Source organism: Amphiura filiformis, chromosome 17, assembly GCF_039555335.1.
Source record: "Amphiura filiformis chromosome 17, Afil_fr2py, whole genome shotgun sequence".
Lineage (NCBI taxonomy): Eukaryota > Metazoa > Echinodermata > Ophiuroidea > Amphilepidida > Amphiuridae > Amphiura > Amphiura filiformis.
In genome coordinates, this window is record NC_092644.1 from 23,855,733 (window position 1) to 23,927,821 (window position 72,089).

Below are 72,089 nucleotides of genomic sequence, written 5' to 3' on the forward strand. Positions count from 1 at the left end.
CAAAATGCTTCTTCTCCCATAGATTACGTAGGACAGTGACGCAATTTGCACACATGCATTGTTATTACCCAATGTCTATAGGGTCCTCACAGATTTGGGGTCAAAGGTCATTAAAGGGTTATTTCCGGTATAAAACGAAAAACCTTCAACAATTTTTATTAGCTAAGAAAACAATAGGAGAATGAAGTTATGTTCACACAGGAATTGTTATACCCAATGTATCATGTGGTATTTTTTTTATAGGGTTAAAGGTAATTTAGGAGTCACTTCCGGTATAAAATGATGATAGACATGCACACCACTCCACGCCATACATAAATTCTGCCAGTCACATTTCCCCAATATGAAATTTTTTTAAAGTAAAATTTCAATTTTAATTTTACTTCATTAAAGTTTGGCGGAGGCGGGGTTCGAACTCACGGCGGCGGACTGCTTTGGACACACTATAAACCCATCAGCGCCTTAGACCACTCGGCTACTTGTCTTGTTGGAATTCATTTGGAACTTATTCGAAGATATAATCGCAACTTCAACATAGGCCTACCACGTGACAAGCAAAGGCAGAAAACGTACCGTATTTTGGAATTATATTTCAAATAAAAACATTTATGTGTATTATTAGCGCTCAATTGTTGTTAACTGCGTGTTTTATACAAAAAAAATCAACGATAAGCATGATAACTGGGCGTCTATATGGACAATACATTATATCGATTTTGACACGTGCTTGTGTCTCAGTACATTTCCATGGTCAGTATAGAAAAACCTACCATTTTTCTTGTATACACGTTCGATGTTTTTATCAATTACATAAAAAATCCATTTTAGACCCCAAATGTTTCTTCGGGAAATAAAAGATTAGAATACCATAAAAACGAAACAGTAATCTTTTGCCGGGTCTAATGTTATTTATACATAGATTTTTTAACGTTTTTTCTATCCTTATTCTTGCTCAATTAAAAAAATATTTTGGCGTATATAAAATTTAAATAAAATTCTCTGCTTCATAAACGACCTCAAATATGCCACAATTGGGTATCACGAATAGTTATATATGATGTGCAGTTAATATTCATATTTTCTTTTATACAGAGGATGCTTCAGTTTTGACAGGAAAAATATTTTCTTGAAAACCCTCTCACTCGGTTATTTCAAAACAGTAACCACGCTCCCTAGAATGTGCAATAATTTAGCATTAAATTTTTTCTTATTCTAACAGCAAGCGTTTCTAGAATGAATTATGGCGAAATGTGGTGTAATAGACATGTAACGCCATTTCACCTACCACAGGGGTGCTCCTCTTGAAAACGGGCTCTCCTTCAAGCATGATACAATGACAGCCTACGTGGAAAGTACGTACCGAGAATCGCGACGTGTTTGGAAGGTATAAACATTGTTAAAGGACCCAAGCCTGGTGGTGAGTGTTGACTAAAACACATTAGTAATATTTTAAGGTCACATACATGTATAATATTGAGAACCGATTGCTAATTGTAGAGGTTTATACATGTAGACGCGTATTAAAGTTAGCAATGTGAATCACATGCAGTGCATGCGGTAAGCGTTGGATTCCTGCACTTCGAAGGAGGTCATGAATATTTATGTTATGACGTTTTCAATAACTTTGGAAAATTTAGCTCAAATTAAAGCCATATTATAACCCCGGTGGGGTCACTCCCTGGCAGGGGGGACGCATATAGTCGGGATTATGCACTTTCAGTTTCTCATGCGTTTGAACGGGAATTGGATTGCGTACTTTTTCGATGTCTAGTGAGCAAATTTCTTCAATATTTTGAGAAAATGATGTCAAATTTTCTATTCTATATTGTTTGGTAATAATGTCTTTTGCCAATAGTATGTTTAAAGTTGTAATTTTGTGGTTTTGATCGCAAAGATCGGATATTTTCGTTCGATTCGAATTCTGAACCCTTCGCATAAGGGTGCCGATTTGACAGAACTTTGACGATAATTTTGCCTTTTTGACACTAAAATGCATTCGATCCTTAATTTTGTTTCAACCGAGTCTTAAATTAGCAAGCACAATAAGGTTGGTACCACTTTTATATACATTGATAAAATTTTTAAGATTTTTTTTCAAGTTTCTAACTGTCGCAAATCGTTGAGTTTGTATTTTCCCATTGACATCCAAAATGGGAAATACGAGTCTGATGGACATAGGAACGGCGTCCATGAGACTCAGCGAGTCTAGACGCATAGGACCGTTACCACAAGCACAAATTACCCCCTTTTGCAGTCGATTTCAAGGACAAATCATGAAAATTTACCCCCTTTTTTACTCCAAAACAAGGACAAAATGGTACTCTGAAACACCCCTATTTTTTAGATTCCGAGGACACATTTGCAATTTTGACCCTATTTCAACATTTCAAGGAAGGGATTTTTAGGCCTATGAATGTTTTTTTTTCAGTAAATTAACAAGGGCATCACAGAATTCAAGTAGTACCCCTTGCATATAAATCAGAACCGAGAACAATATTGATCATGGGATGAGTACAAAGTAGGAAACCAAATTTATTGCTGTAGTTTTTTTATCTGGCCACGGGATCAGGAGAAAATAATAAGAACCCCTTTTTCAATTTCTTGAGACATTTGTGCAATAAAACACCCTATTTTTCCAATTTCACGGACAAGTTTTGTCCATGGACATGCCCTAAAATGACCCCTTTTTCCTTGATTTTGGTAACGATCGTGCGGTCAGTATTGCAAGTTGAGTGACCCCACGGGATTATAACATTTAAAAAATAAAAATAAAAAATAGATTAGTATTCATTATTTTCAATAAAATAAAAATGCTAGCATTTACTAGGTACATGTATGACAGGGATCGAAACCTCAGTTAAGGGGTACTACACCCCTGGCCAATTTTGTGCCTATTTTTGCATTTTTCTCAAAAATTATAGCGCATTGGTGACAAGTAAAATATGTATATTATAGGGGCAAGGACTGCAACTACTGCGCTGAAAATTCAGCAATTCAAGGCAAGTAGTTATTGATTTATTGATCAAATAGTGGTTTCCCTCATTTTTGACTGTAACTCCACAACTGTTGTCTGTGCTGAAATAAAATTTCCAGTGCAGTAGTTGTAGTCCTTGCCCTATATTAAATACATATCTTACTTGTCATCAATGTGCTATAATTTTTGAGAAAAATGCAAAAATAGGCACAAAATTGTGCAGGGGTGTAGTACCCCCTTAATGCTGGTTTCATACTACCCTGCTGCTTGCTGCTTGCCGCTGGCTGCTTGCCGCTGAGCGGCGTGGCATACGCGTATTGCAGACAAACGGCCACAATCAAGGCTTGTCATTGGTTGAAATGCAAACAAAAGTATGCTGGAGGCTTAACCAGGGCTGTCAACTTTTTGGAATTGCTTGGCGTGAGACAGAGGCGTACCGGGATTTGCCAACTCAAAGGCAATGTTCATTTTGTACCATGATTACTTGTGAGCCACGGCGCTCGAGAATGTGAAAAGCGGGGGGGGGGTAGGAGCAACAAATTATTCATGACGATGCGTGAGATTTTACACATTTTCGAGCTTTTTGCGTGAGATTTACTACCTAGGCGTGAGATTATACTACCTTGGCGTGAGAAAGTGACCCAATGCGTGAGACTCACGGCCAATGCGTGAGAGTTGACAGCCCTGGGCTTAACACATTTGCTAGTCAGCCAAAATGGCCTAAACCGGCAATACAAATTTACATTGAAATTTAAAAGAACCGCTTGCTCAAGGAAACCTTCATAAATATGTTGTCTATACTTCACTTGACCCAAATATATGATTTTTTTTTTTTTTTTGAGAACTCGCACATGGAATTTCAGAGGGATTTTGATAGCAGTTCCATTAAAAAAAAGCTGCTATCGTCATGAGACTAAGATCTAGAAACACCCCCGTAATGCTGTTTTGGGGAATTTTGCTAGCAGAATCTATTTGATGAAAGTCAATCTTTGACAGAGCCTAATTTTGCTATGGAAAGTGCTATGACAAAAAGGTTTTCAGTGTTGGCTTAATTTCTTTTATACTCGAGGGCTTTAATTTGATATATAAAATGATGCAGTTTGATGGCAAATTTGAATTCACCTGGCATACATGTACCTACATTTACTGTCAGATATCACTGAGATACGGTATGTCCCCTTTTAATTTTGAGCCGAACAAGTGAGGTAAAGCAAAGAAAATTGGAATTTACTACTAGCGCCAATGCATGCACAGTTACTCCGGTGGTTGTAATATAGATACGATCCTCTGGCATGTGTGTGTGTGTCCCATACGCCGTGTCACGTGAGGGGTGTGTTGACATCGAATACACTTTGGTTCGAGTAATATTTCCATCGTGGTTTATTCAAAATCTCGGATATGATTTTGACAAAACTACAGCACCTGAAGTCTTTTTTGCAGAGAATCTTTGTAGTACATTAACAATTAATTGTGCAAAAACCTGAATTAAAATTTTTTTGAGGGCGTTCTTCCCAGCAAATGTTATAATATGGGTTTAACTAAATCTTAAGGGCTGGGGTATGAGCGACCTTGAAGTTCCGGTATCTGGAGAGGGGAAGCAATGAGTTACCCCAAATCACAGCGGCAGGTAGTGACTGGGCCGCCGAGTGCTAATATATATTTATTTTGGAAGGTTCGTGTTTGTTTTAAATTTTGAGGCGTTTTTCCAAAATTTGATATTTTTAGTCATATTTCAAAGCGACATGCCAAAGACAACTCTTTGGGCACATAGTTTGTTATTGTTATTGCAGTTCTTTTCCACATACCCACGTTAACATTCGATTGGGTGATTTACTAATATTATATATTTTATGACTGCAATTTGGCGTTTTCAATGCGTTTTACACGTATCATGAAATTAACGCAAATATCTAGTCACGCTGCTTTTAGAATTTTTACCTGATCGTCGGCTTTTGCAGGCAACAGAATGCAGATTGGCTCACGATAGATGTCGTATTCCTCTATGTGGTTCACTCATTGATAAAATGAGTTTGCGTTCCTTGTAACAAACACACATTGCCGTCTGGAAACCGGGTCTGGTACTGATTTTGGGACAGCCAATAGACTTCAGCGCCGTATCAAATCTCATAAAAACCACACTGGCGACTATGTGTTTATGTTTCCCTGACGAAAGCTTGTGTCTACATCTATTACTATACTTCTTTGGAAACGTTGACCTTTGACCATTCTTAGTATAACGCCCTGATATGGCATTGATATATTCGCTTGATTGGGCACGTTATAGCATCCATTTCATTGAGGTGTTAGGACTTGGTCAGTATAATACTTGCAGGGATACAATAGTTTAACATGGTGTGTGAGCATGGTGAAAGACTCATTATTGATTAGGCGCGGACATATTAAAGGCACAGGTCCTTTGCGTGTATAGCAGAAAATTATAATAGAATATGTGAATAGAATGTTTGGAATTTTGCAACTAAAATACTAACTGCATTCTGCATTATGTATTTATTTATTTATTTAGGCCTATGCCTATTTATTTATTTACTGACTTATTTATTTATTTTATTTATTTGGTATATTAGTTAGTAGGCCTAGTTAGTAATATTCCATGATAGGCCTACGTCGGTTTATTATTGATTGTTGATAACTTGACAACTTGATTGATTGATCGATTGATAGTCATTTCACATTATATTCCTAGTTTATAGGCCAATTTGAATAACATCGTACATTAGATAAATAGACCTATCAGTATTGATTTATTCTATTCAGCAATATCAAGGATTACTATCAAACTTCTCATAGCTGATTGTCAGTTGGCTCAGTGGTAGCATGATAGGTTTTACAACACCGAGGTCCCGGGTTCGATTCCCACCTCTGCCTATTTTTTGCAAGGCTGAGAAAAAATGAAATTTGTGGACTGCAAACTTATTTGGCGCGCGATCTGAGCTGGTCCTTTTCTGGTGGCTGTGTCTGTTACAGGCACACTCCCTCTGCATCCAAACCAGGTTCACGCTCATTACACCTCCCTTAACTAAACCTCCAAAAGTCTTGACAAAATTGTGGCCTCTGTTATAATTATATAAATATCATATCAGACCACCCCCACCCCTACAAATTACTCATCATACAGAAATGACAGCCGATGCCAGGACAGTGACGTAGTGTATCAATATTCATTACCTCCTTCTAAGCGCAGGAATCCAACGCTTACCTGTGCATGCAGCATGTATGTAGGTATGCCAGGCAAACCTTACCACATGCTAGTCAGCCAAATTCGCCTAGAACACACCTGGGGGGGGGGGGCACATCAAAAAATTTTGCTCCCCCAGAAATTTGAGGTGGTGGGTCTTTTGGAGCTGCGAGCAGTCAAAATCTAGGGTCTTTCTTGGCTTCGTATAATATGACGGGCAAACCTTAGTAGTTAATACATTCTTTATCTTGTATTAAAAGATATTTGAAAAATAAAAAATTCTGGTCAAACTCAAAAGTGTTAGCACAGCCTTAGACATATGTTGTTAAGACTAATACTATAATATTAAATTTGTGTACATCGTGGAACATTCAACTATGCTTGTAACTCCGCGACTAATCATGCTAAGTACACGTGCGTACAGCCGTATAACGCTACTCTCTGGCGTCCATATAGCGAGGCTATCTGCGTACAACTGCTTACTACGCACAGCAAAGAGTATGTTCCACGATGTACACAAACTTGATAATTTTTCTATAGTACATGTACGGTAATATTAGACTCATCATGATTTGATTTACACTTTGCAAATTCCAAAGTTCAATATTATTTAAAACCCCATTTCTTTTCAATTTTTCAAAAATTTTCAGGGCCCCCCCTTTTGCATCAGCCCCCCCCAACAAGTGTTTGCGAATGGTCCCTTAATACCACCATTCTTTCCCAAGAATATCAGGATTTGCTTGATATTTTCAGATAAAGTGACTTTACAAGAATTGTTTTCAGTTACCTATATGTAAGGGAGCGTTCATAAATTTATACTTTGGTGGGAGTTGTTGGAAAAGTTGGAACCTTGGACATCAAAAAATTTTGATCCCCTTTAAAAAGGGTGGATTTTTTTTATCCCCAAAAAATTTGTTGATTCCCCCTTCATGTCCTAAAAAAAAAATATATATATACCGTCGTCATTAACAGTGGCGTAGATTTCTTTTTGACATGGGGATGGAGTTGGAGAAAATTTCTTAAAGTCTAATTGCACCTTTTGGTTCCAAAATAAGATCATGGTACAAATGTGCGAAGCGCGTGAAAATTTTTGCCATATTAAAGCTAAATTAGCGATATATGTTACAAAACTGGAATGAATTCACGTGAAGTACAACAAATTTGGCACTTTTTAGGTTTTAAAATGGTCAAATTGCCCGAATCAGGGTTAATTTGGTCAGAAACCCATATAGGCCTACAGGCGTCACCATTGGGGGATGATTGTATGGACCACCCCCCTCTTTCAAAATGTTGGGTGGGAAGTTATTACTCATTGCAGTCATAGTGATAATACACCAAAATTGTAAAGTGTGTATACATTACACATTTTGTTGATTTGAAGCTTGAGAGTAGGCCCCTACACAATTGAATGAATAGGCCTACTTAACAATCATGCACGAGGAGCGCACAAAAAATTTAGAATGTGCATGCCTTCTACCTGATTAGATTTTCAGGTCATTTTTGGGTCATCCAGGGTCACGCAGGGGTCATCTGAGGTCAAATTGCTAATAATTGTTGTATGGGCATGCATGAAATTTGGTGGGTACAGTCAACATTTAGAGTCAAATTTTTGGGAGGTCATTTTTGGGTCATCCAAATGTCACCCAGGGATCATTTGAGGTCAAATTACTACATGTAATAACTGTCATATGGGGCATGAAACTTAGTGGGTAGGCCTACATTCAACATTTAGAGCCAAATGTTTGGAAGGTCATTTGGGGGTCATCCATGGGTCAGATGAGGTCAAATTACTAAAAACTATTGTATAGGCATGAAACTTAGTGGATTCAGCCAACATTTACATGTAGAGCCAAATTTTTGGAAGGTCATTTCGAGGTCTTCATGGGTTGTTGCTGGTTCATTTACTTCTACTAAAAGTAATCGCGAAAGCAGGCGGTCATGAAAGCAGGCGAGACTTGTGGTTCAAGAACCGCCTTGTTCAGAGAATTACATCTTCTTTGATGAGATGCTATTTAGAATCAGGTGACGTTGGAGTGTGGAAATATAGGCATGTAAAAAGTTGAGAAAATTTTAGCTTTGACCTCTGTTAAGGGGGTACTACACCCCTGCCCAATTTTGTGCCTATTTTTGCATTTTTCTCAAAAAATATAGTGCATTGGTGGCAAGTAAGATATGTATATTATAGGGGCAAGGACTACAACTACTGCACTGGAAATTTTATTTCAGCACAGACAACAGTTGTGGAGTTACAGTAAAAATGAGGAAAATCAATATTTGATCAATAAATCAATAACTACTTGCCTTGAGTTACTGAATTTTCAGTGCAGTAGTTATAGTTCTTGCCCCTATAATATACATATCTTATTTGACACCTATGTACTATAATTTTTGAGAAAAATGCAAAAAATAGGCACAAAATTGGCCAGGGGTGTAGCACACCCTTAACAGTATGTGCGCCATCAAAATCCCAAAAACTTGTTGCTGCAAAATTAAACTTATCCCAAGTCCAGGCCCCTACGCAGAGGTGTGTGGGGGTGCGACCGCACCTCCCCAAATAAAAAAAAATTAAAAAAAAGTCCCAAAATATAAGAATTTGCGATAGTAGCGAGAAAAAAAAATCAGTTTTTTTACCTTAAATTTGGAGAAGAAAGTCCACTTTTCACAAAATCGCCCACCCCCCAAAAAAATCCTGCGTACTGGCGCCCAAGTCTGAACAAGTTTGAAATTAAACCTCCATGGTTATGATGCTTGGAAGTTTGCACGAGGGCACTTTTGATTCAAACATTGGATTTGCTGGGGTTTTTTTGCGCCATCAAAGATCACATTTTTTCCCCTTGGTTTTTGTGATGTAATCATTTGGTACTTCAAAAAATGCAAAATGCAGGTTGGGATGATGATGGCTCACAATGTTATACATGTACATTATGCACCTCCAAATTTTATCATTGTAAGGCTCAGAGAGGCTGAGATTTCATGATTTTTTAAAGGTGAATGAGGGCACTGTGCACGCTCATACTGTATATAATGTATGTGAGTTGTTGGTGTTAATATTTAACAAAATAATTTTAAACATTTTTGTATCACAGATCCATTACATAATAAGTAAGATTGGCTCTTAAAAACTTATGAAATGTATCTTCCGTTCGTGAACTTCATGCACATTTAATATGCGATCTTTAGTATGTGAACTTACGTGGTGATTACATGTGCTTGTTTGCGTGTTAAGAAACGGGACGCATAAGCGGATTATTTATGTGAGTGATTGGAACAATCACATTTTAATTGTAATTTAATTTTTATTTTGCCTTCATTCACAGGCTAAAATATGTCTGGGCTCCTTCAGCATCAGCAAAATTTGTAAAAGGTGTGTAGGATGTGTGGCAGAGATTTTCGTGGGCCTGGATCAAAGTTGGCTGGAACAAGTTTTGACAGTAAGGGTGTGGATAAGTTATCAAACATCACTTGGAATACAAAACTGTTGCAATACTGCAATGTTGACATTACACATACATTGTAACAACATTCACCCACCACGGTTTTGTCATAACTGCGTCGATTTATGAGAACCTGTGAAAAGAAGGAAGCATGTAGACAGACGTGGATATCAAGTCGCACATCATCAGGCTATAATGGTGAGTTGCTTGATAAGCCTACCTTCAAATACCAGTTGGCTATATCGAAGCCAAAATGACTTTTTGGTTATTTTTGTTTCTAAACAGTTTTTTGTCCTATATAATCTATCTCAACATGAAATGACAAAATTTTTGGCCTCGTGTCCGAGAAAAAGGTGTGCAGCGCCCTCTTGTGTCACCATACCTCATCAAGACCCAAGATAACAATATCATTAAAATCCAAATTTAAACATGAACAGGGTATTTAACATATATGCGTAATGCATTGCAAAAAATCACAATACTGATCTACCGAAAAACGATAGCTTTGGACTCTAGTCAAAACTATTGTGTGCAATTTTGAAGCTGGAGTCTCGAGTAAGGTGAGTGTCTGCCATGTAAGCGTCACACTGCAGGCACATAGCAAAAAGAAAGAATTTAAACTGGGCGCCCATACGCAGTCACGGATATCTGGTTTAGCAATATGCAGAAGCATACATGATGTAGTCAATGGTTCCAAAAACTAAGTCCCCTGACATAACTAAAAACTGTTAGGCCCCTTAAGTTGATTTAAAGTGTGAAATGTAGCCTGATTAGTTACACATTACATGTGCGTTACTTTTTTGTTCAACATTTTGTCGTTCATCAGAAAATACAGCCATTTATGAAATTTGAGGCCCAAAAAAGCTACATTTTTTACATCGGGATTTCAAGTAGGCCTACTCACATCTATGCATTTCCCTTAAACAACTTTAATGACAAGAATGTTGAAAACAAACAAATTTGATGAAATTGCTCTCATTATGGTTTAAAATCATGGCTGAGTGGTTATTGTCAATTGAATGTGATTAACCAGGTTTGAATGCACTGCGGTCCAGGTGATTCCATGAAGGAATTGAATGAGTGACTGGAGTGCACTGCCAAACCCCATTGGACATCTCTGAGACCATCTGAAGCAAGCTGGAAACAAGAATGTAAATTAGTCGGGTATCTACCAGGTTTTAATGTGCATCCACCAAGGACTCTACCAAACCAACTTTTTTAGCTTCCTTTTATGGTCCTATAACACATTCAAGATGTTAACAAAAAATATTTCCCGGCACTCCGGCCATATTCAAGGTTAAAGGTCAACACAGGGGTCAAATTTCAAAGTTGCTTAAATCTGGTTAACAAGCACACCAAATTATTCCTATCATTGTAAGGATTCAGAAAAAGTATAGTTTGACCTACCTGCGACTTACCGTTCTTGAGTTATAAGCAAAAAGGTCAAATTTTGAGCGGTGGTCAGTTGTTTTGGCCACACAGGGCCAAAATTAATAATGCTCCAATTTCAGCATAAATTTAATGGTCTAAAATTGCTCGTCATGCAAAAGCAAGTCAAAAAAGGAATTGTTTGCACTGTCTAAAATGCTTCGTTATTGACAAAATTGGCCATAAAGGTCAATCTCCCATTACAGCCTATTGACCACAACCTATGTTGTGACGTTTCCTAGGTAACGAAACATCCTACATGGTTACAACTATTCCTTATTTTACTTATTTTTACATAACAAGCAATTTGAGAAATATTTTTGTTAACATTTTGAATATGTTATAGGACCATAAAAGGAAGCTAAAAAAGTTGGTTTGGTAGAGTCCTGGGGGATGCACATTAAAACCTGGTACATGTAGATACCCGACTAAATGACAACACAACACTGCAAGGGTTGCTGAGAATACTGCAACGTGCATGGAGTCACCTGCACAGCAATGCATTCGAAACCTGGTCAATAGAATGCAGAATCGTTGCAATGAATTTGGTGAGAATGAAGGTGGACTAATACATTACTAAAAAGGAAAACAAAACTTTCACATTGCACAAGTCACTTTGAACCTTTGTAATCTTTCACATCCAGGGTCAGAGTTTTGTTTCACAGCGCGAGAATCAATCTTGATTCTTGCAGAATAAATTCTTGGTAATCATTTGATTCTTGCAAATCAACTTCTGTGTAAACTACAAAAGTTTGTGAGAATTTACTTTGATTCATGCAAATCTGTTTGCCAGAATGTTTCGAGAATCGATTCTCGCCAAAATTCTGACCCTAATTTCCCACTTCTGAATATGATGTTTGTGTTTTGTTCATAATGTAGTATTATTATCTTTTGTTTTTACACAGACTGCCCAAGTTGACCAGACAAACCAGGACACTAGTCTCTATTATATTATGTTACTCAGCAACCATTCTGACGTTCAGAAAAATACTTTCTAGCATCCAACATTCCATATGAAGCAGATTATGTTCTGTGCATGGATTTGGTAATAGCATTTGCCAATATTGTTGATCAAAGAGGCAGCAGGATTCCAAAGGATCACAGCTGCTGTTTTGTGTTCACCTTTTAGTGAAACTGAACTGTTTGGATTTTAGATTTATTCTCTCAGTAAGCAGCATCTATAGAGATTGATATTTTTGATCGCATTATTAAAGAAACAACAGGATTCTCAAGGATGTCATCTCTTTGTGAAACTGAACTGTTTGGATTTTAGATTTATTCACTCAATAGCATGTACAGAGATTGCACCACCTTTGCCAGGCAATGGATCATGTAAAATAGCACAGAATATCTAGATAGAGATGCTATAGTATAGCAGGCCGTTGCAGCACATGCCTGCACCCTCAAACTATGCCTATGAAGGCTTGCTAACATGAATGAATTACATCAACAAAACAAATTAAGAACTTAGTTCATTAAGGGGGTACTACACCCCTGGCCCAGGGCCTAGATTTCGCTCCTGTTTGCGAGAATCAAAAGCCATCAGAGTCGCTTCACTTACTGCATGATTCAATGAAAGAAATTGATTCTCGCAACAAATGTTAGGAGAATCATTACGAGAATCGATTCGGTGATTCTCGTCGAATCTGAGGCCCTGTGGCCAATTGTGTGCCTATTTTTGCATTTTTCTCAAAAATTATAGCGCATTGGTGACAAGTAAGATATGTATATTATAGGGGCAAGGACTACAACTACTGCACTGAAAAATCAGCAACTCAAGTCAAGTAGTTATTGATTTATTGATCAAATATTGGTTTTCCCTCATTTTTGACTGTAACTCCACAACTGTTTTCTGTGCTGACTGCTGAAATAAAATTTCCAGTGCAGTAGTTGTAGTCCTTGCCCCTATAATATACATATCTTACTTGTCACCAATACGCTATAATTTTTCAGAAAAAAATGCAAAAATAGGCACAAAATTGGCCTGATATAGTACCCCCTTAAGTATCTGCTAGCCCATTCATCATGTGATGCATTCAAAACCAGTAGTAACTAGTACTACATTTCAAACAAAGCAGTTGCTGCTGCTTACTCCAATAGTACTTTCAATATAGATTATCAGCACAATTTGCTGAGCAATGAAGTTTACAAGAAACTGAATGAATTCAATTTAAATAAGACTAAAATCATCAGAAGATAAATGTCTGGCTTTAAGTGGTGACATCAGTACATTAAAGTCAGGCTTTCACTTTACTTATGGTACATTTAGAATCAGGTACATGAACCATGAAAGTACATACCTAAGCCATCGGTCACAAATACAATTAGTATCACACAGTTGAAAAGAGTAATGTGTTAACCATGATGATTGTCATAACCTGGCCTCTATATTCACAATCTTAAGATCAGGCTGCACTCATGGATGAATTGAAGTAATTCTGATTTTCAATCAACAGCATCACTTTATTAGACGTCCATACATAAAAAGGCACATAATATCGAATGAATGCTTCGCCCGTTGTGTTTTACCATGTACACCGCTCTGTTAGAACTTAGAAGACATAATAACGTCCCATGATGGTATAGAGCTGATGTTCTACGCTGATGATACACAACTGTTACATGATCTTCAATCAGTCAGAGACTTCAACTGCCATCTCCAATCTGGAACACTGCATCCATGATGTGAAAAACTGGATGTGTGCAGACAATTAGATGAAACTGAATAGAAGCAAGACCGAATTCCTGCATATTATTTCCAAGTTCTTACGTAAAAGTAATACCATTCCACGTCTTCATATTCTCTCGGAATCTGTTCATGCAGTTTCTTCAGCACAGAACCTTAGTGATTAGTGTGACCATTGATAAACACCTTAGTATATATCCGCTCATGTGCATAAAATCTGCAAAGCATCTAACTTCGCTCTCGCTAAATTGGTCAAGTTCGAAAGTACCTCGTTCATGCATGCACTGAGAAACTCTTCCATGCCTTCATGAGTTCACTCTTAGACACCTGCTGCAATAGCATAATTCTTTATGGACTACCGCATTATGAAATCGGTAACTACAGGAAGTGCAGAACACTGCAGCTAGGATGGTACCTCGTGTGAGAAAGTATGAACATATAACACTGGTTCTGCAACAGCTTCTTTGGTTACCAGTACGGAAGCGTATTATTATACATAAGATCTTGCTAATAACTTACAAATCACTATGGGTTTGCACCGGACTATATCTCTTAGTTGATTGTGGAAAACAAGCCCACTCGCTCGCTCAGGTCCGGTGCCAAATACTTACTCCAGTGAAGACATTTAAATTGTATGGAAGCTGGTATTTCGCTGCTACAGCACTAATGCTATGGAATGAACTGCCTTTACAAATCAAATGTTCTATGTCAGTGACTAGTTTTAAAGCATCTTTAAATTAAAAACATACTTGTTTTCATTTTAATTATAAATGTGTTTCAGTGTTTTACCTGCTACATGTATGTATTGCCTATTGAACTGTGCTGTTTTATACATGTATGATTGTTTTACTTGCTGAGTTGTTGTATCACTAATTGGGACCTTTTCATGTTATGCTTTTTATTACTCATGTACCGGAATGTTATCACGAGGCCCACTGACTGGCTCCCTGGAATCATGTTAGTGGGTCCTAAGCTTCCCCTGATGCTACTGATTGTGTGTGCTTGAGAGAGGTCTCACTTTGTGCAATGTTTTAATATTTAAAGAATGTATTATATGTTACTTCGTATGTGAGGTACACCGACTGTCCCATCATCAGTGCTCAGTCGGTGGGCTTTTCATACATGATCATATTTTTACTGCCATTTATAAGAAATATTTCCTTATAAATGTCTTAATTACTATATTGTGTATTAATTTACTCGATTTGGTCCTGCGCCATGAGTTGGGATACCTAATTTGACGTTGGAATAACACTTTTCCAGTGATGATTATGTCATATTTTGCATAATACTAGTTATACAATAATAAAGTTTGTGTCATTTTAAAGAGTAATCTTTACTCTTTCCATCGCAATAAATAAATGCTTAGGAAAACAAGCCTCATCAAGTAAGATGTTAAGCCATTGTAATGTTCAAAATTTCCCATGTGTTACCGAAAGGGGTCCCAACTTATGACACATGACCATTTATTAATTTTGTAATTATTATTTGATGAATGGGGGCTATCACGAGGTGCACTGTTCCTGCTTTCTTGGAGTTGTGATAGTGGGCCTCTCATTTCATGATTGTTGGACTCACACAATAATTTCCTAGCAGCTATGTTGGGAAATGGTTGTGTGAACTCAGAATTGTTTCTGCTCTGTGCTGAAGTTATGTTTTTATTTGTTTCTCACATTTTGTAATTGTTGTTGCACTTATCTATTGATTGTTATTATTTGTACACATGTTGTGTGGGATGTATGGCTGTGGCTCTCAGGAGCCATATCTGTGCATCTACACTGTAAAACTCATGGTATGGTGTTTGGGGGTACGTATGCGCGGTTGTATACTGTCGTGTCCCAGCCCTTTGTTTGGATACTGATGTCGTGTGCATTTCATCACTCTGTTATGATCATTGATATGATTGTATGTTTTGTGTATAATTGATCTGGTTTGAATGACTTTGTAATGCTTATTTATTATTAATATGAACAAGGCCATAAGACAACTGCATTCATCATTTGCAATTTCATATTATTAGATGTCAAATTCATGTAAGTTTGTGACATCAAATTTGTTCTTGGGGTGTTTTATATTAAAATTATAATTGGTCATATCCTTACTATGTCAAATGAATGGAGAATATCTGTAACAATTTCTGCATGTACATGTAAATTTATACCTGCATATCACAAAAAAAACAGCATTTTGAGAAAATTACATTTGGAAATTTTCCCATTTATGTAGATTCACTGGAAATCACTAAAATCAACGTCAATCCAACATTGACCGAACTCTTAAAAAAAAAAAAAAAAGCTTGTCTCCAGACCACACGCGCATAGCTTATAAAATGAGATTTAGCACAATGCGCCAGTGCCAGTGCATTTTTTTTAAATGATAAAATCATTGAAGTTTCCAAGAAAAATAACATTTTGGGCACAAAACAATTTCCAATCATTTCAGACAAAATGTCAAAAATAAATACTCCAAAAACTGTATCAGAATATCGCTCTGAATATCGATCTATTGAAAGAGCATACAAGTCTTGGCTCTGTGATCGAAATAGCGGGAGAATCAACTCTACTTATAATAGATCTCCGCCTTGTATAACACCATCAATTTTTACTGCTCGATTGATATTGGTAGAGGAAAGATCACCTTTTCACTCATTTTCATGTCATGCCGAGTAAATATTAGGGTTTCCTCAACACATAAAAGTCAACTTTTTGTACTCCTACTTGGTAATGTTTTAATATAGAATAAAATAACAGTAAATTAGTTATCGCACATCAACATTTGGGGTGCTTAATTTTGCACCATTGACATTACATTGTCACATTGTGTGATCTTGATTTTTCAGAACGTTGCAAGTTTTTAAGGGTTTGAATTATTAAATGTTTGAATTATTTAGCAGATGTGTAGTTTTAGGTCAGGGTTAGGGTTTAGTGAGCATAGGTTTGGGGTTTAGGAGTGACAGTTAGAATAGGCAAACTACATTTTTAAGTAGTAAGGCATGTGTTCTGCTTCTTGCTAAACAAAAGCCCTAAAACAGGATTGCAAAAAAAAAAAAAAAAAAAATCACAAAGGACAGTTTTTAGCCAAAAGGTCAAGACAAACTTTTTTTGGCCTAATACACATGTAATGTGTGGGCCAACATTATTAATCCATCCATTGACCCGAGTTGATCCAACCCTTAGCCAACTTTGACCCAACCATTAGCAAACCAAAAAAAAAAAAAAAAAATCTTTTTTTAAATGAGTTATTAGTGTATACTATGCTTACATGTAGTCTTATATTCTCTATTTTACAACGAAGACAAATTGATTACCGTACCTTAATTTTACACAAGTCATTGAGCTAATGGGGTGTTTATAGTTGAAGAAGTGTTTTTAATATTAGATATATTTTAATGACTATTAACCACCCAAGTCCATCTTTTTAGGGATATTGATCAAAGTTTCTGTGAATATTGGTAACATTTACTATAAATGTGGATTTTTTCTTAAAAAGTAATATAAATAGAATTCTCATTTTAAGGTTGGCACAACAACGTTAGTATGCCGACTGTCATTTAAAGATTGGCTGGCTACATTGGCTCGATGTAATGGGCATACTGACCATCATCTAAGGTTGGCACAACAACGTTGGCATGCCAACTGTCATGTTAAGATTGGCTGACGCATACCAACCATATTATAAGGTTAGCATAACAACATTGACCCAACGTTGGCCAGATGTTCCCAATCTAGCCATTATTTAAGGTTGGCATGTCAACGTTGGTTTAACATAGGCTTGGCATCGGCTTACCGACTGTGACCATACCGACCATTGTCAACGTTGGGCCAATGTTGTCTTGATATCAAACTTGAATTAATGCTGACGGTTAGTGGCGTAGTGTGGGGGCACAAGCTGTGTCTTGGCAATTTTCCTATGGGATTTTCTAAATTTTGCAATCGATGGGGGGGGGGGGCACTTGCCCCTATGACACTACATCACTGCTGACCGTCATTTTAAGGATGGCTGCTTGACGTTAACATACTGACCATAATGTAAGGTTGGAATAACAACGTTGACCCAATGTTAGGCTGACGTTCCCATTGCAACCATAATTTAACAATGGTCTAACATTGTCTTGGTGTCAGCTTACCGACCGTGACCATGCTGAACATTGTTAATGTTGTCTTGCTATCTTGGGAGTTGCCTATTGTTCCTGAATTGTAGATAATCTCTTTGACAAGGGAGTTCCGTCTGAGGGGGGGGGGGCACTCAACTTTGGAAGTGACGGTGATGTCCGGATAGGTTTTAGAAAAAAGGGGTCTTTCAGTGAGAGCCTAGACACCGAAAAAGTGGGTGGGGTCTTTCATTGGGAAGGTCCCAAAAATGTCTTTCCATGAGACTGGAAATTTGTGATAAATATGACCAAAACAGGAGGTTAATCAGTGAGACTAGGATAAACTTTGGGACATGATTCATGTATATAAAATTATATACAAAATTTTCAAAAATTTATCAAAATTTGAAAAAGTTGCTGGGACAGCATTCAAACTTTGACTTACTTTTGGCGGACACACGTGTGAAAAAAATATTTCAGGGTGAAAACAGTCAAAATTATTGATTACCTGGTACTTTAATGTTTCTAGGGGTAAAATGTCACATATTTTCAGATTTTGGCACTTAAATCCCCTTATTTTCACTGATTTTGAGAAAAAAATCATTTTTGGTCCAATTGTGGCCGAAAATGGCCGTTTTAGGGTGAGAAAAATGTTCACATGCTAATTTCCTGTGAGTGTATGAACATGAAAACTACTGAGTAGTGCCTAATTGTTTATACTAATTATGTGACAAGGGCACATTTGTGATATTCAAATCATTAAATGGAATAAATCAATTTCTTTATTTTTGTAACAGGGTTAGAAAGTTGGGGGTCAGGGTGACCATTGATTTGAGAAAAATGCAATTTTCGCCTAACTCAATGGTATGAGCTATTGAAATGCTTTTTGTGTCTTTTTGTTCAGTATTTCAATAGTTAAATAGTGGTATAAAACTTGACTCTGTTAAATGTACTGACAAAAATAAATTAGTAATATGTTACTACCCCTAACATTTCGGCGGGTGTGAACAAAATAAAGAAAAAAAAAAAAAAAAATAAGCCCTTCAAAACTGTTGAGGTTTAAAGCTAAACAAAAAAAAAATAATATAAACTTGCTACAGCCAAGACCTCCTCTAGAGCAAGTTTATATTTTATTTGCGACAAGTTTCGCTCAAATTTGAGGACTTCGGGCAGAAATATGCCTGTACAGTGCTATGGGGAAAATTTTCAAGTTGATAATTATGCATTTTTTTATGTCAGATTCAGTTTCTACACAAAATTTCACCCTAGAAAATGTTCCTTTAAGAAGGATATCTTTCACTTCAAGTTCCCACCATTCTGATCACCAAACGTAAGTCAAAAGCTTGAACGCTGTCCTAGATCAGCGACAATTTCATTCATGTTATGTTTGTGTTTGTTCTTGTTAAATGTGACATGGTTACCTGCAGGCCATTGTGTTGTTTTTTTTTTCGTTATATGTCACGATTGCAGACTACCACAGAGTTACCTATTGTTCTTGAATTGTAGGTAATCTCTTCGACAAGGGAGTTCTGGGGTCAGTCGGACTAGAGCTGGAACTGGACCTTGCACCCAACATAGATATACACGAATTGAGACTAAATGAGACGAATTGAGACTAAATGAGACGAATTGAGACTAAATGAGACGAATTTAAACGAATTGACACGAATTGAAGTGAAACGAAATCGAAGCGCATTGAATTGAAATGAAACATGAGTTGAACTGAATTGATAATGAACATGGCGAATGGAACTACCCAATTTATTCCATTACAATGTAAGTACATGTAATTTTAAATTACAATGATGTACCAAAGCATCATCTCAGGTAGGCAAACAAATAGACAAATAATTAGCAAAGCACAGTCAATCATAGGTCTACCATGTATAGCCAAAATACCCAAGTAAGGCCTCGTAAATATTTATTATTAACATATTGATAATTTGAATTTCGTAATTTTTACATGGGACAGTTACCAAACACATAATGAATATGGAAAATTAAACGTAAACTAGCTTTTTGATTGCATAACAATAATATTTAAGTAGATTTTAATTACAGTATGATATAGCCAAGTCAAGGATAGTAAAATAGCTAAAGATGATTAAGCATAGGCCTACCCAAGCAATCTCGTAATTCTTACATTCATGAAACATTAACCAAAAACCTAATAATCAACATGGACAATGGAACAATATAAGTACATGTAAATATTAATAACAATGATATACCAAAGCGTCGCCAAAGAATCAGGTTGGCCTAAACAAATTCAAGGAAAGGAAAACGATATATATAGCAAAGCACAGTCAGTCATAGGACTATCCATACATAGCTAAAAATACGCAAGTGAAGCCCCGTTATGAGTAACATTGATCATTTGACTCTCGTAATTCTTACATGGGATAGTTACCAAAAACCTAATGAATATAGATAATTAAACGTAAACTAGTTTTTTAGGATACTAAATCGAAGATGATCAAGTATGCGTACCCAAACAATACACAATAACCCCGTTAATATACATTATTATAATTCTAATGCATCTTGTGATTCTTTCATGCTTACACCAATGGATATGGATTATTAGTCATGTAATACCAGATTTAATTAACTAAAATGCGTAGTTATATTTTCTGTACAAATTTATTGTTTATTATCAGATGTACATCATGATGTGTTTTCAAATATTAATTGTATCTCATGTATTTGATCTAATTTGTTGTACCAGCATTTAAAAAAAATAAATTCTCATCCAGAACGTCTCTTTTGCCTCTTGTGAGATTATCTTAAGTGTGAGTAGGCTACATCGTGATACAGGGAAAACAACGTCTCTAAGTTTATTAAAGTTGCGGGGGAAGAATCCGTTGTTTCAAATCAATACGGCATGATAGAAAACAATCCATGCACATGCTCGTTTTGTAACAAGTCAATCGGGACTTTGATAAATACAAATGGCGTTATTGAAGAATTCAAGCACCCTGGAAGTAGATGTGATTAGCAACACGAATAACATTAGGATTCGTAACGTACTATCTGCTACTATGTATTATACATGTGTTTCGCTTGACAAAGTTGACCCTAGATTGAAAATATCGGCCGAGTTCTTTTGCAGTGCACCAAATTCGATTATACTCAATTATCATTGATTCAGAGTTTATGCAACAACATTTCACATCTGCAGAAAGGTAAAAGTCATTATCGCCGTTCATATTTCAAGAATTGCTTACTAATTTACCGAACGCATGTAAATAAGGCACATGGCATAAATTAGTTAATTGAGATATTTACAGTTTCATAATTATAAAGCAGTAAGTGTGGATTAAAATGATACCTTTGGGATATGTAGTTACAAAGTTATTATCAGTCAAAGGTCATGGAACTTGAATACAAAATACAGAGAAACAAGCCTTTAAAGTTGCAGCATATGTAGAAAAAAAGACATTCTCTGTTTTGAACATGTTAACGTGGATTTCAGAAGATAAAATATGGTTTGAAAGAGATATCAAGGTATTTTCGGCCAAAAAAAAAATGAATTTTTGAACACCTTAATGACGATTTATAGAAGTACAGTAAATTTTTCATTTGCCAACATCAGCCTCAACCACTGGCGTTGAGACACACAGTATCTTCGACTGGAATAACAATGTTAAACTTTTTCTTAAAAAAAAAAGATCAATGAACATAATTATTATAGAATTTACGTTCTGTATTGGGGGTTAAAACCGAATTTGAAATGTGACTTTGAGAATAAACCAAAACTCAGGCCTAATTATGAAACAAATGCAAGTACAACAATAATGTGAACAACACGGTTCTATTTATTGTCTATGGGGTCTGTAGATTGGTTCCGTATGATATAAAACAACGTTTAATAAGCGTACAACCGACCCTGGGTAATGCTAAAATCTACATTCGTACTTGACAACAAATTTGAATATCTAGCGTTCTGTCTAAAACTAGTGTTCTGTTGAAAGATAAAAGTGACAATTAACGGTTAGACCTTTTCTTTAGTCTTGACTCTTCGTGCAGTCCCGTTAAAGTAATTACTTCAAAAACCAAAGGTAGCTCAAAGTATATGTTGGACATTTTAAGTAGTTTCATCATAAAGTACTCCGATATATTTCATTCAAAGAATTATCTTTTGTACATCAGTTAACATATTAATCCGTAGTTAAGTGTTATAAATAGTTTATAGTTATAGTTTTTATAGTGTTCTATATTATTATTAATAAACTTGTTTGTTTAAAAGTTACATTTGTTACAATTAATTGCTGTATTCTTGTAGTTATAATTTGCTACTTTTACGTATTTTAATAGATATCGTTAATATTTTGGCCGTTATATTGTATTAAACGTTTCATTGTTCGCGTTTATTAAACTTATACCAATAGCTTAATCCATTTATTACTGTTTATTCAATTACATTATTTTTGAAAATGCCTAGACGTTCTGCAAAAGCACGTGCCAGATTGGCATTTCTCAAGAACTTACAGGACAATAATCATGATAATCCAGATAGTAAAATCGAATGTAGCGAATCTGTGAGCTTAATTGACAAAAAGCCGGATATGAATAGGCCTACAGGTGGATTAACATATGCAAACAGAATTTTGGCAAATTTTCATCAAGGAGATGTCCAATTCAGCGAAGAATCACGAGCTTTACAATGTTCATGTAATGCATTAGTAATGTTATGCTATATACCGATTATTTCCCACAAATTGGCATCCGATGATTTAGACCAAATTTTGATATATGGCGACGAATTGTACAAGATAACATCTCGGGAACTAAATGCTAATGGCCAACTCGATCGTAGCAAGTATCTAAATAGTGAACAATTGCCGACGACTTGTACTTTTGGCAATTCATCTTTCCTGATTCGATATTTGATTCAAAGATATGGAAGATTAGACGCTACTACAGACAGCGCATTAGGACCACTTGATGTTGAATTACAGGATGCATTTCGTGTATCAAATTTTAACATTTTGATATTTGAACCTTATATGATGGCAATATATAAGGACATTACATCAGGACAATATGTCTTTTTGATTCTCATTCTCGAGATGAATTCGGTTTTCCAACATCAGAAGGAACTGCAGTTGCATTGTATTTTGAAAACTTTGAAAACCTTTACAACTTCCTGCTTCTCTTGTCTGAGGATTTGAATCTAAGATACAAAACCTTTGTCATTCAACCACTATCCATTGAAGTCGATACACATATATCTGCGAGTGATACAGACATTAGGTCTACCAAGACTGTTAATAAACCAGGATGTTCGGCATGGACTGAAGAAAATATGACACCGTTTAAAAGTAGCCAAGATGGTTGCAGTTTACCAAAACCAAGAAAAAAACTAACGAAACAACAAAAATGGTTCCAAAATAAACCAATAGAAGAACAAAATGAAATTCGCGCACAAAAAAGGAAAAGATCAAAGGAGCAGTACTCATCACCAGAATACGCAGAAAGAAAACGACAAAAAGCACGACTTCAGTATGAAGACCCTGAAAAGGCTGACATAAAACGACAAAAATCACGACTTCAGTCTCGACTTCAGTATGAAGACCCTGAAAAGGCCGACATAAAACGACAACAAGCACGACTTCAGTCTCGACTTCAGTATGAAGACCCTGAAAAGGCCGACATAAAACGACAACAAGCACGACTTCAGTCTCGACTTCAGTATGAAGACCCTGAAAAGGCCGACATAAAACGACAACAAGCACGACTTCAGTATGAAGACCCTGTAAAGGCTGACAGAAAACGACAACAAGCACGAAATCAGTCTCGACTTCAGTATAAAGACCCTGAAAAGGCCGACATAAAACGACAACATGTTCAGTCTAATAGATTAAAGAAATCATCAGATATCGATACTGTTATTGCGAATTTCAAAAAATCGTGCAAAGAAGACCAACAACTAATATACATATGCCAAATATGCCAGCGAATCCTTTTCAAACAGGTTAGAGCATTATATCGAGACAAATATAATGAGCGCATCCTACTCAAGAGTATACCAGCAAATATTGCAATTGCAGAATTTGCTCTTACTTCAGATAATGATAACCAAAATAAATGGATCTGTGAAGCATGTCATAGAAATATGTTATCAAATTCTGTTCCTAGATTAGCAACAGTAAATAAGCTTAGCTTACATGAGCAGCCACCTGAACTATCTCCGTTAAATATGCTGGAAAGACATCTCATTTCGCCTGCCATACTATTCATGAAGATGATTTCACTTATAAAGGGTGCTCAAAAAGGAATCAATGGACAGGTTGTATGCGTCAAAGCTAATGTCGATAATACTGCTCGATGTTTACCAAGACTGCCAACAGAACAAAGTCTAATCAGAGTGAAACTAAAAAAGAAATTAGAGTACAAAGGACATCACATGTGTCAGGACATAAATCCAACAAAAGTAAGGCAAGCGCTTGTCTGGTTAAAACAAAACAATCCAGAGTATGAAAGTATTGATATAAATTTCGACGAGTTTGACACTATGTTAGACGATCAGTTACTTCGCAATGAAGAACATCAGGCACAAAACGATGCGTTGGAAGAAACAATGTCGGAATCAAGTCACCACACTAATGCTTCAGATGAACTTTTCCATGATACCTCGAAGAACGATGATAAGTCATTCATGCAAAGTACCGACTATGACGGAAGTTCTAGTCAATGTTACGATGACCACGTTAATGAGAACAGAGATCATGACTTCCATGATGATGATCTGGCCATTAGATTAACCTATGCAAACAGAATTTTCGCAAATTTTCATCAAGGAGATGTCCAATTCAGCGAAGAATCAAGAGCTGTACAATGTTCGTGTAATGCATTAGTAATGTTATGCTATATACCGAGTATTTCCCACAAATTGACATCCTATGATTTAGACCAAATTCTGATATATGGTGATGAATTGTACAAGACAACATCTCAGGAACTAAATGCAAATGGCCAACTCGATCGTAGCAAGTATCTAGATAGTGAACAATTGCCGACGACTTGTACCTTTGGCAATTCATCTTTCCCGATTCGATATCTGATTCAAAGATGTGGAAGATTAGACGCTACTCCAGACAGTGCGTTAAGACCACTTAATGTTGAATTACAGGACGCATTCCATGTATCAAATTTTAACATTTTGATATTTGAACCTTACATGATGGCGATTTATAAGGACATTACATCAGGACAATATGTATTTTTTGATTCTCATTCTCGAGATGAATTCGGTTTTCCAACATCAGAAGGAACTGCAGTTGCATTGTATTTTGAGAACTTTGAAAACCTTCACGACTATCTGCTTCTCTTGTCTGAGGAATTGCATCTAAGATACAAAACGTTTGTCATTCAACCACTAGCCATAGAAGTCGATACATATATATCTGTGAGTGAAACAACAAACATTAGGTCTACCGATGTCAACCAAAATGAATCAGAATGTTCCAGTCATCTGGCCAGTGACAATATGAGTAATGTTGAACACAAAGATGATATTGCTGATTATGCAAATAAAGATAGCCAAGCTACTAAAGACAATTCTGATATAGATCCTATGATGATAGATGAACCTTCCGAACACAACCCTCCAGATGCATCACAAAATAATGTACAAGCGGAAACTGACGATGTTACAAATACCTCAGCACCACTTTTTTCGTTTCTACATCCAGTAGATTTTGCTCAATATGTTGCAGACAAACATGATGAATCAATAATGTGTCTTGCTCCTGGCGAAGGAAATATACCTGAAAAGGTTTTGGAAATGGAATCAATGAGTTTTCCAACTGAATTTCCTGATGGCAAAAACACCTACATGGAAAAGAGAGAAAAAGATATCACCTTCACGATACTTTAATGCTCGCTTATTTTCAATGGACAACAGATTTGTCAGAATCCGGAATACATATTTTTTGCTTTGTATGCAACAGAGGTTCACCAAATTCACTCCGGTATTTCTATCGCAATTAGAGTAGGTAACACTAAGACAGCAGGAGGTAGAAAGATAACTGCATCTATGTTGCGAGACAAGGAACAAGTAAAAAACCTAATCAAAAGGGACGAAGGATATAGATTCCTGACACAAATAAGAGGAACACCTGCTTATTGGGAAAGATCAAAGCGAGATCTGTTTGCAATGATACGTCAATTAGGAATTCCAACATTTTTCATGTCATTTAGTGCTGCAGATAGACGCTGGATCGAAATAACCAATGGTATCCTAATATCACAAGGCAAACCACCAATGACTGAAGAGCAACATAAGAACATGACATGGGAAGATCACTGTACTATCATCATGTCTAATCCTGCAGCAGCAGCCAGAATGTTTGAACGAAGAGTGCACACTTTAATTAAAGATGTAATGTGCTCATCAGCTAACCCAATTGGTAAAGTTGAGGACTATTACTACAGGACAGAGTTCCAACAAAGAGGTTGGCCACACATTCACATGATGGTATGGGTTAAAGATGCACCGAAGTTTGATGAAGATTCTGATGAAGATATTACAGAATTTGTTGACAAGTATATATCTTGTGAACTGCCCCCTGCGACTGATGAAGAATTACATGAACTAGTGACCAATGTGCAACTACACAGTAAAAGTCATTCGAAATCATGTCGGAAAACTGGAAAAGTATGTCGGTTTAATTTTCCAAAACCACCATCCAACAGAACATTTATCTCCAGACCAGTTGAAGGGATAGAAGGAAATGAAGAAGATCTCGAATATCAAGAAGCTCTTGAACATAGAAAAGAAGATGAGACAAAGGCAAAGGAAACTTTAAAGAAGATTTGGGAACTTGTCGAAGGTAACACTGACGCAGATTTTGAACAAATACTCCATACCGCACAAGTTACTTAATCTGAATTTGAAGAGTACTTAGCATTGGTTACAAGAAAAAACACAATAAACCTGAAACGACGTATCCAAGATCAATGGATCAACAATTACAACCCACACTTGATTCGATGCTGGAATGGAAATATGGACATACAGTTTGTGTTAGATCCATTTGGTGCCGCCATGTACATGCTTTCCTACATTACCAAATCTGAAAGAGAAATGGGTGATTTGTTAAGAAATGCACAGAGAGAAGCAAGGGAATTAGGAAATGATGATGCTGTTTCGCAATTGAGAAAACTTGGTAGTGTTTATTTGCAACATAGAGAAATCAGTGTCATGGGCGCCATCTACCTAATCTGTAGCATGCCTCTACGAAATAGTACCAGAAAGGTCATCTTTGTTCAAACTGATTTGGACGGGCACAAAATATCATTGCCATTGAAAGAGGTACAAGCAAACGCAGGAAATCTGAACAAGTTTGGAAAACATCCCAAATTGAAAAGTATATAGGTAGACCAAAAACCTCAAAGTATAATAACATGTGCATGGCTAAATTTTTTTCCAGTCATTATCAAGTATCAGGCAAATCAGATAATATCAATGCCAGTCCAGATGAATTAATAGATGATGAAACAGACAATGAAGAAGATAACGAAACAGATGTTGGAGATATTGAGCAAACTGAACCCGAGAATGAACAAGATGTACGTGATGACGAAACAAACAATGAAGCAGATAACGAAACAGATGTTGAGCAAACTGAATCAGAGAATGAACAAGATGTAGGTGATGAAGCAAGTAATGAGAAACAAGCGAAATCTTGCCAACGAAATAAACCAATTGAACTGCAAAATTGTTCCATCAAGATGAAAGAACGTACAAGAGGAAAGCCAGCTGTTATTCGTTACCCAAGAGTATCAGTTAAGAAAGACAGTGAGCGTTATCATATGAACATGCTACGCTTATATTTGCCACACAGAAATGAACAAATCAAGCCAAATGCCTTTACCAAATATGAAGATTATCATATGAAGGGTAATGTGAATATCAATGGCGATAGAGCACGAGTCAAAGATATAGTTAAAGAAAACATGAAAGAGTTTGAACCAGCAACTGATCAACTAGATGAAGCATGGGATGCGATTCAACATGTTGCAGACCTTCAAGATGCATGGGCAGCAATTAATCCACAAGGTGAACAACAACGTCTGGATGACAAATTAGACCGCAATTTAGTTCAAGATTCAGATGATGAATTTGCCGAAATTGAAATTCCTGAACTGCAGTCACGACAAAATATACATCAGGAGATCAACCTAGATGTGCGATTGAAACATGCGATCCTGAAATAACCGAAGAACAAGCACAACGCATGATGCGCCAACTGAACGAAAAGCAACGTCAGGTATTTAATCATGTTACAAAATGGTGTGACGATAAAGCAAGAGATCAGAGTGTCGACCCATTTCAAATGTTTGTTACTGGAGGTGCAGGAACCGGAAAGTCGCATGTTATCAAATGCATTCAGTACTATGCAAAAAAAGTATTTGCAGGCATGACAGAATCCGCCGAAGATATGACAGTCTTGTCACTTGCTCACCTTGGAACAGCTGCATTCAATATTTGTGGTCAAACAATCTGCTCCGGATTAAAAATTAATCCTAAATCTCAAAAAGATTACAAACCACTTGGTGAAGAATCACTAAACACTTTACGAGTCAAATATCGGCATTTGCAATTAGTAATTATAGACGAAATTTCAATGGTTAGTACAACTCAGCTGACATATATATTCGGACGGTTGCAGCAGATTAAAGGAACATATACTGACTTTGGCAATGTGTCAATCCTAGCAGTAGGAGATTTCTATCAATTGCCACCAATTAGCCCACCTACACCATTATGCTTTCCACACGACGAAATTTTGAAAGATATATGGAACCCACTCTTTCAAATAGTTGAGCTCAAAGAAATCATGCGCCAAAAAAGATGATGCTATCTTTGCTCAAATGCTTAATCGGCTACGTGAACGGAAAAAGAAGCAACCACTGCAAAAGACAGACAAAGAATTACTCGAATCACGAAGAGTTGAGGAAAATAATCTAACAGCGCCTCCTGATGCATTGCATTTGTTTTACCTTAACAAAGATGTCGATAGCCACAATGAAAGAAAACTTGCGTCACTGAACACTGAAATGTTCACCATTAAAGCTAATGACGTTGACCAAAGAGGTGGACGAATTATCCAAGTGCATGAAACGCCACATAGAACAACACGTGCAGATGATACTTCTTTAGCATCTTACCTGAACTTAGCAGTAGATGCTCGAGTTATGCTCATAGCAAATGTAGATGTTTCAGATGGACTATGTAACGGAGTTCCTGGCATAGTGAAAGGCATCGAGTTCTGCAATTCTCAAAATATGCCAATTGTTGTATATGTCAAATTTGACAGTGATCGAGTTGGAGCAAAAACACGAACTACCCAGTTTATTCCACCACACTATACAGGATGTGTACCAATAAAGCCACGTAAAGAATCGTTCCAGGTCCGAGGTAGAACATTCACTACGACAAGAGAACAGATACCATTGAAACTTGCATGGGCTGTTACTGTTCATAAAGTGCAGGGCCAAACGACAGATCAGGCAGTGATTTCTATGAAAGGTCTAAGAAAATCGATGGCTTACGTGGCACTCAGTCGAGTCACTCATCTTGAAGGAATGTATTTGATGGATTATGATGAATCCGCATCTTTTGTAATGAAGATATCGAAGCAAACGTCGCCAAAATGCCTACATGTGATCTTTCCAAAGCAAACCCTTTGACAGAAATCGACCACAACACAAATTTTGTAATCATTCATCACAACATACAGAGTTTACATCGACACATAGATGATCTCAAAAAGAACCCAGAAATAAGAAAGGCCCATGTGATATGTTTGTCTGAAACATGGCTTACCGACGACAGTAACCTCGACTCTGTTTCAATTGAAGGATACACATTGGAAGTAGTTAACTCTGGAAATGGTAGAGGTGTCGCTATGTATATTCAGAACGGCATCCGTTATACAGTAGTACCACTTTTCAGTAATGAATGTGATATACTTGCCATAAGAACAAGTGGAAAAACAAACTTACTGGTTGCGACAATATACAAGCCTATGGCAACAAGTACAAGCACGTTTAGCACAGAAATGAACAATATCACAGCCCAAATGGAAGTACTAGATACAGATTACAAAGTCCTCGTCGGAGATTTCAATCGCAACTTGTTCAAAGAAACCATTTTACCCGCTTTCAGACAATACCATCAGGTTATCTCCAATTCTACCACCGCTAAAGGAACTCTGCTAGATCACATTTATGTCAAGCCCAAGCCCAAGCAATACCAAGCATCTGTAATGACAACATATTACAGCTACCATCAGCCAACATTTATTGCCATAACGTATTAGCAATTCTTTTCAGTTAAACCATTTAGATTTACAAACGAAGACGATTCCCTTGTACTGAAACAAAACAATAAAGGTAAAATGTCTGATTATATGCAAAAGCAAGTTTAAGAGCATGATAACTGTTAACTTATGTCAAAATATAAACCATGCACTTGGTAATGTTTTTTAAAAAGAATTGAGCTCAGTGAAACATCTTTATGTTAATCCAAGTATTTTGTTATACGCAATAATTGTGACATGGCAGATGTTAATTAATATCTATATAACATTGTTTGATTGTACAATGATCTATGAATGTTTTATTAATCGGATTATTTAAATATTGTGTTTTTCCTGCATATTTTATACTCGTCTTCAACAGTTTCAATACCTCATTTATCAAAAATAACATACATTAATCATGTCAATCAATTACCGAATTTCATCATACTATAACTTATATAATATAACGAACATCGTCATTCCATTGAACTACTTTTCAACATGTTCATATTCAAAGTGTAAAAAAATGCATTTTCATAATTTGTTAATGGTTCAAAGAATTGGTACACATGCCTCTATCTTAGTATTACTTTTAGAAAATGCAACGTACAATAAAAATTATAAGCCTGCGTATTTCTGTGACATAACCTCGATAATTATATTGTAATTCTGTTTATGTTTTCACATTGTCCGGCCTATTATACATGACATCATTATATCATCAAATAATATTGTAGTCGCTTTTTATTCACTTTTTTGTAAATTATATATGTATTCCTTCACTTTGTGCAATATCAATAAAATATTGTGTTTATATTTTAATAATGTATTAATGTCACTCTGTATAGCCTACTTAAAATAATTTGTCATGAATCATAATAAATTATTTGCAATTATTGTATATAATATATGTATATAATTGAGTCTTAGTTAAGACTCGTATGCCCAGGGTAGGGCAATTTGTGCGTAAGTTAGAATGGGGCAACTTTGTCTTCTCTGCAGACAAAGTACACTGTTGTGGACCCTTTCTATCTACAACAAAAATTGCACTAGTCAGAAACGAGTCTTAGTCTCCTACTTTGTCTTCTCTTGATTTGACAAAGTACAGTCTTGCGGGTCCTGGGCACTGAGGACGAATCCGCAAATCTCTTGCTCCTTCAAATTGTTTAGGAATATCATCATTTGCATAGCTGAACCACGTGGCTTCACCAGAGTTGTGTTCGACAAAACACGAATATCTATGTCTGTGACCCTACTTACCTCCTTTCCCTGCCCACAAACGCAAATTTGGTAACCACCATGCCCCTTCTGCCACAAATAACATGGCAAAGTGATGCCACGTGCACACATACATTTACATTAGCCAATGTATATGGGATTTTCATATATTTTGGGGTCAAAGGTCATTAAGGGGTCACAACACGGCTGTGTTCGTGGTCTTAGACCACAGCTAAGTCTAGTTCTTTCTTCTTCTTTCTGCCGACCACTACATTTGCTCTAGCACTTACATGCTTACGCCGATTTTGACCTAACTTGGTCACAACCATCATTGACCATGCCCCTACATGTCATATGAAACTCGTGGGGTCAAAGGTCACGCAGGGGTCATAGGGGTCAAAAACGTGATTTCAACTCAAAATGCTTCTTCTCCTACAGATTACGTATGACGGTGACCCCACTTGCACACATGCATTACTATTACCCAGTGTCTATGGGGTCCTCACAGATTTGGGGTCAAAGGTCATTAAGGGGTCACTTCCGGTATAAAACGAAAAACCTTCAAAAATTTTTATTTGCTAACAAAAACATAGGACAGTAACGGTATGTTCACACATAAATTGTAATTACCCTGTGTATATGTGGTATTTTTGTATTTAGGGTCAAAGGTCATTAAGGGGCCACTTCCGGTACAAAACGAAATACCTTTAAAATGCTTCTTCTCCCACAAATTACGTAGGACAGTAACACCACTTGCATACATGCATTGTTATTATCCAGTGTCTATGGGGTCCTCACAGATTTGGGGTCAAAGGTCATTAAGGGGTCACTTCCGGTATAAAACGAAAAACCGTCAAAAATTTTTATTTGCTAAGAAAAACATAGGACAGTAACGGTATGTTCACACATGAATTGTGGATACCCAATTCATATGTGGTATTTTTTTATTTGGGGTCAAACGTCATTAAGGGGTCACTTCCGGTATAAAACGAAAAACCGTCAAAATTTTTTATTTGCTAAGAAAAACATAGGACAGTAACGGTATATTCACACATGAATTGTGGGTACTCAATTCATATGTGGTATTTTTTATTTGGGGTCAAATGTCATTAAGGGGTCACTTCCGGTCTGAGACGAAAAACCTTCAAAATGCCCTTCTGCCACAAGTAACATAGCAAAGTGGTGCCACATGCACCCATGCATTGACATTAGCCAATGTCTATGGCCGTTTTCATATATTTTGGGGTCAAAGGTTATTAGGGGTAACAACACGGCTGTGTTCGTGGGTTAGACCACAGCTTAGTCTAGTTCTTCTTCTTCTTCTTCTTCTTCTGTCAACATTTAACATAATTTGCTCTAGCTCCTTTATTATTTTACCGATTATGACCAAACTTGGGCACAAGCTCCACTACCCCAGCCTTTACATTTGACATGACCCATTTGGGGTCAAGCGTCACGCATGAGTAATTTTGGCTAAAAATGTGATTTTTACCAAAAATGCTTCTTCTCCTACAGATTACATGGTACAGTAATGAGATTTATACATTGACCTTGGCTATAGCCGGGGCCTATGGGGTCCTCACAGATTTGGGGTCAAAGGTCATTAAGGTGGTATTTCCGGCACATAACCAAATACCTTCAAAATGCTTCTTTTCCTACAGATTCTATGGTACAGAGATGCGACTGACACATATGCATTGACATTAGTTGGTGTCTATGGGGTCCTCACAGATTTTGAGTTCAAGGTCATACAGGGGACAAAAATGGTTGATTACTGAAAATCACTTTAAAATTCAATATTTTCTGCATATTACGTGCTGTGATCATCCGAATAATGCCAAAAGGGCTCTAGCATTATGTTCATATACGACTGTAATCAGATTTGGCTTATACATGGAGGAGGGGTCTGTTTTGGGGTCAAAAGGGGTAAAATTCTAAAGTTTGTCCGATTGAAATGAAATTTAGTATATGTGATCTTGATATGATTCAAAATATATTGGAGGTCATGTCAAGGTCAGCAGAGGTCAACCAAAGGTCAAAAGGGGTCAAGTTCTAAAGTTTGTCCAATTTAAATGAAAATTAGTGTATGTGATCTTGATATGTTTCAAAATATAATGGATGTCATTTCAAGGTCACCAGAGGTCAACCCAAGGGCAAAAGGGGTCAAATTGCAAAGTTTGTTCAATTTGCATGGAAATTAGTATACGTTATGTGGATATGATGCAAAATATGTGGTGAAGGTCATTTCCAGGTCATCAGAGGTCATTTCAAGGTCACGGCTAGACTTCGCAGCCTTACTAAGGATGCAATATATCTAGTTTTGTTTTGTTTTTTTAATATTATTTTTTTATTATTATTATTTTGCTTGCTATCTTCTGAAGATAGCAATTTTGGTCAGCTTCGTCATTTTAACATTTCTATTTTAGCTTTGCATTCGGCCTACTGCCGATTTTTATACTAACAGAAAATGTGACGAGACATGCCATAATTTGCTCGATTCTGGTGCCGGTGTCTATAGAGCTCCTGCATTGATTTACATGGGTAATGTTAAAATTGAAATATCTCAAGAACCGAATACCGTATGACGCTGAAACAAACTTTGAAATAAAGCTTTTACATTTCTCTATCTGTTTTATGTCATTTTTGTTTTTTTAATATTATTTTTTTATTATTATTTTTTGCTTGCTATCTTCTGAAGATAGCAATTTTGGTCAGCTTCGTCATTTTAACATTTCTTTTTAGTCTAGCCGAGCGGCGGCTAGACTCCTGTTTCTGGGCGATTTCTTTCTTCTTCTTCTTCTTCTTAGTCTAGCCGAGCGGCGGCTAGACTCCTGTTTCCAGTAGTTTCTTTCTTCTTCTTCTTCTTCTTCTTCTTCTTCTTCTTCTTCTTCTTCTTCTTCTTCTTCTTCTTCTTCTTCTTCTTCTTCTTCTTCTTCTTCTTCTTCTTCTTCTTCTTCTTCTTCTTCTTCTTCTTCTTCTTCTTCTTCTTCTTCTTCTTCTTCTTCTTCTTCTTCTTTCTGTCAACATTTAACATAATTTGCTCTAGCTCCTTTATTATTTGACCGATTATGACCAAACTTGGGCACAAGCTCCACTACCCCAGCCTTTACATTTGACATGACCCATTTGGGGTCAAACGTCATGCATGAGTAATTTTGGCTAAAATGTGATTTTTACCAAAAATGCTTCTTCTCCTACAGATTACGTGGTACAGTAATGAGATTTATACATTGACCTTGGCTATAGCCGGGGCCTATGGGGTCCTCACAGATTTGGGGTCAAAGGTCATTAAGGTGGTATTTCCGGCACATAACCATTCTTTTCCTACAGATTCTATGGTACAGAGATGCGACTGACACATATGCATTGACATTAGTTGGTGTCTATGGGGTCCTCACAGATTTTGAGTTCAAGGTCATACAGGGGACAAAAATGGTTGATTACTGAAAATCACTTTAAAATTCAATATTTTCTGCATATTACGTGCTGTGATCATCCGAATAATGCCAAAAGGGCTCTAGCATTATGTTCATATACGATTGTAATCAGATTTGGCTTAAACATGGAGGAGGGGTCTGTTTTGGGGTCAAAAGGGGTAAAATTCTAAAATTTGTCCGATTGAAATGAAAATTAGTATATGTGATCTTGATATGATTCAAAATATATTGGAGGTCATTTCAAGGTCACCAGAGGTCAACCAAAGGTCAAAAGGGGTCAAGTTCTAAAGTTTGTCCAATTTAAATGAAAATTAGTGTATGTGATCTTGATATGATTCAAAATATAATGTATGTCATTTCAAGGTCACCAGAGGTCAACCAAAAGTCAAAAGGGGTCAAATTGCAAAGTTTGTTCAATTTGAATGGAAATTAGTATACGTTATGTGGATATGATGCAAAATATGTGGTGAAGGTCATTTCCAGGTCATCAGAGGTCATTTCAAGGTCACGGCTAGACTTCGCAGCCTTACTAAGGATGCAATATATCTAGTTCTTTCTTCTTGCACAGCCGCCATCGGCGCTGTGCATTGTTTTTACCGCGTTCTTCTTCTTCTGTCAACATTTTGCAGACCCCCCCTCTTGAAATTTACAAATTGCTCTAGCTCCGGCATACTTTCATGGATTTCAACCAAACTTAAACACACTCATCACTGGCACTTGCTACAAATGTCACATGATCAATTTCCGGTCAAAGATCATCCACTTCCGGTCAATGACCAAAAACGTGATTTTCACTAAAAATGCTTCTTCTTCCACATATTACATAGCATCGTGACGTCACTTACACACATGCATCATCTATGGCCAATGTCCAAAAGTTATACCACAGAATTGGGATCAAAGGTCATTAAGGGTCACTTCCGGTCAAAAACCCAAAAATTTGTAAAAAATATAAAAAAAATCACTGTCTTTACAAATTACATAGCAGAGAGTCGCCATTAGCACACATGCATTGCTACTATCCAGGGTCTTTAGGATGCCTACAGTTTTGGGGTCAAAGGTCATTAAGGGGTTACTTCCGGTCAAAAACCAAAATTATCAAAAAAAAAAAAAAAAAATTTTATCTCAAAATGTAAACAGACCAGAGCAATATAACCATCATACATGAATTGGTATTACCTGATGTATGCACGGTATTTTTATTTTGGGGGTCAAAGGTCATTAAGGGTTCACTTCCTGTTTTTAGTTAAATAACTTTGAGAATTTTTATCTCAACAACTAAACATAGTAGAATTTTTTAATAAAAATCAGAACAATGCATTTTGTCGTTGTACATAAGGTTTTTTTTTCATTGAGGTCAAAGGTCATTAAAGGGGTCAAAAGGTCAATCATAAATTTAAAAAAAATCAAAATCCATTTATAAATTCCGATTAAGCTGGAATTCACCAGGAATATTCCTTATGACATCCTGAGCAGTATGTAATATTTTGCGGGGTCAAAGGTTATTAAGGGATCACTTACGGTTATCAACAAAACCGCCTGGTGGCTGTGCTCGCGGTCGCAGGTGACCGCAACCGATCGTATATCTTGTTGCACAGCCGCTATCAGCGCTGTGCATTCTTTTTACCGCGTTCTTCTTCTTCTGGTTTCTTCTGTCAACATCATAATCAGCCATCGTAGCCACATGCTTTCAGGCATGATGACCATACTTAGTCAGTAGAACCGTTTGGTGGTGCCACAGATGTCACATGATCAACTTCCGGTCAAATGTCATCCACTTCCGGTCAATGGCCAAAACTTGGATTTTCACTAAAAATGCTACTCCTCCCACATATTACATAGCACCGTGACGTCACGTACACACATGCATCATCTATAGCCAGTGTCTAAAAGTTGTTCACAGAATTGGGATCAAAGGTCATTAAGGGGTCACTTCCGGTAAAAGTCTGAAAAATTTGTAAAAATATTCAAAAATCACTGTCTTTACAAATTACATAGCAGAGAGTCGCCATTAGCACACATGCATCGCTACTAGCTAGGGTCTTTAGGATGCCTACAGTTTTGGGGTCAAAGGTCATTAAGGGGTTACTTCCGGTCAAAAACCCAAAATTATCAAAAAAAATTAAAAAAATTTTATCTCAAAATGTAAACAGACCAGAGTAATATAATCATCATACATGAATCAGTGTTACCTGATGTATGCATAGTATTTTTATGTTGGGGGTCAAAGGTCATTAAGGGGTCACTTCCTGTTTTTAGCTAAATAACTTCAAGAATTTTTATCACAACAACTAAACATAGTAGAATTTTTAAATTAAAATTGGAACAATGCATTTTGTCGGTGTACATAAGGGTTTTTTTTTTTCATTGAGGTCAAAGGTCATTAAAGGGGTCAAAAGATCAATGAAAATTTAAAAAAAAAATCAAAATCCATGTATAAGTTCCGATTAAGCTGAAATTCACCAGGAATATTCCTTATGACATCCTAAGCACTATGTAATATTTTTGCGGGGTCAAAGGTAATTAAGGGATCACTTCCGGTTCTCACGGATTCATTTGTCACTGCTGGCTGTGGATGCTCGCGGTCGCAGGCGAACGCAATCAGATCTCGTTCTTTCTTTCTTTCTTCTTTCTGTCAACCACGTTCGTGCCTATAGCTCAGTCGTTGGTTGATGGATTGTGACTAAACTTGGTAAGGATAACCACTTACCTTGCCCGCACAGGTCATATGACTTTGACTTGCATCTGACCTTTGACCTGGTCACAGGGGTCAAAATAACATGTCACAAATAACATGTGATGGTGACATGCTTAGGTCATGTGACTTGACTTTGGTCGGTGTCTATAGGGTGTTCACAGATAAGGGGTCAATGGTCATTAAGGGGGTCATTTCCGGTCTGAAAGCTAAAAATATTCAAAAAATCACTGTTTTTACAAATTACATAGCAGAGTAATCCCATTAGCACACATGCATTGCTACCTACCAGGGTCTTTAAGGTGTCTACAGTTTTGGGGTCAAAGGTCATTAAGGGGTCGCTTCCGGTCAAAAACCAAAATCATCAAATATTTTTTTTTTTTTATCTCAAAACGTAGAGTGACATAAACTTCATATATGCATTAGTGTTACCCGATGTATGCACGGTATTTTTATTTTTTTGGTCAAAGGTCATTTAGACGTCATTTCCGGTTTTAAGCTAAATAACTTCATGAATTTTTATCTCCATAACTAAGCATAGTAGATTTTTAAAATTTAAACTGTAACAATGCATTTTCTCGGTGTAGATGAGGTTTTTTTTATATTGGGGTCAAAGGTCATTAAGGGGTCAAAACGTCAAATTTGCCAAAAGATTTTTAAAATTACGGAAAAGTGGCTATATCTCAGCCTATGGAAGACGGATTAAGCCCCTATATGCTACAGTGATGCTCCATTAATGATGGAGGAAGTCTATAATAGCCTCGGCCCAAATGGTCAAAGTTTAAGGTCAAAAAGTTGAAAATCCATTTTCGGGCCGTCTTGTGTGCCATGTCGCGGCATGGCTGGTGGTCTAGTTCTTTCTTTACACAGCCGTGACGTTAGTCACGGCTGTGTCTTTTTTCTTACAGGTTCTTTCTTTCTTTCTTTCTTTCTTCTTTCTTCTTTCTTCTTTCTTCTTTCTTCTGTCAACCATTACATTTGCTCTAGCACTCACATGCTTACATCGATTTTGACCTAACTTCGTCACAATGATCATTGACCTTGCCCCTACATGTCACATGAAACTCGTGGGGTCAAAGGTCATGCTGGGGTCACAGGGGTCAAAAACGTGATTTCAACTCAAAATGCACCTTCTCCTACAAATTACGTAGGACAGTGACGCAACTTGCACACATGCATTGTAATTACCCAGTGTCTATAAGGTGTACACATATTTGGGGTCAAAGGTCATTAAGGGGTCACTTCCGGCATAAAACGGAATACCTTCAAATTTTTTATCAGCTCAGGAAAACATAGGACAGTAACGGTATGTTCACATTTGAATTGCAGTTACCCAATGTACATGTGGTATTTTTTTATTTGGGGTCAAAAGGTCATTAAGGGGTCACTTCCGGTTTAAAACAAAATACCTTTAAAATGCATCTTCTCCCACAAATTACGTAGGACATTGACACCACTTGCACACATGCATTGCTTTTAACCAGTATCAATGTGGTGTACACAGATTTTGGGTCAAAGGTCATTAAGGGGTCACTTCCGGTATAAATCGAAATATCTAAAAAAAATTTTATTAGCTAAGAAAAACATAGGAGAGTGATGATATGTTCACACATGAATTGTGTTTACTCAATGTATATATGGTATTTTTTTATTTGGGGTCAAAGGTCATTAAGGGGTCATTTCCGGTATAAAACGAAATACCTTTAAAATGCATCTTCTCCCACAAATTACGTAGGACAGTGATGCCACTTACACACATGCATTGTTATTAACCAGTGTCTATGTGGTGTACACAGATTTGAGGTCAAAGGTCATTAAGGTGTCACTTCCGGTATAAAACGAAATAACTTCAAAAAACTTTATCAGCCAAGAAAAATATAGCACAGAGACGGTACATTCACTCATGAATTGGTGTTACTCAGTGTATACGTGGTATTTTTTATTTGGGGTAAAAGGTCATTAAGGGGTCACTTCCGGTCTGAGACATAAAAGCCTTCAAAATGCCTCTTCTGCCATAAATAACATGGCAAAGTGATGCCACGTGCACACATACGTTGACATTAGCCAATGTTTATGGGATTTTCATATATTTTGGGGTCAAATGTCATTAAGGGGTCACAAAACGGCTGTGTTCGTGGTCTTAGACCACAGCTAAGTCTAGTTCTTCTTCTGTCAACACTATGATCAGCCATCGTAGCCACATGCTTTCAGGCATGTTGACCATACTTGGTCAGTATAACCGTTTGGTGGTGCCACAGATGTCACATGATCAACTTCCGGTCAAATGTCATCCACTTCCGGTCAATGGCCAAAACTTGGATTTTCACTAAAAATGCTACTCCTCCCACATATTACATAGCACCGTGACGTCACTTACACACATGCATCATCTATAGCCAGTGTCTAAAAGTTATACCACAAAATTGGAATCAAAGGTCATTAAGGGGTCACTTCCGGTAAAGTCTGAAAATTTGTAAAAATATTCAAAAAATCACTGTCTTTACAAATTACATAGCAGAGAGTCGCCATTAGCACACATGCATCGCTATTATCTAGGGTCTTTAGGATGCCTACAGTTTTGGGGTCAAAGGTCATTAAGGGGTTACTTCCGGTCAAAAACCAAAATTATCAAAAAAGTTTAAATTTTTTTATCTCAAAATGTAAACAAACCAGAGTAATATACCCATCATACATGAATTAGTGTTACATGGTGTATGCATGGTATTTTTTATTTTGGGGGTCAAAGGTCATTAAGGGGTAACTTCCTGTTTTAGCTAAATAACTTCAAGAATTTTTATCTCAACAACTAAACATAGTAGAATTTTTTAATTAAAAGTGGAACAATGCATTTTGTCGTTGTATATAAGGTTTTATTTTTATTGAGGTCAAAGGTCATTAAAGGGGTCAAAAGGTCAATCATAAATTTAAAAAAATCATAATCCATGTATAAGTTCCGATAAAGCTGAAAATTCACCAGCAATATTCCTTATGACATCCTAAGCACTATGTAATATTTTTGCGGGGTCAAAGGTAATTAAGGGATCACTTCCGGTTCTCACAGATTCGGAGTCATAACTCATTTGTCACTGCTGGCTGTGCATCCTCGCGGTCGCAGGCGAACGCAATCAGATCTCGTTCTTCTTCTTTCTGTCAACATCATTAAATCAACCATCGTAGCCACATGCTTTCAGCCATGTTGATCATAGTTGGTCACTGGGACTATTGGGTGGTGCCACATATGTCACATGATCAACTTCCGATCAAATGTCATCCACTTCCGGTCAGTGGCCAAAAACGTGATTTTCACTCAAAATGCTTCTTCTTCCACATTTTACATAGCACCATGACGTCACTTGCGCACATGCATCGCCTATTACGAGTGTCTAAAAGTCCTTCACAGAATTGGGATCAAAGGTCATTAAGGGGTCACTTCCGGTAAAAGTATGAAAAATTTGTAAAAAATATTCAAAAAATCACTGTCTTTACAAATTACATAGCAGAGAGTCGCCATTAGCACATATGCATCGCTACTAGCCAGGGTCTTTAGGATGCCTACAGTTTTGGGGTCAAAGGTCATTAAGGGGTTACTTCCGGTCAAAAACCAAAATTATCAAAAATGTTTTAAAATTTTTTATCTCAAAATATAAACAGACCAGAGTAATATAGTCATCATACATGATTCAGTTTTACCTGATGTGGGCACGGTATTTTTATTTTGGGGGTCAAAGGTCATTAAGGGGTCACTTCCTGTTTTTAGTTAAATATTTTCAAGAATTTTTATCTCAACAACTAAACATAGTAGAATTTTTAATTAAAATTGGAACAATGCATTTTGTGTGTACATAAGGTTTTTTTTTCCATTGAGGTCAAAGGTCATTAAGGGGGTCAAAAGGTCAATCATAAATTTAAAAAAAATCAAAATCCATTTATAAATTCCGATTAAGCTGGAATTCACCAGGAATATTCCTTATGACATCCTGAGCAGTATGTAATATTTTGCGGGGTCAAAGGTTATTAAGGGATCACTTCCGGTTATCAACAAAACCGCCTGGTGGCTGTGCTCGCGGTCGCAGGTGACCGCAACCAATCAGATCTCGTTCTTCTTCTTTCTGTCAACATTTGATATAATTTGCTCTAGCTCCTTCATTATTTGACCGATTATGACCAAACTTGCGCACAAGCTCAACTACCCCAGCCTTTACATATGACATGACCCATTTGGGGTCAAACGTCACGCATGAGTAATTTTGGCTAAAAATGTGATTTTTACCAAAAATGCTTCTTCTCCTACAGATTACATGGTAGAGTATCGAGATTTGGACATTTACCTTGGCTATAGCCGGGGCCTATGGGGTCCTCACAGATTAGGGGTCAAAGGTCATTAAGGGGGTATTTCCGGCACATAACCAAATACCTTCAAAATGCTTCTTTTCCTACAGATTCTATGGTACAGAGATGCGACTGACACATATGCATTGACATTAGTTGGTGTCTATGGGGTCCTCACAGATTTTGAGTTCAAGGTCAAACAGGGGACAAAATGGTTGATTACTGAAAATCACTTTAAAATTCAATATTTTCTGCATATTACGTGCTGTGATCATCAGAATAATGCCAAAAGGGCTCTAGCATTATGTTCATGTACGATTGTAATCAGATTTGGCTTAAACATGGAGGAGGGTCTGTTTTGGGGTCAAAAGGGTAAAATTCTAAAGTTTGTCCAATTTAAATGAAAATTAGTATATGTGATTTTGATATGATTCAAAATATATTGGAGGTCATTTCAAGGTCACCAGAGGTCAACGAAAGGTCAAAAGGGGTCAAATTCTAATATTTGTCCAATTTAGATGAAAATTAGTATATGTGATCTTGATATGATTCAAAATATATTGGAGGTCATTTCAAGGTCACCAGAGGTCAACTAAAGGTCAAAAGGGGTCAAATTACAAAGTTTATTCAATTTGAATGAAAATTAGTATATGTTACGTGGATATGATGCAAAATGTGGTGAAGGTCATTTCAAGGTCATCAGATGTCATTTCAAGGTCACGGCTAGACTTCGCAGCCTTACGAAGGATGCAATATATCTTTTCTTCTTCTTCTTGCACATCCGCCATCGGCGATGTGCATTCTTTTTACCGCGTTCTTCTTCTTCTTTCTTCTTCTGTCAACACTTGCAGACCCCCCCTCTTGAAATTTACAAATTGCTCTAGCTCCGACATACTTTCATGGATTTCAACCAAACTTAGACACACTCATCACTGGCACTTGCTACAAATGTCACATGATCAATTTCCGGTCAATGGTCATCCACTTCCGGTCAATGGTCAAAAAACGTGATTTTCACTAAAATGCTTCTTCTTCCAAATATTACATAGCATCGTGACATCACTTGCACACATGCATCATATATAGCCAGTGTCTAAAAGTTATACCACAAAATTGGAATCAAAGGTCATTAAGGGTCACTTCCGGTAAAAGTCTGAAAAATTTGTAAAAATATTCAAAAATCACTGTCTTTACAAATTACATAGCAGAGAGTCGCCATTAGCACACATGCATCGCTACTAGCTAGGGTCTTTAGGATGCCTACAGTTTTGGGGTCAAAGGTCATTAAGGGGTTACTTCCGGTCAAAAACCAAAATTATCAAAAATGTTTTAAAAATTTTATCTCAAAATGTAAACAGACCAGAGTAATATAATCATCATACATGAATCAGTGTTACCTGATGTATGCATGGTATTTTTATTTTGGGGGTCAAAGGTCATTAAGGGGTCACTTCCTGTTTTTAGCTAAATAACTTCAAGAATTTTTATCTCGACAACTAAACATAGTAGAATTTTTTTAATTAAAATTGGAACAATGCATTTTGTCGGTGTACATAAGGTTTTTTTTTCATTGAAGTCAAAGGTCATTAAGGGGGTCAAAAGGTCAATCATAAATTTAAAAAAAATCAAAATCCATGTATAAGTTCCGATTACCCGCATATTTTACATTATTGATTTTTATTTAGGGTCAAAGGTTATGAGGCGTCACTTCCGGTGTTAAACAAAATACCTTCTAAAATACCTGGCGGTTGTGCATGCTCGCGGTCGCAGGCGACCGCAACCATATCTAGTTACACAGCCGTGACGTTAGTCACGGCTGTGTCTTTTTTCTTACAGGTTCTTTACACAGCCGTGACGTTAGTCACGGCTGTGTCTTTTTTCTTACAGGTTCTTTCTTTCTTTCTTTCTTTCTGCCGACCACTACATTTGCTCTAGCACTCACATGCTTACACCGATTTGGACCTAACTTGGTCACAACCATCATTGACCATGCCCCTACATGTCACATGAAACTCGTGGGGTCAAAGGTCACGCTGGGGTCATAGGGGTCAAAAACGTGATTTCAACTCAAAATGCTTCTTCTCCTACAGATTACGTATGACGGTGACCCCACTTGCACACATGCATTGCTATTACCCAGTGTCTATGGGGTCCTCACAGATTTGGGGTCAAAGGTCATTAAGGGGTCACTTCCGGTATAAAACGAAAAACCTTCAAAAAGTTTTATTTGCTAAGAAAAACATAGGACAGTAACGGTATGTTCACACATAAATTACAATTACCCTGTGTATATGTGGTATTTTTTTATTTAGGGTCAAAGGTCATTAAGGGGCCACTTCCGGTACAAAACGAAATACCTTTAAAATGCTTCTTCTCCCACAAATTACGTAGGACAGTAACACCACTTGCATACATGCATTGTTATTACCTAGTGTCTATAGGGTCCTCACATATTTGGGGTCAAAGGTCATTAAGGGGTCACTTCCGGTATAAAACGAAAAACCTTCAAATGTTTTTATTTGCTAAGAAAAACATAGGACAGTAACGGTATGTTCACACATGAATTGTGGATGCCCAATTCATATGTGGTATTTTTTTATTTGGGGTCAAATGTCATTAAGGGGTCACTTCAGGTATAAAACGAAAAACCGTCAAAAATTTTTATTTGCTAAGAAAAACATAGGACAGTAACGGTATGTTCACACATGAATTGTGGGTACCCAATTCATATGTGGTATTTTTTATTTGGGGTCAAATGTCATTAAGGGGTCACTTCCGGTCTGAGACGAAAAACCTTCAAAATGCCCCTTCTGCCACAAGTAACATAGCAAAGTGGTGCCACATGCCCCCATGCATTGACATTAGCCAATATCTATGGCCGTTTTCATATATTTTGGGGTCAAAGGTCATTAGGGGTAACAACACGGCTGTGTTCGTGGGTTAGACCACAGCTTAGTCTAGTTCTTCTTCTTTCTTCTTCTTCTTCTTCTTTCTGCCGACCACTACATTTGCTCTAGCACTTACATACTTACACCGATTTTGACCTAACTTGGTCACAACCATCATTGACCATGCCCCTACATGTCACATGAAACTCGTGGGGTCAAAGGTCACGCTGGGGTCATAGGGGTCAAAAACGTGATTTCAACTCAAAATGCTTCTTCTCCTACAGATTACGTATGATGGTGACCCCACTTGCACACATGCATTGCTATTACCCAGTGTCTATGGGGTCCTCACAGATTTGGGGTCAAAGGTCATTAAGGGGTCACTTCCGGTATAAAACGAAAAACCTTCAAAAATTTTTATTTGCTAAGAAAAACATAGGACAGTAACGGTATGTTCACACATAAATTGTAGTTACCCTGTGTATATGTGGTATTTTTTTATTTAGGGTCAAAGGTCATTAAGGGGCCACTTCCGGTACAAAACGAAATACCTTTAAAATGCTTCTTCTCCCACAAATTACGTAGGACAGTAACACAACTTGCATACATGCATTGTTATTACCCAGTGTCTATGGGGTCCTCACAGATTTGGGGTCAAAGGTCATTAAGGGGTCACTTCCGGTATAAAACGAAAAACCTTCAAATTTTTTTTATTAGCTAAGAAAAACATAGGACAGTAACGAGTATGTTCACACATGAATTGTGGGTACCCAATTCATATGTGGTATTTTTTATTTGGGGTCAAATGTCGTTAAGGGGTCACTTCCGGTATAAAACGAAAAACGTCAAAATTTTTTATTTGCTTAGAAAAACATAGGACAGTAATGGTATGTTCACACATGAATTGTGGGTACCCAATTCATATGTGGTATTTTTTTATTTGGGGTCTAATCTCATTAAGGGGTCACTTCGGAGACGAAAAACCTTCAAAATGCCCCTTCTGCCACAAGTAACATAGCAAAGTGGTGCCACATGCACCCATGCATTGACATTAGCCAATGTCTATGACTGTTTTCATATATTTTGGGGTCAAAGGTCATTAGGGGTAACAACACGGCTGTGTTCGTGGGTTAGACCACAGCTTAGTCTAGTTCTTCTTCTTTCTGTCAACATTTGATATAATTTGCTCTAGCTCCTTCATTATTTGACCGATTATGACCAAACTTGCGCACAAGCTCAACTACCCCAGCCTTTACATATGACATGACCCATTTGGGGTCAAACGTCACGCATGAGTAATTTTGGCTAAAAATGTGATTTTTACCAAAAATGCTTCTTCTCCTACAGATTACATGGTAGAGTATCGAGATTTGGACATTTACCTTGGCTATAGCCGGGGCCTATGGGGTCCTCACAGATTTGGGGTCAAAGGTCATTAAGGGGGTATTTCCGGCACATAACCAAATACCTTCAAAATGCTTCTTTTCCTACAGATTCTATGGTACAGAGATGCGACTGACACATATGCATTGACATTAGTTGGTGTCTATGGGGTCCTCACAGATTTTGAGTTCAAGGTCAAACAGGGGACAAAAATGGTTGATTACTGAAAATCACTTTAAAATTCAATATTTTCTGCATATTACGTGCTGTGATCATCAGAATAATGCCAAAAGGGCTCTAGCATTATGTTCATGTACGATTGTAATCAGATTTGGCTTAAACATGGAGGAGGGGTCTGTTTTGGGGTCAAAAGGGTAAAATTCTAAAGTTTGTCCAATTTAAATGAAAATTAGTATATGTGATCTTGATATGATTCAAAATATATTGGAGGTCATTTCAAGGTCACCAGAGGTCAACGAAAGGTCAAAAGGGGTCAAATTCTAATATTTGTCCAATTTAGATGAAAATTAGTATATGTGATTCAAAATATATTGGAGGTCATTTCAAGGTCACCAGAGGTCAACTAAAGGTCAAAAGGGGTCAAATTACAAAGTTTATTCAATTTGAATGAAAATTAATATATGTTATGTGGATATGATGCAAAATGTGGTGAAGGTCATTTCAAGGTCATCAGATGTCATTTCAAGGTCACGGCTAGACTTCGCAGCCTTACTAAGGATGCAATATATCTAGTTAGTCTAGCCGAGCGGCGGCTAGACTCCTGTTTCCCAGTAGTTTCTTTCTTCTTCTTCTTCTTCTTCTTCTTCTTCTTCTTCTTAGTCTAGCCGAGCGGCGGCTAGACTCCTGTTTCCCAGTAGTTTCTTTCTTCTTCTTCTTCTTCTTCTTCTTCTTCTTCTTCTTCTTCTTCTTCTTCTTCTTCTTCTTCTTTCTGTCAACATTTAACATAATTTGCTCTAGCTCCTTTATTATTTGACCGATTATGACCAAACTTGGGCACAAGCTCCACTACCCCAGCCTTTACATTTGACATGACCCATTTGGGGTCAAACGTCATGCATGAGTAATTTTGGCTAAAAATGTGATTTTTACCAAAAATGCTTCTTCTCCTACAGATTACGTGGTACAGTAATGAGATTTATACATTGACCTTGGCTATAGCCGGGGCCTATGGGGTCCTCACATATTTGGGGTCAAAGGTCATTAAGGTGGTATTTCCGGCACATAACCAAATACCTTCAAAATGCTTCTTTTCCTACAGATTCTATGGTACAGAGATGCGACTGACACATATGCATTGACATTAGTTGGTGTCTATGGGGTCATCACAGATTTTGAGTTCAAGGTCATACAGGGGACAAAAATGGTTGATTACTGAAAATCACTTTATAATTCAATATTTTCTGCATATTACGTGCTGTGATCATCCGAATAATGCCAAAAGGGCTCTAGCATTATGTTCATATACGATTGTAATCAGATTTGGCTTAAACATGGAGGAGGGGTCTGTTTTGGGGTCAAAAGGGTAAAATTCTAAAGTTTGTCCAATTTAAATGAAAATTAGTATATGTGATCTTGATATGATTCAAAATATATTGGAGGTCATTTCAAGGTCACCAGAGGTCAACGAAAGGTCAAAAGGGGTCAAATTCTAATATTTGTCCAATTTAGATGAAAATTAGTATATGTGATCTTGATATGATGCAAAATATATTGGAGGTCATTTCAAGGTCACCAGAGGTCAACTAAAGGTCAAAGGGGTCAAATTACAAAGTTTATTCAATTTGAATGAAAATTAGTATATGTTATGTGGATATGATGCAAAATGTGGTGAAGGTCATTTCAAGGTCATCAGATGTCATTTCAAGGTCACGGCTAGACTTCGCAGCCTTACTAAGGATGCAATATATCTAGTTAGTCTAGCCGAGCGGCGGCTAGACTCCTGTTTCCCAGTAGTTTCTTTCTTCTTCTTCTTCTTCTTCTTCTTCTTCTTCTTCTTCTTCTTTCTGTCAACATTTAACATAATTTGCTCTAGCTCCTTTATTATTTGACCGATTATGACCAAACTTGGGCACAAGCTCCACTACCCCAGCCTTTACATTTGACATGACCCATTTGGGGTCAAACGTCATGCATGAGTAATTTTGGCTAAAAATGTGATTTTTACCAAAAATGCTTCTTCTCCTACAGATTACATGGTACAGTAATGAGATTTATACATTGACCTTGGCTATAGCCGGGGCCTATGGGGTCCTCACAGATTTGGGGTCAAAGGTCATTAAGGTGGTATTTCCGGCACATAACCAAATACCTTCAAAATGCTTCTTTTCCTACAGATTCTATGGTACAGAGATGCGACTGACACATATACATTGACATTAGTTGGTGTCTATGGGGTCCTCACAGATTTTGAGTTCAAGGTCATACAGGGGACAAAAATGGTTGATTACTGAAAATCACTTTAAAATTCAATATTTTCTGCATATTACGTGCTGTATTCATCTGAATAATGCCAAAAGGGCTCTAGCATTATGTTCATATACGATTGTAATCAGATTTGGCTTAAACATGGAGGAGGGGTCTGTTTTGGGGTCAAAAGGGGTAAAATTCTAAAGTTTGTCCGATTGAAATGAAAATTAGTATATGTGATCTTGATATGATTCAAAATATAATGGATGTCATTTCAAGGTCACCAGAGGTCAACAAAAGGTCAAAAGGGGTCAAATTCTAATGTTTGTCCAATTTAGATGAAAATTAGTATATGTGATCTTGATATGATTCAAAATATATTGGAGGTCATTTCAAGGTCACCAGAGGTCAACTAAAGGTCAAAAGGGGTCAAATTACAAAGTTTATTCAATTTGAATGAAAATTAGTATATGTTATGTGGATATGATGCAAAATGTGGTGAAGGTCATTTCAAGGTCATCAGATGTCATTTCAAGGTCACGGCTAGACTTCGCAGCCTTACTAAGGATGCAATATATCTAGTTGCACATCCGCCATCGGCGATGTGCATTCTTTTTACCGCGTTCTTCTTCTTTCTTTCTTCTTCTTCTTCTTCTGTCAACACTATGATCAGCCATCGTAGCCACATGCTTTCAGGCATGTTGACCATACTTGGTCAGTATAACCGTTTGGTGGTGCCACAGATGTCACATGATCAACTTCCGGTCAAATGTCATCCACTTCCGGTCAATGGCCAAAACTTGGATTTTCACTAAAAATGCTACTCCTCCCACATATTACATAGCACCGTGACGTCACTTACACACATGCATCATCTATAGCCAGTGTCTAAAAGTTATACCACAAAATTGGAATCAAAGGTCATTAAGGGGTCACTTCCGGTAAAAGTCTGAAAAATTTGTAAAAATATTCAAAAAATCACTGTCTTTACAAATTACATAGCAGAGAGTCGCCATTAGCACACATGCATCGCTATTATCTAGGGTCTTTAGGATGCCTACAGTTTTTGGGTCAAAGGTCATTAAGGGGTTACTTCCGGTCAAAAACCAAAATTAGCACACATGCATCGCTATTATCTAGGGTCTTTAGGATGCCTACAGTTTTGGGGTCAAAGGTCATTAAGGGGTTACTTCCGGTCAAAAACCAAAATTATCAAAAAAGTTTACATTTTTTTAATCTCAAAATGTAAACAAACCAGAGTAATATACCCATCATACATGAATTAGTGTTACATGGTGTATGCATGGTATTTTTTATTTTGGGGTCAAAGGTCATTAAGGGTAACTTCCTGTTTTAGCTAAGTAACTTCAAGAATTTTTATCTCAACAACTAAACATAGTAGAATTTTTTAATTAAAAGTGGAACAATGCATTTTGTCGTTGTATATAAGGTTTTATTTTCATTGAGGTCAAAGGTCATTAAAGGGGTCAAAAGGTCAATCATAAATTTTAAAAAATCATAATCCATGTATAAGTTCCGATAAAGCTTAAAATTCACCAGGAATATTCCTTATGACATCCTAAGCACTATGTAATATTTTTGCGGGGTCAAAGGTAATTAAGGGATCACTTCCGGTTCTCACAGATTCGGAGTCATAACTCATTTGTCACTGCTGGCTGTGCATCCTCGCGGTCGCAGGCGAACGCAATCAGATCTCGTTTACATTATTGATTTTTATTTAGGGTCAAAGGTTATGAGGGGTCACTTCCGGTGTTAAACAAAATACCTTCTAAAATACCTGGCGGTTGTGCATGCTCGCGGTCGCAGGCGACCGCAGCCAGATCTTGTTACCTAGCCGGGACACCGGCTAGGTCTTGTGATGCTATCGGATCTTTCTTTCTTCTTCTGGCAACAAAGCGTGACATTTTGCGTGACTTGCCACGTTTCGCCCTAGCTCTCTTATGCTTTGACAGATTTCAACCATACTTGAGCCAAATGACCACTGGACTAGGCCAAACCTTACATTTGACTTTAACCTGACTGTGACCTTTGACCTTGACCTTATGGTCAAAAATGTTGATTTCACAAAAATGCTTCTCTTTCCACAAATTACATGCAATGATCATGTGACTCATGCATATGAATCAACATGTGGCAGTGCTTAAAACTTATTTTAAAAATTGAGGTCAAAGGTCATTAAGGGGTCATTTCGGTAAAAGTCTGAAAATGTGTAAAAATATTCAAAAAATCACTGTCTTTACAAATTATATAGCAGAGAGTCGCCATTAGCACACATGCATCGCTACTAGCCAGGGTCTTTAGGATGCCTACAGTTCTGGGGTCAAAGGTCATTAAGGGGTTACTTCCGGTCAAAAACCAAAATTATCAAAAATGTTCAAAAAATTTTATCTCAAAATGTAAACAGACCAGAGTGACATAAACTTCATATATGCATTAGTGTTACCCAATGTATGCACGGTATTTTTATTTTTTTGTCAAAGGTCATTTAGACGTCATTTCCGGTTTTAAGCTAAATAACTTCAAGAATTTTTATCTCCATAACTAAGCATAGTAGATTTTTTTAATTTAAACTGTAACAATGCATTTTCGCGGTGTATATGAGGTTTTTTTTTTATATAGGGGTCAAAGGTAATTAAGGAGGTCAAAACGTCAAATTTAAAAAAAAAAATTTTAAAATTACGGAACAGTAGCTGTATCTCAGCCTATGGAAGACGGATAAAGCCCCTACATGCTACAGTGAAGCACCATTAATGGTGTGAGATGTCCGTAATAGCCGGTCAAAGGTCAAACTTTAAGTTAAGACTGGCATTTCCGGCCCCTGGCTAGGTCCAGATCTGTAACCAGATCTAGTTCTTCTTCTTCTTCTGTCAACATTTAACATAATTTGCTCTAGCTCCTTTATTATTTGACCGATTATGACCAAACTTGGGCACAAGCTCCACTACCCCAGCCTTTACATTTGACATGACCCATTTGGGGTCAAACGTCATGCATGAGTAATTTTGAGTAAAAATGTGATTTTTACCAAAAATGCTTCTTCTCCTACAGATTACATGGTACAGTAATGAGATTTATACATTGACCTTGGCTATAGCCGGGGCCTATGGGGTCCTCACAGATTTGGGGTCAAAGGTCATTAAGGGGGTATTTCCGGCACATAACAAAATACCTTCAAAATGCTTCTTTTCCTACAGATTCTATGGTACAGAGATGCGACTGACACATATGCATTGACATTAGTTGGTGTCTATGGGGTCCTCACAGATTTTGAGTTCAAGGTCAAACAGGGGACAAAAATGGTTGATTACTGAAAATCACTTTAAAATTCAATATTTTCTGCATATTACGTGCTGTGATCATCAGAATAATGCCAAAAGGGCTCTAGCATTATGTTCATATACGATTGTAATCAGATTTGGCTTAAACATGGAGGAGGGTCTGTTTTGGGGTCAAAGGGGTAAAATTCTAAAGTTTGTCCAATTTAAATGAAAATTAGTATATGTGATCTTGATATGATTCAAAATATATTGGAGGTCATTTCAAGGTCACCAGAGGTCAACGAAAGGTCAAAAGGGGTCCAATTCTAATATTTGTCCAATTTAGATGAAAATTAGTATATGTGATCTTGATTTGATTCAAAATATATTGGAGGTCATTTCAAGGTCACCAGAGGTCAACTAAAGGTCAAAAGGGGTCAAATTACAAAGTTTATTCAATTTGAATGAAAATTAGTATATGTTATGTGGATATGATGCAAAATGTGGTGAAAGTCATTTCAAGGTCATCAGATGTCATTTCAAGGTCACGGCTAGACTTCGCAGCCTTACTAAGGATGCAATATATCTAGTTCTTCTTCTTCTTAGTCTAGCCGAGCGGCGGCTAGACTCCTGTTTCCCAGTAGTTTCTTTCTTCTTCTTCTTCTTCTTCTTCTTTCTGTCAACATTTAACATAGTTTGCTCTAGCTCCTTTATTATTTGACCGATTATGACCAAACTTAGGCACAAGCTCCACTACCCCAGCCTTTACATTTGACATGACCCATTTGGGGTCAAACGTCATGCATGAGTAATTTTGGCTAAAAATGTAATTTTTAGCAAAAATGCTTCTTCTCCTACAGATTACATGGTACAGTAATGAGATTTATACATTGACCTTGGCTATCGCCGGGGCCTATGGGGTCCTCACAGATTTGGGGTCAAAGGTCATTAAGGGGGTATTTCCGGCACATAACCAAATACCTTCAAAATGCTTCTTTTCCTACAGATTCTATGGTACAGAGATGCGACTGACACATATGCATTGACATTAGTTGGTGTCTATGGGGTCCTCACAGATTTTGAGTTCAAGGTCAAACAGGGGACAAAAATGGTTGATTACTGAAAATCACTTTAAAATTCAATATTTTCTGCATATTACGTGCTGTGGTCATCAGAATAATGCCAAAAGGGCTCTGCATTATGTTCATATACAACTGAAATATGAGTTGGCATAACCATGGCGGAGGGGTTTGTTGTGAGGTCAAAAGGGGTAAAATTCTAAAGTTTGTCCAATTTAAATGAAAATTAGTATATGTGATCTTGATATGATTCAAAATATATTGGAGGTCATTTCAAGGTCACCAGAGGTCAACGAAAGGTCAAAAGGGTCAAATTCTAATATTTGTCCAATTTAGATGAAAATTAGTATATGTGATCTTGATATGATTCAAAATATATTGGAGGTCATTTCAAGGTCACCAGAAGTCAACTAAAGGTCAAAAGGGGTCAAATTACAAAGTTTATTCAATTTGAATGAAAATTAGTATATGTTATGTGGATATGATGCAAAATGTGGTGAAGGTCATTTCAAGGTCATCAGATGTCATTTCAAGGTCACGGCTAGACTTCGCAGCCTTACAGGGATGCAATATATCTAGTTTCTTCTTCTTCTTCTTCTTCTTCTTCTTCTGTCAACATTTAACATAATTTGCTCTAGCTCCTTTATTATTTGACCGATTATGACCAAACTTGGGCACAAGCTCCACTACCCCAGCCTTTACATTTGACATGACCCATTTGGGGTCAAACGTCATGCATGAGTAATTTTGGGTAAAAATGTGATTTTTACCAAAAATGCTTCTTCTCCTACAGATTACATGGTACAGTAATGAGATTTATACATTGACCTTGGCTATAGCCGGGGCTTATGGGGTCCTCACAGATTTGGGGTCAAAGGTCATTAAGGGGGTATTTCCGGCACATAACCAAATACCTTCAAAATGCTTCTTTTCCTACAGATTCTATGGTACAGAGATGCGACTGACACATATGCATTGACATTAGTTGGTGTCTATGGGGTCCTCACAGATTTTGAGTTCAAGGTCAAACAGGGGACAAAAATGGTTGATTACTGAAAATCACTTTAAAATTCAATATTTTCTGCATATTACGTGCTGTGATCATCAGAATAATGCCAAAAGGGCTCTAGCATTATGTTCATATACGATTGTAATCAGATTTGGCTTAAACATGGAGGAGGGTCTGTTTTGGGGTCAAAAGGGGTAAAATTCTAAAGTTTGTCCAATTTAAATGAAAATTAGTATATGTGATCTTGATATGATTCAAAATATATTGGAGGTCATTTCAAGGTCACCAGAGGTCAACGAAAGGTCAAAGGGGTCAAATTCTAATATTTGTCCAATTTAGATGAAAATTAGTATATGTGATCTTGATATGATTCAAAATATATTGGAGGTCATTTCAAGGTCACCAGAGGTCAACTAAAGGTCAAAAGGGGTCAAATTACAAAGTTTATTCAATTTGAATGAAAATTAGTATATGTTATGTGGATATGATGCAAAATGTGGTGAAGGTCATTTCAAGGTCATCAGATGTCATTTCAAGGTCACGGCTAGACTTCGCAGCCTTACTAAGGATGCAATATATCTAGTTCTTCTTCTTCTTCTGTCAACATTTAACCTAATTTGCTCTAGCTCCTTCATTATTTGACCGATTATGACCAAACTTGGGCACAAGCTCCACTACCCCAGCCTTTAAATTTGACATGACCCATTTGGGGTCAAACGTCACGCATGAGTAATTTTGGCTAAAAATGTGATTTTTACCAAAAATGCTTCTTCTCCTACAGATTACGTGGTACAGTAATGAGATTTATACATTGACCTTGGCTATAGCCGGGGCCTATGGGGTCCTCACAGATTTGGGGTCAAAGGTCATTAAGGGGGTATTTCCGGTACATAACCAAATACCTTCAAAATGCTTCTTTTCCTACAGATTCTATGGTGCGGAGATGCGACTGACACATATTCATTGACATTATCTGGTGTCTATGGGGTCCTCACAGATTTTGAGTTCAAGGTCATACAGGGGACAAAAATGGTTGATTACTGAAAATCACTTTAAAATTCAATATTTTCTGCATATTAAGTGCTGTGATCATAAGAATAATGCCAAAAGGGCTCTAGCATTATGTTCATATACGATTGTAATCAGATTTGGCTTAAACATGGAGGAGGGTCTGTTTTGGGGTCAAAAGGGGTAAAATTCTAAAGTTTGTCCAATTTAAATGAAAATTAGTATATGTGATCTTGATATGATGCTAAATATTGTGGAGGTCATTTCAAGGTCACCAGAGGTCAACCAAAGGTCAAAGGGTCAAATAGCAAAGTTTGTTCAATTTGAATGAAAATTAGTATATGTTATGTGGATATGATGCAAAACGTGTTGAAGGTCATTTCAAGGTCATCAGAGGTCATTTCAAGGTCACGGCTAGACTTCGCAGCCTTATTAGGATGCAATATATCTAGTTAGTCTAGCCGAGCGGCGGCTAGACTCCTGTTTCCCAGTAGTTTCTTTCTTCTTCTTCTTCTTCTTTCTGTCAACATTTAACATAATTTGCTCTAGCTCCTTTATTATTTGACCGATTATGACCAAACTTGGGCACAAGCTCCACTACCCCAGCCTTTACATTTGACATGACCCATTTGGGGTCAAACGTCATGTATGAGTAATTTTGGCTAAAAATGTGATTTTTACCAAAAATGCTTCTTCTCCTACAGATTACATGGTACAGTAATGAGATTTATACATTGACCTTGGCTATAGCCGGGGCCTATGGGGTCCTCACAGATTTGGGGTCAAAGGTCATTAAGGGGTATTTCCGGCACATAACCAAATACCTTCAAAATGCTTCTTTTCCTACAGATTCTATGGTACAGAGATGCGACTGACACATATGCATTGACATTAGTTGGTGTATATGGGGTCCTCACAGATTTTGAGTTCAAGGTCAAACAGGGGACAAAAATGGTTGATTACTGAAAATCACTTTAAAATTCAATATTTTCTGCATATTACGTGCTGTGATCATCAGAATAATGCCAAAAGGGCTCTAGCATTATGTTCATATACGATTGTAATCAGATTTGGCTTAAACATGGAGGAGGGGTCTGTTTTGGGGTCAAAAGGGGTAAAATTCTAAAGTTTGTCCAATTTAAATGAAAATTAGTATATGTGATCTTGATATGATTCAAAATATATTGGAGGTCATTTCAAGGTCACCAGAGGTCAACGAAAGGTCAAAAGGGGTCAAATTCTAATATTTGTCCAATTTAGATGAAAATTAGTATATGTGATCTTGATATGATTCAAAATATATTGGAGGTCATTTCAAGGTCACCAGAAGTCAACTAAAGGTCAAAAGGGTCAAATTACAAAGTTTATTCAATTTGAATGAAAATTAGTATATGTTATGTGGATATGATGCAAAATGTGGTGAAGGTCATTTCAAGGTCATCAGATGTCATTTCAAGGTCACGGCTAGACTTCGCAGCCTTACTAAGGATGCAATATATCTAGTTTAGCTTTGCATTCGGCCTAGTGCCGATTTTTATACTAACAGAAAATGTGACGAGACATGCCGTAATTTGCTCGATTCTGGTGCCGGTGTCTATAGAGCTCCTGCATTGATTTACATGGGTAATGTTAAAATTGAAATATCTCAAGAACCGAATACCGTATGACGCTGAAACAAACTTTGAAATAAAGCTTTTACATTTCTCTATCTGTTTTATGTCATTTTTGTTTTTTTAATATTATTTTTTTATTATTATTTTTTGCTTGCTATCTTCTGAAGATAGCAATTTTGGTCAGCTTCGTCATTTTAACATTTCTTTTTTAGCTTTGCATTCGGCCTAGTGCCGATTTTTATACTAACAGAAAATGTGACGAGACATGCCGTAATTTGCTCGATTCTGGTGCCGGTGTCTATAGAGCTCCTGCATTGATTTACATGGGTAATGTTAAAATTGAAATATCTCAAGAACCGAATACCGTATGACGCTGAAACAAACTTTGAAATTAAGCTTTTACATTTCTCTATCTGTTTTATGTCATTTTGGTGTTTGTCGGATTCGTGTGATTTTGCTATCAACTGCAAATAGCTCAAATTTAAATGCCCGTTGGTTGTCGTTTTTTCTGCTCGGGCATACCACAAAAAGCTTTCCAGAGACTTTACGTGCTGAATAGGGGTCACGTTTTCTAAATGCTAGGCCTGTCTTCAGTAGATATAGCGAAAATAATCCTAAAATGCGCACGGTTACTCTGCGCGAATAAAATAAATCGGCATTCAGCCTATATGCCGTGCTATTTTTAAAAAAAAGTGGGGAAAAGAGGTAAAAATAGAGAAACATGCAGATGCGGAAAGTGATGAGTCTGTAATATCGCTTTAAACTTTCTGATCGGGACTGATGTATTAGAAAGAAAAACTCACCGCTACATGATGAAGTAAAATTTAGAGAAAATAATGTAAAACATTACTTCTAGAGTAGAAATATGCAATGACTCGGGATGAGATTCTAAATGCTATCTTCAGTAGATATAGCGAAAACATCCTAAAACGCGCACGGTTACTCTGCCCGAATTAAAAAAATCGGCATTCGGCCTATATGCCACGCTATTTTTTTTAAAGGGGGTAGGTAAAAATCAGAGAAACAGGCAGATGATAATCTCTGCTTTATAAGCCGTTTTAAATTTTGGTCAGTTTTGTCATTTTTACATTTCTTTATAGCTCTGCAGTCGGCCTAATGCCGATTTTCTCTGAGCGCGCACCCCCGTTAAATGCAGTTTTGCCATTTCGCGCCGTACTGAATCATCATCTACAACGCGTGCTAGGCAATGTTTTTTTTTTTTGTTTTGTTTTGTTTTTTTAATATTATTTTTTTATTATTATTATTTTGCTTGCTATCTTCTGAAGATAGCAATTTTGGTCAGCTTCGTCATTTTAACATTTCTTTTTAGCTTTGCATTCGGCCTACTGCCGATTTTTTTATACTAACAGAAAATGTGACGAGACATGCCATAATTTGCTCGATTCTGGTGCCGGTGTCTATAGAGCTCCTGCATTGATTTACATGGGTAATGTTAAAATTGAAATATCTCAAGAACCAAATACCGTATGACGCTGAAACAAACTTTGAAATAAAGCTTTTACATTTCTCTATCTGTTTTATGTCATTTTTGTTTTTTAATATTATTTTTTATTATTATTTTTTGCTTGCTATCTTCTGAAGATAGCAATTTTGGTCAGCTTCGTCATTTTAACATTTCTTTTTAGCTTTGCATTCGGCCTAGTGCCGATTTTTATACTAACAGAAAATGTGACGAGACATGCCGTAATTTGCTCGATTCTGGTGCCGGTGTCTATAGAGCTCCTGCATTGATTTACATGGGTAATGTTAAAATTGAAATATCTCAAGAACCGAATACCGTATGACGCTGAAACAAACTTTGAAATTAAGCTTTTACATTTCTCTATCTGTTTTATGTCATTTTGGTGTTTGTCGGATTCGTGTGATTTTGCTATCAACTGCAAATAGCTCAAATTTAAATGCCCGTTGGTTGTCGTTTTTTTCTGCTCGGGCATACCACAAAAAAGCTTTCCAGAGACTTTACGTGCTGAATAGGGGTCACGTTTTCTAAATGCTAGGCCTGTCTTCAGTAGATATAGCGAAAATAATCCTAAAATGCGCACGGTTACTCTGCGCGAATAAAATAAATCGGCATTCAGCCTATATGCCGTGCTATTTTTAAAAAAAAGTGGGGAAAAGAGGTAAAAATAGAGAAACATGCAGATGCGGAAAGTGATGAGTCTGTAATATCGCTTTAAACTTTCTGATCGGGACTGATGTATTAGAAAGAAAAAACTCACCGCTACATGATGAAGTAAAAATTTAGAGAAAATAATGTAAAACATTACTTCTAGAGTAGAAATATGCAATGACTCGGGATGAGATTCTAAATGCTATCTTCAGTAGATATAGCGAAAACATCCTAAAACGCGCACGGTTACTCTGCCCGAATTAAAAAAATCGGCATTCGGCCTATATGCCACGCTATTTTTTTTAAAGGGGGTAGGTAAAAATCAGAGAAACAGGCAGATGATAATCTCTGCTTTATAAGCCGTTTTAAATTTTGGTCAGTTTTGTCATTTTTACATTTCTTTATAGCTCTGCAGTCGGCCTAATGCCGATTTTCTCTGAGCGCGCACCCCCGTTAAATGCAGTTTTGCCATTTCGCGCCGTACTGAATCATCATCTACAACGCGTGCTAGGCAATGTTTTTTTTTTTTTTTTTTTTTGATATTATTTTTTTATTATTATTATTTTGCTTGCTATCTTCTGAAGATAGCAATTTTGGTCAGCTTCGTCATTTTAACATTTCTTTTTTAGCTTTGCATTCGGCCTACTGCCGATTTTTATACTAACAGAAAATGTGACGAGACATGCCGTAATTTGCTCGATTCTGGTGCCGGTGTCTATAGAGCTCCTGCATTGATTTACATGGGTAATGTTAAAATTGAAATATCTCAAGAACCGAATACCGTATGACGCTGAAACAAACTTTGAAATTAAGCTTTTACATTTCTCTATCTGTTTTATGTCATTTTGGTGTTTGTCGGATTCGTGTGAATTTGCTATCAACTGCAAATAGCTCAAATTTAAATGCCCGTTAGTTGTCGTTTTTGTCTGATCGGGCATACCACAAAAAAGCTTTCCAGAGACTTTACGTGCTAAATAGGGGTCGCGTTTTGGCCATAAGTCGAGTTACGTACAACTTTGAAATATATATTTGATATCATCTTAACTAGAACAAAATTCTGCATAACATTTATGAAAATGACTACACATTTTAGGTCCGACTAATTTTTTGAGAAAATTAGTGCTATATAAAGAGGCCACATTTCCCGTGTTTACATCCGACTGCTAACCGCGTTTTGACCTCGTTTGTTTATGCGCACATAATCGTAAATTTCATTCACAAGTTCTAGTAAAACACGATTTTCAACACTAAAATTGTTAATATTGTACCGATTTTCCCGAATTTTAATGCAAAGTTTGGGACTATAGGCGTGATAAACTTTTACCGGAAACCGCTTTACAGGCGGATTTAGTGGAATATGAACAAACCGATATTTTATAGAATCCTGTTACTGGTCTGCTATCTGTTGCTACATTTTGTTTGGGTTTATAATTTTAATTACATGTGTTTTTTGTTCTACCTACTGAATACTTGTAGTATAATAGCTGAAATAAAATGCAGGTGATTTGTTTTCATTGTCCCCTGCGCGAGATATATATTTTCGAATCGAATCCTACTGGTGCTATATCTACTGAGAATCAAATTAAAATTTCAAATGTTACGATATTTTGTTTTGGTTTAATTTGGGACCATAGGGGTTAATTTTGACTATATCAGATTCTAAATGCTAGGCCTGTCTTCAGTAGATATAGCGAAAATAATCCTAAAACGCGCACGGTTACTCTGCGCGAATAAAACAAATCCGCATTCAGCCTATATGGCGCGCTATTAAAAAAAAAAGTGGGGAAAAGAGGTAAAAAATAGATAAACATGCAGATGCGGAAAGTGATGAGTCTGTAATATCGCTTTAAACTTTCTGATCGGGACTAATGTATTAGAAAGAAAAAACTCACTGCTACATGATGAAGTAAAATTTAGAGAAAATAATGTAAAACATTACTTCTAGAGTAGAAATATGCAATGACTCGGGATGAGATTCTAAATGCTATCTTCAGTAGATATAGCGAAAACATCCTTAAACGCGCACGGTTACTCTGCCCGAATTTAAAAAATTGGCATTCGGCCTATATGCCGCGCTATTTAAAAAAAAAAAGGGGGGGAGCTAAAATAGAGAAACAGGCAGATGATAATCTCTGCTTTTTAAGGGATCTGGAATGAGCGTTTTGAGCGTTTCGACAGTATTTTTCTGGGACATGAGAGCACATCAGAAATATCGAATTGCATTCTGAATACGAAGAATGTCTTTCTGATATCAAATAATTTTCATTTTTTGAAACTCACGATATAATACAAATTTGATGACAAATTATTAAAATTTGATATTTTTCAAATTTTTGATATATAACAGTCCTCGAAGTAAATTTTATAAATCTAATGACATATTCTTAAAGTGTATGTAGCTGGGTGGAAAAACCGACGATCAATTGAAAATTTTGACCTTTCATATTGAAAATATGGATTTTTTCCCAAAAAGACCTATTTCTTTTTTGTGTTTTGGGAAGAAATTCATATCTTCAATACGAAAGTTCAAAATTTTCAAAAGATCGTCGGCTTTTCATCCTACCTACATATACTTTAAGTATAAATCATCAGATTTATAAAGTTTACTTCGAGTACTGTCAAATATTTAAAATATCAATTTTTAATCATTTGATCACCCTTGAGCAGCAAACAATTTTAAGGGCTCGGATAGCAACATTTGCACAGTATATTTTCTTGAACGTGAGAGCAGTCGTGTCGAATTGCATTCTGAATACGAAGGATGTCCTTCTGACATCAAATAATTTAGATTTTTTGAAATTCGCGATATATGATCCAAGTTTTATTGCAAAATTATTTAAAAAATTGTATTTTTGATATTTAATAATCCTCTAAGTAAACTTTATAAATCTAATGATATGTACTTAAAGTGTATGTAGCTTGGAGGAAAAGCCGACGATCATTTAAAACTTATGACCTTTCATATTGAAGGTACACATTTCTTTCCCAAAAAGACCTAAACATTTAGGTCTCTGGGAAAAAATACGAAAGGTCCAAATTTTTAAATGATCGTCGGATATATATTGTAGTCTTCAGTGATGTAGGCAGAGGCAAGACATGCGAACAGATAGTAGTATATTGATTATACCCAAACAATAAAATGGAGTTGTAGATTAAAAGATCATTTTGTGTTTCAAATAATAGCACATGCCTATATATTTATGCATCATAATACATGTATCTACAGTAGCGGGCATGAAATTAATACAATGACAGTGCTATAGCAGCAAACGAATACAGTACTATCTACAGTAGACAGCAGGGAAAGAATAGTGTTGTCTACGGTAGATAGCAGTAAAAGAATATAGCGTAATGAACAGTGTTATCTACAGAAGATATCAGGAAATTAATACAGTGATATATACAGCAGATAGCAGGAAACGAATAGTGTTATCTACAGTAGACAGCAGGAAAGGAATACCGTGCTGTCTACGTGTAGCACTCTGTACACATTACACGATACATAGCATTTTAGTCATTTCCTGCTATCTACTGTATAATAGCACTATATTTTGTTTACTGCTATCTACTGTATTTGTTTCCTGATATCATCTGTAGATAGCTCTGTATTTAGTTATGGGATAGATAACACCTGTGCACTGAGTGAGTGCAGTAATCTACAGTAACTGCAGATAGCACTACCGTAAACGTTCGCCTAATGGCGCTACGGGCTGCCTTGACATGACTGGAATTTTAGGCACAATCTGAAAGTACCCTCCCATAAAAATCCCACCAGCAAATAAGGGCACATGCCCCTAATTCTTGTTGGGATTTTTAGAGGAGGGAGTTCTATATTTGTACCTGAAATTTACTCCAAGGCAAAGGAGCTCATGTGCGCCATTAGGCGAACGTTTACGGTATATTCTTTTACTGTTATCTACTGTAGAAGATAGCACCGTATTCGTTTTCTGCTAATATACTGTATATACATAGCACTGCATTAATTTCCTGATATCTATAACATTGCGGGCCTGATAAAACAACACAGAAAATATTTCACAAATTTAGAAAACGTCTGTTAGGAAAGTTTCTTTTGATGTTTTTTGTTTGTTTGTTTTCCGCTATACGCGCTATCTACTCAATTTTTTTATATTTATTTATAAAATACAAAGAAATTGAGAAAGGTTGAAAATATTTTCTTATCTAACTGATGATAGCATTTTGAACCTAAATGAAATAATTGAGAAAGAATCATAGATTTAGTATGAAACGAGTCAGAAAGGACATTAATTTTGGTAGATTTGATTTATATTTCATGTTTGTTTGTTATCTACTCAAGATGCATTTACGGTGCGATTTGCCAATCATGTAAAGGCCCGTTGCGACATGCATCATCTTCTGTGAATACGCGAGCAATATTTACAGTCTGCATCATTTTCTCGGAACGCGCAAGCAGCTATCTTCTGCAGACAGCATTGCGGGCCTAATAAAACAACAATGTGAATAAAACGTCTGTTAGGAAAGTTTCTTTTGATGGTTTTTGTTTCTTTGTTTATTTGTTAGTTTTTCCGCTATCTACTCAAGATAGTATTTATTTATAAAGTACACAAAAATTGAGAAAGGTTGAATATATTTTGTTATCTTACGGATGATAACATTTTGAACCTAATGAAATGATAACAAATAGAAAGAAATAATAGATTTGGCATGAGACGAGTCAGAAAGGTCATTTGGTAGATTTTTTTTATAATTCATGTTTGTTTGTCTGTTTGTTATCTACTCAAGATAGCATTTACGGTGCGATTTGTCAATCATTTAAAGGCCCGTTGCGACATGCATCATCCTCTGTGAACACACGCGCGCATCATTTTTTCGGAACTCGCAAACAGCTATCTTCTGAAGATGGCATTAATTGCGTACCTCATAAAACAACAGAAAATATTTCAAAAAATTTAGAAACCGTCTGTTAGGAAAGTTTCTTTTGATGTTTTTTGTTTGTTAGTTTTCCCGCTATCTACTCATGATAGCAGTTATAAAATACAAAGAAATTGAGAAAGGTTGAATATATTTTGTTATCTTACGGATGATAGCATTTTTAACCTAATGAAATGATAACAAATAAGAAAGAAATCATAGATTTAGCATGAGACGAGTCAGAAAGGTCATTTGGCAGATTTTTTTATAAGTCATGTTTGTTTGTCTGTACTCAAGATAGCATTTACGGTTTGCCAATCATTTAAAGACCCGTTGCGACATGCACACTCGCGCATAGACCACTTATATGGCAAGCCAAGGGGGCCAAAAGCGTGGAACAGCTACGCGTAGCTTCTTTCTCGTTACGAGCAGCTGTTTGACCAATCAAAATAGTCAAATTTAATCACGTGGTTGGGTCGTTAGCTGCGCGTAGTATAGTTATAGGTATCCTCTTTCACAATTATTATCTTGTAATTAATTTACGGAATTAGCATAGATAACGAACGGGTAAAGGAGGCCAAATCACAGCACGTGTCAAGAGAACATGTTGCTAATGCCTGGCTAAAATGACACAAAGCATATTTATTTAGTGTTTCCAAGTTTACACCGTGTTTAATAGCAAGTAACTTTATACTCGGGCTGTATTAGCGGTGCAGGGGATATGAAGGTCAAACAACAACTAGGCCTACTACTGATGTAAAGCGCTGTGTAAAGATATTGCAGGGAAAGCGATATCACATGCCACTGTGTAAATATGGAGAGAGTAAAATGGGTCATCATTTTTTTCGGAACGGGGGTGGGGGGGGGGGGGTTCCTAAATTTACAAAAAGTCGGCGTCAATAAATTGCGGCCCTCACTATTTCGGCATCAAAATGTTATGACCCCGACTCCCACCACCGATACACCTTACCCCCTAGACAGGCTAAAATTGAATTGAAATAAATCTTTTTGATTACAATAAACACACTATCTGTAGTCATCTTGTGACTCCCTACATTTTGTCATTATCAATTTATGACCCCCCCTCCTCCTTATTTTTCTTTCCACAAAAGTATGACCCCCCTATATTTGGGATCCACTTCCGAAGAAAATGATAGCCCCCTAAATATAGAACAATCATTATTCTGTTCAGATATTACTTTAATAGCACCTATACCATTTTTTGCTGATATACTACAGATATTTTCATTTACAAAAATTAACAACATAATATTTGTGAGAGAGGATGTTTACATCAGCTCCACGTGTTTAAAACCGCGAATCTGATTGGTTAATAAGCTGCACGTAACGAGAAAGAAGCTGCGCGTAGCTAGTCCCACGTTCTGAGCCGCTTAGCTTGCCATACACTTACGGTCTGCATCATTTTCTCGGAACGCGCGCAAGCAGCTATCTTCTGAAGATAGCATTGCGGGCTTAATAAAACAACAGATTAATATTTCACAAATTTAGAAGACGTCTGCTAGGAAAGTTTTTTTTTGATATGTTTTGTTTGTTAGTTTTTCCGCTATCTACTCAAGATAGCATTGATTAATAAAATACGAAGAAATTAAGAGAGGTTGAAAATGTTTTGTTATCTACAGATGATAGCATTTGGAACCTTATGAAATAATTTAAAAAAAATCATAAGATTTAGCATGAGACGAATCAGAAATTTCATTTGGTATCTTTTTTTATATTTCATGTTTGTTTGCTTGTTTGTTTGTTATCTACTCAAGATAGCATTTACGGTGCGATTTGCAAATCATTATAGGCCCTTTGCGACATGCATACCCTTACAGTTACATGTTAGAACCATTTTAATGCTAGTTTTATCAAAGGCGCCATACAATTATTTTTTTTATTACACAATCACAATTAGAGCTCATAAGCAAATCAATTCATACAATTGAAAGTGAATTATGATTGTTGAATACAATAGTCAATAGCTCTCAATGTCAATCTGCACCTGAAAAACAGTGAGTGCATTGGCATTGGTTAAGTTCAAGACATTTGAGACTACTAAAATGAATATTGTTCATGTTTTAATCTATAATTAACTCAAGATCCGATCAATACAGAATTTAACTGCCAATATATTGTGTTGTTGCACAGCAGATACTGTCTTCTTTTCACAAACATATTTTAATTTTGCAGGAAAATGTATGAAAAATCCCTAAATTTGTCAAGAGTATCATGCTCCGCTTTGATTCTTTTGTATAATTATCAATTATCCGACATTTCATTTTTAAATTACAGATGGATGTTCCAATTTTAACATGTGTATTATATACTTTTAACCGATTGACCTTTAGGCCAAAAAATAAAAGTTTGTTTCCTGTAGCGCATTTAATTTTTGATGGCTTATTTTGCGCATTTAGATTTTTTTTCACATACAAAATTTTTTATATTTTTTATTTCAAGGCATGGATTTAAAAACAAACAAAAAAAAAACAAACGCATTACGCATTTGACTTTTTAGACCTGCTACAGGAAACAAACATGTTTTTTTTTTTTGCCTTACCTCTGAAATATAACCTGAGCTTCTTGTTTACTCTCCAGAGGCAAAAGAATGTATGCACCACTGGGGATGAGGCTATTATGAAAACATGCAAGAAATTATTTTCTGGTATATACCACCAAACTTTCTGCAATATCTCCAAAACTACAATGAAGGTGAAATTTTGGATATGCAAATAGAAAAATATGGGCTTTCATTTAAAACCAAAAAACATACTACTTCCGGTTGAGCCCTGGGGGGTGAGAATGTGATATAAAGGCATATAAAGGTCCTTTAAAGGAGTATTCAGTGACCTTTAATGACATTGACATGTGGCTGTGTGTCCTGAACTCGCCACCCTTAGCGTTACATCACAAATATTATGAATTTTTACACCAATTGAGTTTCCAATTAAATTATCTCCACAATTATTAACCCTAAACTAGCAAAAGTATACATTTTTGAAAAGCTGAAGGCATAAGCAATTCAAATATACACATTTCAACGTAATATACAGGGTGACCTTCAAGTTATACAGGGAGAAATAAAAAAGATTTGGATAAAAAATGGGTTAGGCCCCCTAATGCATTGCTTATTACCAACTTGCAGTAATAAACTGGAAGTAAACAACATTCTTTTGGTTAGAGGACAGGGGGAGCCTACTGACTTTGGAAGAACCAAAATCAGAGCTGTTTGGTAATCTCGGAATACAGGGTGTCTCAAAGTATTACAATTCAACATCATTTGAACTGAAATATTACAGAAAAAATAAGCCTATATTTAGATACCTCATCAAATATCCCTTCAGAAAATCTATACTTTGACTATGATAGGATTAGTAATTACAATTTTACAGTAACTTTTAGATTTTGAAGACATCCGCATTACTTACTACAGTGTTTAATATGAAAACAGATATTTTTGTGTGGAAAAGTTTGTATTTTCTAGACTAAACCAATCATAAATGATTAAAAACAATTAGTAAAATTGTTTAGCTGTAAGGTCATGAATGTTTTAGATGCTAAATAGAGTTAAAATTCAATTTACAGCCTTTACAGGAGCAGATTATGAACTAAAAATATCAATCCCATAGAGTTTGTGTGTACCACACCCCCACCTCCGCCACTCTGCCCATTCTGAATTCTATGAAGCACAGTGTCAGTATTAAAAAGGCTAAAGAATTTCTTTTTACATGGTTAAAAGTGCATTTTATTTACCAATAAAATAATACCACAAGCATGACAATAACTTCTTGCTTGGCAGAGATGTCATCATTTAATTTGAGTCGACTTTGGAAACGCGTAACATCGCCACGTTTTGTGCATTGGGTGGCGAGTTCAGGACACACAACCATGTATTAGTAGATATTCCCAAGAACCATTTTCCAAAATTTTAATCAATTTTAGCTTCGGTTTGCATTGCCAAGTTTTGCATCATTGTGCGTATTTTTATTGCTCCGGCGAGTAGGCTACAGTGCTAAATGGTACTGTACTTCAGTGGTGGCGCTACGGGGGGTGGGGCTACTAGCCTGAGTCCCTCGGCCCCGACCTCGAAATCCTGGTGCCGCCACTGCTGTACTTTACAATTGTCTATGAAACTCTTGCTTTGGCAGTTCTTGCTTTCTTTGGGATTGGAACAAAATTAGACCAAAATAATGCAAATCTAAAATTTTCACCCAACCCTCCCTGCAGGATATGAGAGTAACCAGGCCCGTACGCAGGATTTTTTTTGGGGGGGTGCTGATTTTGAAAAAGTGGATTTTTTTCAAGAGGGGGGCGATTTTGTGAAAAGTGGACTTTCATCCCCAAATTTGGACCTTTTTTAACCAAAAATGCGTAAAAAACCTGATTTTTTTGGCTCGCTGCGCTCGAAAATTCTCAAAATTTGGGACTTTTTGTATACTTTTGCAAATTTGGGGAGGTGCGGTCGCACCCCCCGCACACGGGCCTGAGAGTAACCCTAAACATCGTGTATTTTGTGCTCGAAATGCAATTCTGTTGCCATAACTACCCGCCGATTGGCCAAAAAGAAGTTTTCATTATCAATTGGACCAATCAGCAACATTGTTAGAATAATTTCACCACACACACCAAAAAAATGGGATGAAATATTTGCAAAGCTCCATTCTAATTGGTGATTAAAATGAAGATATCATATAATTGATAAATGAGAGGCAATGTTAGATCGGTAGGTAGTTGACTGTTCTGGTAGTGCTCAGGGGGTAAGAGAATTATGAGGATACTTTAATGTTTGAAAATTGAGTACATTTTATCTTATTTTTGCTCATATTTTTCAGATATTATTTTTGAAAGATGTGCATGAAAATTGTTCAAAAATTAAATACAGTCAAAGGGGATATTTTGTGCGCTTACATTTTCACGATTGGCCATTTTTAATTTTGGCCATTTGGCTTGTTTCTATTTCCGAGCACAAGAAAAAAAAATTGCATTGCCAGTATGTACTCACAAATTTTTGCGGTGTTTTTAATTTTGCGTCTGCAAAATTTAGTGCAAAAAGCGTGAACATACATGTAGTCATGTAGCGTGAAAATTTCCACTTTTACAGAATTCACAAACGAAATAAATACAAACATATAAAGAAAAATCTGTTTTCTAGAAATATATATTTTTTTAAAATTTTCATGTTTATTTAGGAAACAAATGATCCAAAATAAAAAGATGTGGTTTTGAAAGTATATATTTGTCAAATTTATTACCCTGGCAAGAAGGGATTTTCCTCTAAATATGGGCTGATGTCTCGATACATTATACATTAACCAACTGCTTGCTGATGTTAACAGCAATATAATAAATGGGGTACATTTCAAATAATGAATAACACATCAATGGAATACATTTCAAATAACAAACATCTCTTTTGGCAACCACATTTGACAAAATAGAGGGTGCCATTCATCATTCAAATGGTTGTTTTATGCTTTAAGGGGGTACTACACCCCTGGCCAATTTTGTGCCGATTTTTGCATTTTTCTCAAAAATTATAGTGCATCGGTGACAAGTAAGATATGTATATTATAATATAGGGGCAAGGACTACAACTACTGCACTGAAAATTCAGCAACTCAAGGCAAGTAGTTATAGATTTATTGATCAAATATTGGTTTTCCCTCATATTTGACTGTAACTCCACAACTGTTGTCTGTGCTGAAATAAAATTTCCAGTGCAGTAGTTGTAGTCCTTGCCCCTATAATATACATCTTACTTGTCACCAATGCACTATAATTTTTGAGAAAAATGCAAAAATAGGCACAAAATTGGGGCATGGGTGTAGTACCCCCTTAATACTAATTTTTTTGATAAAGATGGTTTATAAAACTTTTTTTGTGCCCCGGCAACCCAGCACTTATTGTTTGGTTTCTGTTTTCTGTTGTTTCTATTAGTAATTCATGAAGAAAACGGAAAGTTGTAAAAATATTGCAAAAAAATTATCAAAATGGTTATGACAAACATGAATACTAAAATTGGCCTGTGCAAATATCAGAAATATTGTGTTGATTTTGCATTTTAAGGTAAAATAGGTATATGTTTTAGGAAAATAATATTTCTGAATCTAGACTAGGAAGTTTTGATGGTTCTCTTCACTAGCACACTGATCTTGGCAGGCTATATGGGTTCTATGGGCAGACACACCAGGTACCATGCTTTGTTGTTGTTCAGTATCTGCCATGTATGGCCTGTATCTCTGTTGAGAGCTACCTGCTGAGTAGTGAGCAATGAATACACATGTTCCGTAAGGGCTGGGGTATGAACGTTTGGACAGTATTTATTTTGGGACATTAGAGCACACCAGACATATCGAATTGCATTCTGAATACAAAGAATGTCATTCTGATATCAAATAATTTTGATTTTTTGAAATTCGCAATTTAATACACATTTTATGGCAAATAATTAAAATTGATATTTTGATATTTAACAGTACTTGAAGTAAACTTTATAAATCTGATGATTTATACTAAAAGTGTATGTAGGTGGGATGAAAAGCCGACGATCAATTGAAAATTTTGACCTTTCGTATTGAAGATATGGATTTTTTCCCAAAACACCAAAAAAAATTTGGTCTTTTTGGGAAAAAAATCCATATCTTCAATATGAAAGGTCAAAATTTTCAATTGACCGTCGGCTTTTCCTCCCTGCTACATACACATTAAGAATATATCATTAGATTTATATAATTTACTTTGAGGACTGTTATATATCAAAAATTTGAAAAATATCAAATTTTTATAATTTGTCATAAAATTTGTATTATTGTGATTTTAAAAAAATGAAAATTATTTAATATCAGAAAGACATGCTTCGTATTCAGAATGCAATTCGATAGGTCTGAGGTGCTCTCATGTCCCACAAAAAATACTGTCGAAATGCAATAAACGCTCATTTTGGATCCCTTAATCTCTTCATGTAGATAGTAGTCTGTCTGTGGTGGTCTGTTATCAAATATATGTTGGATAATTTTCAACTACATGTAACATGTTTGACCCTGCAACATGCAGCATAGTTATTTGAGGGAAGACCTGTATTAAGGTGGCTGTGTACTCTCAGATATGCATGTAGTAAAAGTGCAATAACTTTGTAATTATTCGCGCAAGATATATAAAAGTATACATTTTTATGAAGGCAAGACATCAATAAATCTTAATATAAATACAGATTTGGGGTAAAAACAACAATTATGAAGAAAATCACAAAAAAGTGAGTTTTGGGCAATATTTGTTAGGTACATCATAACAAAAAAAACACTCTTTCCAAAATATTTTATTTTGTTTTTAGCTCAATCTTGAGGCTCCATTCCAAAAACGTTTTTTTTTTTTTTGATATTGGCCTTATTTTTTGAGATATTGACCATATAAGGCATCAAATTGAACTTTTTAAAAATTCACACACGCCTATTTGCACAAAAAGATGCCTAAAATCATAAATAGACCAAAATATAAAAAATGAGAAAACCGTTTCTTGAGTCGATCATGCTTTTTACGATGATCATATTTGCTTACCTATAGATGTTGTATTTATTGAGTTATCGTGTACCTAAATCGTCATTTTACCGAGAAAATGAACAATGAAAGAATGGCCGTTGAAGTTTAAAGTGGTCACATTATGCACTTTCATCGAATCTTACAGGAGAATGCGGCAGTTTTCGTTTTTCTACCTTATATAACGTGAACATCGGGTAAATCCACAGCCCCTTGAGAGGTTTGAGTGAAATCCATTCATAACTTGATATTTAAATCGGGGGAAAGAACTTGAAAAAACCCACATTTTATCAGCTAAAACGGAGCCATTTGACCGCTAGGTTTTTGTGAAATCAGTGCTTCCGTAAGATGCGCGGCGCAAGATGTAGATACGCTGCGTATGCATGCGTAGCGTATTTGTGCGTTAACAAATTGCGCGACACATAGCGCGCGATGCGCTGGTTATGCTAGCGTGTACCCTGCTGGTACAACAAAGATTTTCTTTCCTTTTCAATTTCAAATACGAGTGGAATAGTGAAATAAAATCCTTAAAATATTGCAGTTGGAGTTTACAAATCTGGATTTTCATTCCTTGTATTTATAAAAAACATAACAAAGTACAAACTTATCAAAAAAGCTCAATTTTGCGAAAGAAACCATGTCTAGAGTACACAGCCGCGTTAATAAATAAACAAGATCACTGCTTGGAAATAAGATAGGCCTGTGTACATTTCCTGGTAACAAGATGGTGATCAAAAGCTATTGATGCACACATCACTTTCAAATATTTGGGTCTATTTTTATGATGACACAAATGTCAAAACTAGAATGAAGCATTAGAGCATACGTAATGATTGGATTTTGTTACTACGAATATTATCAATAAACATTCACTTATTGGCTTTAAAGGTGCTATTTTGGGGTTCAGTTTGTGTAGGCCTGTAATATATACTGGTACTTAAAAAATATATTTCTTGAAAGTTTGCTTGTTACTTTGTATGCTTAAATCCTCAAAAAACAAAAAGAGCTATGAATTATTCTATACTATAAGGTGCAAACGTCGGTTC

The 72,089-nt window shown here is 36.5% G+C and overlaps 1 long non-coding RNA gene across 1 annotated transcript; it reads left to right on the forward strand.

Annotated features, from left to right (window-relative positions):
* The first annotated feature begins 1,327 nt into the window (after positions 1 to 1,327).
* Positions 1,328 to 12,981, forward strand: LOC140138336 (uncharacterized). Its single transcript, XR_011856982.1, has 3 exons — positions 1,328 to 1,417; positions 9,488 to 9,802; positions 11,938 to 12,981. It is a non-coding gene; the product is annotated as an uncharacterized lncRNA (long non-coding RNA).
* Positions 12,982 to 72,089: the final 59,108 nt, after the last annotated feature.